Source organism: Miniopterus natalensis, chromosome 10 (assembly GCF_054644295.1).
Source record: "Miniopterus natalensis isolate mMinNat1 chromosome 10, mMinNat1.hap1, whole genome shotgun sequence".
NCBI classification, from domain to species: domain Eukaryota; kingdom Metazoa; phylum Chordata; class Mammalia; order Chiroptera; family Miniopteridae; genus Miniopterus; species Miniopterus natalensis.
Genome location: NC_142090.1, coordinates 43,588,028 through 43,654,510, shown reverse-complemented (window position 1 = coordinate 43,654,510; position 66,483 = coordinate 43,588,028). Strand labels below are relative to the sequence as shown.

The following is a 66,483-nucleotide window of genomic DNA, read 5'->3' as shown; positions in this document are numbered from 1 at the left end:
GTCTCTTCCTTTGATTCTAATGTTGAAAATAAAATGGCAAAGCCGTTATTTTTTGGAGCATTTTCTCAATCCATTGAGGTTTTGCTTCCTGGCAATTGTCAGTTTGGATCAAATAAACTCTTACAAGACTTTTTGTTAGGCTGGAAGTTCTTTTGCCAATAGAAGGGATAAAAGAGTGAGGTGGAAGGGGTCAAGCCCCCTGCCATGTTGCCAACACTCCTTTTTTTATGCCTTAACCCTCTGCTTGAGCTCTGACATCTCTGTGGTAAATTCTACAGGAAATAGGAAACATGGTGTAGCAGACATCCGCTTAAGACTCTGGAGTAGCCCGGCTGTGCTGCTACGGCCACACAATGGAATGAAGCTTTGCATAATGTGTGCACACCGGATTCCACCAGAGTTCTTGCCCCAGAGACTCTCTGTGGTTGGCAGCCGTTGGTACCTTGTGGACATGTATATGTTTTTCTGATCTCTTAGGAAATTACCTTACAGGTATTAAAAAGCAAGAGTACTTCAAGTTCCTTTGCTGAGCCTCTTTGGCAACATGAAAAGCTGAAAACCAATTCTAGAAACAGATATGCTGGTTTAGAGTTTCACTCCCCAAAAGGTGGGCCCTGCATTGTTCACCCAACTGGCAGAAGGTTCTGTTTAGAAAGAGGAAAGTGTCAACTCTGAGCAGGTCTGGGCCTGTGGCAGGCACAGTGTTCATGTTCAAGCACACAGCAGAGTGGTGGGTGGACGGAATCGTGTATCTTCCTGAAGATGACAGACAAGAGCTTTGGCCTGGGGCCCTAACTTCTTATCCTTTAAAAACACATTTTACAGATTGCTGGCAAAAGCAGCCAACCCAGATTAAGCTGCCAGAACTACTTTTTATTTCCTCCCACTCCTCTTGAAAAAATATGTGATAAAGATTTTCTAGGATGCTTCTTCCCTTGTTTTCCCTGAAAGAGATGAGAGCAACTGGGAAAGCCTGGAGCCCTGTTAGCAGTTTGTGGTCTCCAGAAACCCCAGTGTCAAACTTCAGGACAGTTTAATAACAAGGAAAAGTATTTGCATTTCAGAAGGATTCTTCAGTTTCTAAATACAATTCTTTCAAATGGCATTTTCTTGAGGACATTTAAGGATTTATTTACAGATCCTTAATTTACCATCAGAGAAGCTCAAAGGCAGAGAAATTATAGGCTGACATTTTGGGAGTGCCACCCTGAAAGGGTGATCCAACAGAAAGAAAGATAAAATGCTTTTGAAATGATAATGTGAAGTAATGGGGACAACTATTTGTTTCATAGGCACCATTTTACCATTTCCAGTTTAAAGTGAAGCCCAGATGTGTTGCTCTATAGTGATTATATAATTAATATTTCAGTGACTGGCAATCCTCAGTTGTCCCTATAAAATTTTTGTCTAGAAATCATCACTTAAATTGGATCATCATGAAACAGGTTACTGCAAGGTGGATATTTTTTATCATGAGAACAAGGTTATGAACTTGAAGTTCTGAGTAGGGTCTTGACATCAAACACATCAGATATGATTGGATGATTTCTGTCATATATGCAGAATAAATTAAATTACTCTAAAATCTGTGATCATTATAAATAGTAAAACCATGCTCCAGCACTATCAAGTGGGTGTAAAGGTGCTGTATGCATCCCAGTAGTCTCCTGTCACTACCCCTGACCTACTGACTCTTGTTTGACTATTGACTATTATTGACATGTATTGTGTCATTGGACTAACCATGAAGTAGGGAATGCAGATTTTGGTCCCTGAGTTCAGCAGATGAGGAAAGAGGTTCATATGTGCACAGTTAGCTGGAACCACAGCAGGGACTTCCTCTATGAGTTTCTTTCTACTCCTAAGTCCAGTCACTCTCCACTGTACCATAGCATCCCCTTTGAAGCACTGCCCGAGAGATGGCAGACATTGAGTATTTGCTTGTCTGACATCTCAAGGGATGTTTCTTTAAATGTATATACATTCTAGCTTTCCAAGCGCCGATTTTAGGGAGGGGTTGCTGTTTCTAAATCAAATGCCTTTCTATACTTTTATGTGGAAACTGAGGGCTGCATAAAGTTATAAAAAAATTTTTAATAATAAATCAGAGAAGAAAAGTGCAAAGTGTGTTACAATATAAATGTGACCTAAAATGCTGACACTTTAACATTTACTTTGCAATATTCTTATTTTTCTAGAATTTAAATGAGACTCTTGAAACCAGATTTTAAAAACAAACTAAAAACTGTCACTAAGGAGCCTTAACTAACACCTTTGTAAGGAGAAAGAAAATTTAGTTTTTAGATTTTAGTTTTTAAAAATTTATCTTTATTGTTGAAAGTATTACAGATATCCTTCTTTTTTCCCCACTTGGTGCTGTCAGGCTCCTTAATTTTTAACAATCGTTGCAAAATAGTATCTCTGTGTGGTTTTAATTTACATTTGCTTGATAAGGAGGTTGAGCAGTGTTTCATGTTTATTAGCTGTATCTATTTCCTCTTCTGTGAAATGTTTGTTTGAATCTTTTGCAGTTTCCTACTAGGTTATTTTTCTTTTTCTTACATTTTTGTAGGAATCTTTATATATTCTCCATGCTAATTTTTTGCGTTTTAATGTCTCCCAGTTGTAACTTTTAATTTCTTTTAAGTATCTTTTGATCACACATTTTAATGATTCATTTTAATGTATCAGAATTTGTTAATAGCTCCTTTTCTGGATTAGCATATTTCTGTGTCTTTTTTAAAAAACTACTCCCTACCTTAAGATCAAAAATATATGCAATTATATTTTCTTCTAAAAGTTAAAGTTTGCTTTGAATGTTTAAGCTCTTTATGATTCTACGTCCAATTTTTGTATATGGTGTGAAGTAAGATCTGATTTTTTTTTTGGGGGGGGGCTACATTTGTTATTTAGTGTTTCTTTTCCTAAGTATTGTTTCCATTGGTTGGCTCATTTATTCCTGCACCATTATCACATTATCTTAATTATTGTAACTTTAGAATAAATCATTATATCTGCTATGATAATTGCCCCTCATTATTTTTTCAGAAATATCTTAGCTGTCCTTGGTCTTTTGCTTCTCCATATATATTAGAATCAACTTCTCATGTTTTATGAAAAACCTTGCTGAGACTTTGACTGTAATGTAACTGATTGCACTACATTAATTTTGAGAGAGCTGACATGTTTATGATAAAGCCTCCCTATCCATAAGGATTGGATAATTCTCTATTTAAATGCTTTTAATGTGTTGGGTTTTTTTTGCTAAATTTTTATAATTTTCTATGTATAGATTTTGCACATCTTTTATTAGATTTTCCCCCTAGAACTTTTATAGTTTTATGGTATTATACATCAATAATATTGACATTTAAAAATAAATTATGTTATATTATGTTTGGTGGGAATGCAAACTGGTGCAGCCACTATGGAAAGCCGTATGGAGTTTCCTCAAAAGATTAAAAATTGACCTGCCATTTGACCCAGTGATCTCACTTCTAGGAATATATCCTAAGGAACCCCAAACACCAATCACAAAGAACTTATGCACTCCTATGTTCAAAGCAGTGCAATTCACAATAGCTAAGACTTGGAAACAGCCCAAGTGCTCATCAGTAGATGAGTGGATAAAAATGCTGTGGCAGATTTACACCCTGGAGTACTATGCGGCTGTGAAGAGGAAGGACCTTTTGGCCTTTGGCACAACATGGAGGGAACTAGAGAGTATTATGCTAAGTGAAATGAGCCAGTCGGAGAAGGACAAGTACCAAATGATCTCGCTTATATGTGGAATATAATAAACAAAATAAACTGATGAACAAAGTGGATCCAGTAATATAGAAGCTTGGAACAAACTGAAGGATTTCAGAGGGAAGGTGGGGAGGGGGATGTGGGTGGGGAGAGATTAATCAGGGAACTTGTATGTTTATGGGCATGGCCCATGGATGTGGACACTGGTGTGGGGAGGGCCTGGGGGTGGGATGGTTGTGGGGTGGAGGGGATCAGTGGGGTTAAAAGGGGGATGTCTGTAATGGTCTCAACAATAAAGATAAAGAAACATTAAAAAAAAAAAAAGATAAACTTAAAAAAAAAGAAACAAATTGGTTGTAGAAAAAAAATTATGTTTTTAAATTGTGTCTAGTATATAAAAATGAAATAGAACTTTTTAATATTGTATCAAATTTTCCTATTATGGCTAATAATTTATTTTTAGATTCTTTGGGGGATTTCTACATAGACAATCATATAATTTCTAAATAACGACAGTTTTTTTCCTTTTCAATTCTTATGTGTTAATTTCTTTTTCTTGACTTTTTGTGATGCATAGGATCTCTATAAAGTGCTAAATAGAAGTGATGAGAGCAGACACCTTTACTTTTTTCCTGATTTTCAAAAGCAAACTTCCAGTGTTTTCCTACTTAGCATGATTTTTGTTGTAGGGGCTTAAGATTGGATTTTGATGAGCCTTTGAAGTCTCACACAACACTTTGTTTCCATTTCATTAGCCAGAACTTAGCCGTCAAGCTACACAATAGCTGCAAGAGAGGCTGGGAAATATAATCTTTTAGTTGAGCGGCAAAGGGCAAATAGAGTTCTGTAAAATTGAGATAGAAAGGAAGAATGGATATTTGGTTGGAAACGAGTAAGTTCTACCCTATCTTGGGAATGCTGCCCAGAAAATATGATAGGCAGTTAGGCTAGTATCACATGGATATCTTGCAAGATATATTAAAAAAAGCTGTAAGGTACTTCCTTAACTCATAGGTCAACCTTACCTCCTTCCTGATTTCAGAGCTCCATTCTGGGCCAAACCCAAGACTTTCCTCTTGTCAGGGAGGGAACAGTAGGAACCACATCACTAATCATTTATTTTAAGGTGCTCAAAGTGGAATACCAGGGCCAAAGGTATAAAAATCTTCATGGTAGAATGAAAATTTGAAATCTTAACGAGTTTTAATTACCAGTGCCATTTGGTATCCCACCTTACTTATACTTTGAAGGTATTCCAACACTATGCCTGGCAGCTTGTTCCCAGAGAAATGTAGAAAGAATTAAATGAGTTAATGCTCAAGTACCTATATTCAAAATATATTTTTGCAGCCTTTGGTAGAGAAAAGGCTTAAAGAGCTTGGGTTTTTGTTTGTTTTTTTGTTTAGCATACTGAGTCTATGTCCTGGCATTAAAAAAATTGCCATAGGAAAATAAACCAGAATAAGAAATCCAGAGCTGGAAGAGGGGAGAAGAGAAAGTCTGATGCTCCCAAGAGTCTCCAGGAAGAGGTGGAAGCTTTGTTTGACACCCCTGGTAAGGACACGTGGATGAGATATGATAGAGTTCCAGACAGTTTTGAGGATCTGAGCCAGAGAGCACCTGTGTCTGCTCCCTGGGTGGGGCAGTGGGATGAAAATGCTGGTAAGGTTGCATGGGCAGAGGGAGCTTGGCATAGTTTTCAGTCTCTTATGCTTCTGAGCAGTGCAGGAACATCTGGAAGGAAGTAGGAAAACGAGAGCAGGTGGCAGACATGAAGGGGATTGGGAGTGAGGTGAGGTTAAGAAGACCAGGCTCTCAGGACCAATTGCTGGCCTTAGGAACATGTCTGTGTATTTGATGTGGGGGTTAGGGTGGCCTCTTCCATGACTAGATGGAGGACAAGGCCATCAGTGATAGATGGCACCTTTCAGGGTGAAATGTAAGCTTCCCAGAACCTAAATGCTACATTGGAGAGGAAGAGGGGGAAATAAAATTGAATTAACTGAGTTTAATCTGAAACAACTAAATTTCCCCCAGATTTAAGGTTATATTAATAAAGACTCAAAATGGATATGATGAGTTATAGAAAGTAAATAGGAAGTTACATTTTTACATACCTCTCTATAGTGAGAGAATATTTTACCTTTTACAATTTCAAGACTCTAGGTATATATTGTAAAATAGTTTAGCAGAACATAGGCTCTTCAACCACAGGAATAGTATATTCATCATATTTGTGTCCTCTGCATCTAGCAGAGAGTGTCTGGCACTTAGCAGATATTTAATCAATATTTGTTGGATTAAACTGTTTTCCAGAAAGGTTATTAGCCATTGTATTTCTACTTTAAATGTTATACATTTACTTATTTAATCAATCTGAAATTTATTTTGAGGAATTATATGAAAATCTAACTTGCTTTTCCCCTACATGTCCAATTTTCTCAATACTGGTTATTGAATGATTCTTCCTTTATCCATTGATTTCTGACATTGCCTTTTATTCTAAGTCATTATTTATAAAATGGTATATTTCAGTGCTAGCTATTGTTCTATGCCATTAATAAAGTGTTATTGCTTTTAAAAGTAACAGTTACTTCTCAGCTCAAAACCCTGCAAAGGGTCTTCATTTCACTAAGAGTAAAAGCTCAAGTCCTTACATTGGCTTATAAGACCCCTTAAGACCTGAATCCCAATATGCATCTCTGACCTCATCTATTACTACTTTCTCCCTCCCCCCACCCCTAGTCTGGCAACGTTGTCTTTCTTGCTCTTCCTCATTGTGATTTTAAAGTGTGTCAACTTACTGAAGTTTGACCACATGTCCCAGAATTCCCTTCTCTTCCTCTTGGCGATGGCCTCACAAGAACTTGGTGTGATGAAGGCAGCGGTGAAGCAGCAATCAGAATGCTGTGAAAGTAGGTGTGGGGTGCCAAGCGCTGCTGCAATTCATGTGTGTTGTTGCTGATCTGCTGGCTCACTTACTTGGTGAAGGCCAGCTCTTCCACCTGCTACAGATCTCCTGCACCGTCTAAGCTGAGGCATATGCAGCTCTGCAGTGAAGGGCAAGGCTGCTTCTGCAGTTCACCTGCGCAGCTGAGGTGCGAAGCAGAAAGACAGGGGCCGGGTGGAGACAGGGGAGTTTCAGTTTGGCTTCACAGATTCCAGTCGTCCTCCTGTTTCTTATTGTTCTTGTTTCGTGATCAGATTTCCTTCCTGACTGCTGGCCCTGCTGGTCTACCATGACTTCATATCTATCACCAGATGTAGAGGCAACCTCTTTTCACAGGTTTTTCACCAGCTTCTGAGATTGCAAGAGGCCCAGTCTTTTAAATAAATCCCTTATATCACTCACAGTGATTCTGCTTTCCTGACTGAACTCCACACACTTATACAAGAGAGACATAGCCTCAGCATCTCTGTCATGACTGTTCCCTCTGCTTGGATGCCTTCCTCTTAGACAACAGCCTCACTCCACCTTTTCAAAGAGGCCTGACTTAACCAGCTACTTAAAAGTTCAGTCTCTCTTCCCCAAACCTCAAACTCTTGAACCTTCTTTTTCCCTTTTCTTTTGTTCCTGTCACAAAATATTACACACATTTAAAAAAATTTACTGCCCTGGCTGGTTTTGCTCAGTGGTTAGAGCGTTGGCCCGAGGACTGAAGGATCCCAGGTTCAATTCTGGCTAAGGGCACATACCTTGGTTGCAGGCTCGATCCCTGGCCCCGGTTGGGGAGCATGCAGGAGGCAACCAATCGATGCGTCTCTCTCACATCTCTGTCTCTTCCCCTCCCTTCCGCTCTCTCTAAAAATCAATGGAAAAAATATCCTCAGTGAGGATTAACAATCATAACAAAAATAAATTAAAAAAAATAAAAATTTACTAAAGTTATGTGTATTTTTTATTGTTTGTCTCTCTCTCTCTCTTAAAGGTAAAATCCATGAGGCACTTCACCTGTTTTGCTCACTTATGTGTCCCTGGCACAAAGTAAATACTTAATAAATACTTGTTGCATGTATGAATTATTATAGCATTATAATTATATTTTAAAATAATTATGGGGGGGCATAAAACATGTCTTTTACTTAAAAAACCAAAAGCCACAACACAATGATTGGTTGAACAAACTACTATAGGACTTTTTTTCTCTCTGTTTCATGTTTCTTCTGATAAATCATCTAATCGTCCCAGCCATGTAGCATAATTAACTACAACCAAAACCTCACACATATGTATGAGTAAGTAATTTTCCTTTTTCCTCCAAAGTAAATTATAATGGGTGTATGTTTTGCAGGGGGAAGGGTGGGAACAGTAGTGATTGTGACCCTTTCCTCCTGAAGGCAGAATTCAACACATAGAGGAGGGAATATTGTGCATGTGTGAAGGAAGAGAAGGCAGAACTAAGTTCCTGCTGTCTCTAGGGTAGGCAGAGAAAAACACTATAACTAAACCCTAATGCCAAGAACAAGAGTGGTTTTGGTAGTGATGAGGAGGTTGAGATGGAGGTGGGACAGAATAGATGCAGGAAGGCAGTAGGAAGACAGCCAGTGCCTTATCTTGAACAAGGCTGTAAATGTAGGGAGCAGAATGACAGGCATGATGAGCCAGACAGTGTTGATTAGACAGTAAACAATGAGCTAAGAATTGTTTATTACTGTATACAGTAAATAATTAATTAACCTGAGAAGAGCCATAGGTGGGCAATGCCTCCATTCACAGCAGTTGTCTACAAGTCTCAGTGGCATATGTTCCCATGTATTTTTATTTTGTTTTCTTTTCCCCCTTAAATGTTCTTGTTATGTAATATTTATACATCCCAAAGAGTTTACGAAACATCTTTCATTATGAAGTATAAGAATAAATCAAACACAAATAAACCCGCCATCCAAATTATGAACTAGAACATTACCAGTGCTTCTGAACCCCCATGTGCTCTTCCTAGGTCCCAATTCCCCTTCTCCCTCCAAAGCAAGCATGTTTTAAATTTTATGATTATCATTCCCTTGCTTTTTTAGAAAAACAATTAACCAAAATATCAACATATATTTATACAATAGTTTGCTTCGCTTCTTTTTGAGATTAATGAAAATAGATTCATATTGTAGTCTTCTATAATTTGCTCTTTTAACTTAGGTTTCTGAGATATATGTGTTGTTGCATGTGAATATAATTTATTCATTTTCACTTCAATAGAGTTGAACTTGTCAACTATCTCATTTATAATGAACACTTTTTGTGTCTGTTTAAGAAATTCTTCCTGCCCAGCTGGTGTGGCCCAGTGGTTGAGCATCAACCTATGATCCAGGAGATCCTGGTTTCATTCCCAGTCAGGGCACATGCTTGGGTTGTGGGCTCGATCCCCAGTGGGGGTCATGAAGGAGGCAGCCGATGAATGACTCATCATTGATTTTTCTATCTCGCTCCCTCTCCCTTCCTTTCTGAAATCAATAAAGACATATTAAAAAAAGAAAAAGAAATCCTTCCTTACCCTAAAAAAAACTTTTCTTAGCTTAAAGTCTAAAAGATATTGTTCCATACTGTTTTAAATTTTTTAAAATTGTACCTTTCACATTTAGGTTTTTAATTAATTTGAAACTGATTTTAATTATGGTCTGAGGGAGGGACCAAATTCTTTTTTTTAAAATATGAATAACCAGTTATTCCAGAATTAAGTATTAAAGAGTTTATTATTTTTCATTCATTTTTTAAATCTCATTATTAATTCAACAAATATATACTAAACACCTATTATGTGCTAGGCACTTTCTAGGCACTGAATCTGCCTCCCTTGACCTCACATCTGCCTTCTAATCTCTGCTCCCCTTTATAGCAAAACACCTCAAAACTTACTAGTGTTTACTCTCTCACCTCAAATCATTCTGTTGGACTCCTTGAATTAGGCTATTGTTCCCAGAATTCCACTGAAATAGGCCTTATGAAGGACAATAAATTTCACATTGTTAAATGCAATGGTTGATTCTCAGTCCTTATCTTACTTAATCTCTCAGCAGCACTTGACAGAACTGATCTTGTGTGTGTATGTGTATGGGGATGTAAATACATGGGGTTTGTGCATTGATTTGTTTATTCACAATTTATTTTTTCAGAGGTTAAAGCATTTGGTTGCATGATACAGATAAACATCTTATGTAAACCACTAAAGGACTTTCTGTTATTTGCAACCAAATGCATTCCTTGCTGATTTATAAGTTCATATTGTCTTCTTAAAAATCCCCCCAAAAGAAACCGTGTTACTGGAAGCAACATGGTACAGCAGGGGAAAAACTGAATCGAGAGTCAGATTTACTTCCTCATTGGGACTATAGTGAATGTTACTTCCACTCTCAAGCTTGCTGCACTTCAGATCCCATTTATTTCTTCTTCTTTTTTTTATTTTTAGTTTAAAAAATGTCTTTATTGACTTCAGAGAGAGGAAGGGAGAGGGAGAGAAAGAGATAGAAACATCGATGATGAGAGTCTTTGATCGGCTGCCTCCTGCACACCCCCCACTGGGGATCGAGCCAGCAACTGGGCATGTGCCCTGACAGGGGATTGAACCGCAATCTCCTGGATCATAGGTCGATGCTCAATTGCTGAGCCATGATGGCTGGGCATTTCCCATTTATTGAGTTGTATCCCTAACGAAATGATTTTTAAAATATCCAGTTATTTCCTCTCAGATCATAGGTAAAATCAGGGGCATCGACACAACCTCTGATTTAAAATAAAATTACAAAGTGACTATTTTGGTTTGAGTTACTGGAAAAGAAAAAAATTGTGTCAAAAAATTTTTCATCCTCTGATGATTATTTTAGCACCTCTGTACTAAGCAGGAGGAAAACAATGACTGAGAGATAACAGTACATTTTTCTCTACTAAGTCTTCCCTTCCTTCACTGGCTAAAAATGTAGTTTGGCAATTAAGAAAATAAGAAGAGATTGTGCTTCCTAAAAGATGGAGTAGATGTACTTTCCCCTATTTCTCTCATTAAGTGCAACAGCAAACCTGGAACATTATATATAAAACAAACAAGAAGTTTCTGAAAGGTGGAGAGATGAAGAAAGACTGGCTAGGGACCTTGGGACCTAAGGGACACACAACACAGTGGAGAATTCTCTGGATTTACTTTTTACCTCATAAATCTCAGATTTGAAGCTAAAGAAGCTGGCAATCTGGAAATAATAATAGGTGTAGTCGCCTAGTCCCAAAACAAACAAAACAAAACCCAATAAAGCTGACTCTCTAGTCAAAGGACAAGAAAAGGGGAAACCTAGCAAGAGAGAAAACTTTTAGACAATAATCATTCTACTCCAGCCAAACACCAGAGAAAAAAATGTGGTCCCACCCCATACCCACACCAGCAAAGGCTAATTAAGAGCCTAGGGTTCCACCCATGTGTGGCTACAAAGAGGTGGCCCTCCCCATCTCTGCTGGAGTGGAGTCAGAGTAAGCCTGCTGAAACAGAAGGCTTAAGGAAGTTCCAGAGTCTCATAACATAATACCCAAAATGTCCAGGTTTCAAGTAAAACATCACTCATTATACCAACAACCAGTTGTATTACTGTAGATTTCTCCCTTTCTATTAATGATTGTTTTATACTGTATTGTTAGGTGCTCCTATGTTGGGTGTGTAGATATTTACGATTGTTATATCCTCTTCTTGGATTGACACCTTTATAATTATGAAATGTCTTTGTCTTTTTACACAATTTTTGTTTTAAAGTCTATTTTGTCTGATATGAGTATTGCTAATCCAGCTTTCTTTTCATTTCTATTTACATGGAAATCTTTTTTTATCTCTCCACTTTCTGTCTTTCGATTTAAAGTGAGTCTCTAGTAAGCAGCATATAAGTGGATCATGTTTTTAAATTCATTGAGCTACCCTATGTGTTTTTTTAAAAAATATCTTTATTGATTTCAGAGAGAGGGAGGGAGAGGGTGAGAGAAACATCAATAATGAGAGAGTCATTGATCGGCTGCCTCCTGCATGTCACCGACTGGGGATTGAGCTGGCAACCTGGCATGTGCCCTGACTGGGAATCAAACCCTGGTTGCCTGGATCCTAGGTTGATGCTCAACCGCTGAGCCACGCCCGGCCAGGCCCCTGTGCCTTTTTATTGGAGTAGCTAATCCATTTACATTTAAAGTAATTAGATAAGTATTGCCATTTTGTTCATTGTTTTTTGGTTGTTTTATAGTTCTTTTCTGTTCCTTTTTCTCTTGATCTCTTCCCTCGTGGTTTGCTGTTTTTCTTTAGTGTTTTGTTTGGGTTCATTTCTTTTTGTTCTTTTATATCTTTTGTAGGTTTTTGGTTCTTGGTTACTAGGAGGTTTATGTATATCATTCTTTACCAATAGCAGTTTATTTTACGCTGACAGGCACTTAAGTTCAAATATATTCTATAAGGACTACATTTTATTCCCAACTCCATGCTTTATGGCCTTTGTTTTGAAGTCTATTTTGTCAGATATGAGTATTGGTTCTTTTTCATTTCCATTTGCATAGAATATTTTTTCCATTCTTTCATTTTAAGTCTGTGTGAATCTTTTGTTATGACGTGGGTCTCCTGTAGACAGCATACATATGGGTTATGTTTCCTTATCCATTCAGCCATCCTATATGTCTTTTGATTGGAGGAGTTAATCCACATACATTTAAGGTTATTATTGATAGGTACTTACTTATTCCATTTTTTTTTTCTTTATACCTATGTTCCTCTCATGATTTCTCCTTCTTATTAAAGCAGTCCCTTTAACATTTCTTGAAATGCTGGTTTGGTGGTAAAGTACTCCTTTAACCTTTTTTTTTTTTTTTTTGTCTGTGAATCATTTTATTTTGCCTTCAATTTTAAATGATAGCCTTACTGGATAGAGTAGTCTTGGATTCAGGTCCTTGCTTTTCATTACTTTGAATATTTCATGCTAATCCCTTCTGGCCTGAAGTGTTTCTATTGAGAAATCAGCTAACAGTTTAATGGGAACTCCCTTGTAGGTAACTTTCTCTTTCTCTCTTCCTGCCTTTAAGATTCTTTGTCTTTAACGTTTGCCATTTTAATTATGATGTCTTGGTGTGGGTATCTTGGAGTTCATCTTGATTGGGACCTTCTGTGCTTCCTGAACTTGTATGACTTTTTCCCCTACCAGGTTTGGGAAGTTTTCTGTCATTATTTCTTCAAACAGGTTCTCTATTCCTTGCTCACTTTCTTCTCCTTCTAGTACCCCTATGATGAGGATGTTTCAAGGCACTTCAGGATCTGCCTCTGCCTGCCAGCCAGCTGTCAGTCAGTCACTGAAAAGGCAGTTTCTGAAAGGGCTTTTGGTGGAATCAGGAGGATTATACCTCTGGGTATCTCATGAGGGGGCAGTACTGTTCAGATTTAACAGAGGATGGTTGCTGTGTTCCCCTGTCCCAAAGCCACACATCTGAGTTTGTCCTGGATTATTGACCTTGGGAGGGAGGAGCCCCTCATATGTAGTCCAGTGGGGTCTGCTGAAGTTGGGAGTTTCAATCAACTCTCTTGTGAGGAGAAGGCACCAGTCAGGTTCCTGGAATAGAGGGAATTGCTCAACCTCAAAGCCAGTCAGTCACTAATGCCCCCTGAGAATGCCCAGACTGGAAGGCTTGGTCTCTGCTCTTGCCTCCTCAGCAGGGGTCAAGATACAGGGTGGGGCAAGTGGGATTCCTGAGGGCAGGGTGAACTGTATCCCCAAGGGCAGGCTTTTTGCCTTTCCCCAGGCTGTTGCTGCTGAGAGGGGCTTGTGCCTCTCAGGAAAAATGGCTGCTGTGGTATGGGGTGGGTGTGTGGTATGTCCCAGTGCAGGTCTATCAGCAACCACTCTTCCACGTCTCCCCCCAGTGTCTCCCACCACAGACTATCCTCAGGCAACTCCAGTCCTCACTGCCCTCTCTCCACCAAAGTCTCCAGCGAGTGGCTGCAAACAAAAATCCTGTGCTCTGTTTTTTTTTAAAAAGTGGCTTTATCTCTGACAGGCTCCTTCTCTCCCTGGAGGATGGAAGCCCAGCTGCTTTTCATGGCTGGATGTTAGGTGGGCCACTGTTCTCGGCACTGGTGCGCTGGGCTGCGAAATCCTGCCTGGGTGGGGTCCAGGCCTTACTCCTCTGTGGGAAAACTGCCCTGCAGTCGAGATGTCTCTCCTCATCCTTGGCCTGCTGCCTATGGGAGTTGGGCCAGCCCCTCTTGTGACCCTGCTATTCCTAGTTTCCAGGTGGTTTCTGCCCTTCCTTTTTGAAAGTCTCCTCTTCAACTAGTCTTCAGTTGGTAATTCATGGTGAATTTCCCCAATTTAGTTTTATTTCCAGTTTGGTTCTGGGATGAGGTGCAAGAATGATCCACATACTCTGCCACCATCCTTATACCCCTCTCATATTTTATTTCTGGGTATGGCCTTTCATTTTTCTACTTAAAAATGATCCTTTCACATTTCTTGTAAACTTAGTTTAATGGTGATGAAGTTCTTCAGTTTTTGCTGTCCAGAAAACTCTTTATCTTGCCTTCAATTCTGAATGATAATCTTGTTAAATTATTCTAGGTTTTAGGTTTCTTTCAGCATTTTAAAGATGTCCTGCCACTCCCTTCTGGCCTGTAAAGTTGCTGATGAGGAGTCCGCTGATAGCCTTTTAGGGCTTCTTTTGTATGTAACTTTTTTCTCTTCCTTCCTGCAAGATTGTTGCTTTGTCCTTAACTTTTGCTATTTTAACTACAATATGTCTTGGTGTGGATCTCTTTGGTTTCATCTTGTTTGAAACTCTGTGCTTCTGGGACCTGGAAGTCTGTTTCTTATCCCAGGTTAGGAAAGTTTTCAGCCATTATTTCTTTAAAAAATATTTGTTTTCCCCATTGATTTTTAGAGATAGTGGAATAGAGGGAGGAAGGGCAGGAGGGAGACAAAGAAAGAGGGAGAGAAATTGGTTGCCTCCCACATGCACCCTGACCAGGGCCAGGGATCAAACCTGCAACTCCTTCAGTCCTTGGGTCTGCATTCTAACCACTGAGCCAAACCAGCCATGGCTGCACTAAATCTTTATATTGGTTTGGGTAACATGGCCATTTTAACTATATTAATTTTTCTCATCCATGAACATAGAATATCTTCCCATTTCACTGTGTCTTTTTCAATTTCTTTTAATAATGTTTTGTGTTTTCAGTATATAGATCTTTCACAGCCTTTGTTATACAACGTCTTGAAGTCAGTGTTATTCCTACAATTTTTTCCAAGTTGTTTTGGCTATTAGAGCTCTTTTGCATTTCCATATGTATTTTAGAATTAGCTTGTCAATATACAAAAAGTCTACTGGGGATTTTAATTGGAATTGTGTTGAGTCTATTGATCAATTTGGGAAGAATTGACTTTTTAAATAATTTATCTTTATTGTTGAAAGTATTACAAATGTCCTCCCCTTCCCTCCATTGATCCCCTCCACCTTGTATCCCTTCCCATAGGACTTCACCACACTATTGCCTGTGTCCATGGGTTATGTATATATGTTAATTGCTCCCCATCCACCCCTGCCTCCACTCTGATTCGTCAGTCTGTTCCATGCTTTTATGTCTCTAGATCTATTTTGCATCGGTTTATTTTGTTCATTAGATTCCACATATGATTAAGATCAGGTGATACTTGTCTATTTCTGACTGGTTTATTTTGCTAAGCATAACAGTCTCCAGTTCCCACCATGTTGTCTCAAAGGGTAAAGAACTCTTCTTTTTTACAGTTGCATAGTATTCCATGGTGTAAATGTCCCCAAAGGTGCTTGATATTATTTCAATCTTCTTGAGCTTGTAGAGACTTGTTTTATGTCCTGACATGTGGTCTATCTTTGAGAATGACCCATGTGCACTTGAGGAGAATGCATATTATGCAGCTTTGGAATGAAATGTTCTATAAATGCCAACTAAATCCATCTGATCTAGTGTGCCATTTAGAATCAGTTTCCTTGTTGATTCTTTGTCTGGAAGATCTATCCAGTAAAATCAGTGGGGTGTTAAATTCTCCTACTGTGACTGTATTGCTGTCGATCCCCCCGCCCCCCCCCCCCCCCGACTTGTGTCTTTTGTTCTGAGGTGGGTCTCTTGTAGACAGCATATATTTGGGTCATGTTTTCTTATCCATTCAGCTATCCTATGTTTTTGCTGCATTCAATCCATTTATAGTTATTATTAATAGGTACTTATCTATTGCTATTTTGTTTCTTTATGCCTATGTTTTTTGTTCTATTTCAATTTATTACAGCAGTCTCTAACATTTCTTGCAATGCTGGTTTGGTGGTGAACTCCTTTAGTCTTTTTTTTTGGTCTGGGAAGCTCTTTATTTCACCATCTTTTCTGAATGATAGCCTCGTTGGAGAGAGTATTATTGGTTTCAGATTATTGCTTTTCATTCCCTTGAATTCTTCATGCCATTCCCTTCTGGCTTGTAGAGTTTCTGATGAGAAATCAGCTCACAGCCATATAGGAGCTCCTTTGTAGGTAACAGATTGCTTTTCTCTTGCTGTCTTTAGAATTCTGTTGAAATTTTGGCATTTTAATTATGATGTGTCTTGATCTGGGCCTCTTTGGGATTTTCTTGCTTGGGACTTTCTGTGCCTCCTAAACTTGTGTGGTTTTTTCTTTGACTAGGTTAGGAAAGTTTTCTGTCATTATTTCTTCAAACAGGTTCTCTATCCCTTGTTTACTTTCTCCATCTTCTGGTACTGCTATGATGCAAATATTGTTACATTTCATGTTGTCCCACAGCTCCCTTAAACTGTCCTGCTTTGTTTTTTTGGTTCTCTGATTTTTTTCTACCGTCTTCTAATTCACTGATCTGATCCTCAGCTTCCCCTAGTCAGCTGTTTATTCGTTCCAATGTGTCCCCCCCCCCCATTTTGTCATTCTTAATTTCCTTCATAGTTTCCATTTCTTTTCTCATGTTGTTGAGCATCCTTATGATCAGTATTCTGAACTCTGTATCAGATAGATTGCTTATCTCCATTTCATTTAGTTCTTCTTCTGGAGAATTCTTTTGTTCTTTCATTTAGGGCTTGTTTTTTGTCTCCCAATTTTGGCTGCCTGTTTGGATTTGTTTCTGTGTATTAGGTAGATCTGCTAGGACTCCCAGTCTTTTGGATGGTCTCTGGTGCAGGCCAATGTCAGGCGCTATTTGTGACTGGCCTTGAGTAGTTTGAAACTTTCTGCACTCCACAGCTTGTGGTTCCCTCTGCTGAGGCTGGGTGCGTTCGGAAAGGACCAAGATGGGCACAAAGGTTTGCTTTTCCAAGCCCTGGGTCCAGAAGCAAATCAGGCAAAGACTCAAAGTACCCAGAGGCTGTTATTCAGTCTCTTAATGAGTCTCAGGCTGTAGACACTCCACAGGGTGGGGCAATTGCTTCCCCTTCAGGCAAAAGCTGCTTGGAAGATAAATGTCTGCCTGAGAGAGATGTCCTCTGCCTTATGGGGGAATGACTGAGCACAGGAACCCAGATGGCTGCCCTCTGAGCTCTAGTCCCCCACCAGCACCCATGGATTCCCCTCACATAGTTGTAGTCCACTCTGCCCTCCCTCTGCTAAAGCCCAAAGTGAATGGCTACACATGAAACTGTGCATTGGCCCTTTATCAGGGTGCTTGCATTTCCAGCCATCTCTCCCTGGCAGACAGAAACCCCACTGCTTTTCATAACTGGATGTTACGTGGGCACCTTTCTCAGTTCTGGTGCTGTGCTGGGAAGCCCAGCTTGGGGTTTAGATCCCTGAGTTCTTGGTGGAATCCCCTTCCACAGCTGAGATATTCCTTTTGACTTTCAGCTGCTGCTTGTGGGAGTCCAACCAGCCCTCTAGTGTCTCTACACTTCCTACCAGTGTCTATGCAGTCTCGTTTTTCTCCTTGGTTATGAGGGTGCTCTCCAGCTAGTCTTCAGTAGCAATTGATTATTCAGTATGGTTTTTCTGTATTTTAGTTGTAATTCCAGTTTGGTCCTGGGAGAGTCAGTGTAGCTTCCACTCAATCTGCTGCCATCTTGGAATCTGAAGAATTGACATCTTAATACTAAGTCTTCTGACTCATGAACATGGAGAGTACTCTGCTTTTCTGTCTTTATTGCACTTTATTCACTATCCTCCATAACCACACCCTACACCTTTTTAATTGCCCCTCTGAACTCTTTTTGACCACAAGCGCCTTTTTCAGTTTTCTCATTCTGATAATTCCCACCACACCTGATCTCTGAATTTACCAGAATCACTGGTTAGTCTCCTTCCTTTTCCCTATCTCTCTGTTTTCACTTTCTTCCCCACCTCGGTACTCCTCTTTCATGCCTACTTCCTTGCCTACAAGCCCAACCACAGATCATTCTGTCAGCTTTCTCCATTGCTACATTCATTGGCTTAAAAACCTAAAAGTAAAAAGCAAAACTAACATATTCAGAAGAAAACAGAGATAGTTATCTTCATAACATTGAGAAGGATTTCTCAAGACACAAAAGCACAACAAACCATGAAGATGAATAGGGAACACAGAATAGGTGAAACTAAAGTAGCCAATAAATACAGAGAAAGATCACTAACTTTCATAGCAATCAGAGAATTACATATTAAAAAACATCAAAACACTCTTTCAAACCCATCAGATTGGCCACAGTCCAATAACAGGAAGTATTGGCAAGGATATGGGGCAACAGGGACTCATATATCATCGGCGGGAGACTAAATGGGTACAAGCACTTTACTGAACAATTTTTTAATATCCAAGTTACAACTGAAATGTTTCTCACATTCCAACATTTCTACTTCTAGTGATGTCCTAGAGAAGCCTTAGAACATTTTCACAGAAATATTTATTCCAGAGCTATTTGTAATAGTGAAAGGTGAGAAAAATATAACTGTACTTCAGAAAGGAAAAGGCTGTATCTGTAATGTTTTATTTCCTTAAAAAGACAAAACCAAAGCAAATATAACATGAAGAAAACAAAATGTTAATATTTGTTTAACCTAGTGGTGGGGCCTAGGTTAAATATTGTTTATACCTATCTATCAAAAATACTACATATATTTCAAAATTAAGTGTGACTCAGAAAGTACACAACCAGCAATACTGTCCTTAACATTTAGCGGTAATTAAGTATCATTATTCAATTGATCTCAATTCACAAAAACATTAGTAATGATGCCGTTTATAAATAATTCTTTGTAACCTATCACCTAGTAAATTCAAAGTTATTATTTCTTTTTTGATGGAAACATATATCCTATGAATTGCTTAACCCTGTAATGTTGACTCAAAATCAGGGAGTAAAAAGACAACAGAATGGACCCCTTTCTACATTTACTGTAATCTCAATAGTTATTAACTTTTAATGTCATTAACTATATGTACATCTACCACAAACAAAAAAATAAACACCAAAACATCCCAGGCTCTTTGGGGAAAATAAAGACTCATGTAATCCTGAAGCTTATCTTGCCTTTCTGTCCACCACCACCACCCTTCCCCCATCTAGCTCCATGGACTTCAGGTTAAGAGTCTCTATATTAGATGCTATCAGATTAATCATAGTAAACATTTATAAAAAACCTACTCTAATTTTAACATTGTTTCTAAGGACTTTATTAACATACTTCATCCTCATAAATACACTTACTTTTAGGTCAGTAGCATTCTTATTCCCATACAGAGGGTATGGGAATACAGAGGGTAAATAATTTGCCTAGTTAATTAGCTTATATGTGGTACAACCAAGATTAAAATTCAGTTAGGCTCCAGAGCATACACACTTACTCAAGAATCTTTGCACCTAATTGAATGGATAGTCAATTAGAAAAGGTTTAACCTGAAAGTTATAAACAAACATTTTAAAAATGAGATTGAAAGAAAAAAGGATAGACTCAGGGTCTCCAAAGCTTTTTGTCTCTTTTATTCCTTGTCAAACATTAAAAAAACCCCAAACTGTGATATTCTATTCCTTGCTTTGAAAATTAATTTTATTTTGCATTGCTAATGCCTTTAAGATGAAGGTTTCTCTGTAATATAACAATCAGTGCACTCTTTCTTTTAACTTCTTTATTAAGTTGGTTGCATAAAAGATATCTTCTCATACTGACAATTCTTGTCATGAATAAAATCAACAAAAATAAGCAAGAGCAAGAAGTGCTTTACAAATAAACAATCAAGTGGTAAGAATAGGCAATCTTGCCCTGTACAACAAAAAGATTAGGAAGCAAAATGTGAATAAGCCCTGAATTCAGAATATACCTAAAGACACAAAACACACAAACCATGAAGATAAATAGGCAATACAGAATAAGAGAAACCTAAGTGGTCATTAAATACAGAGAAAGATCACCCACCTCAATAGCAATCAGAGAAATACAAATTAAAAAACATCAAAGGTTCCTTGTTTATGATGCATAATTCCTTTATCATCCATTTGTGAAATAAGAATGAACATTAAGAAACATGAAATCCGAATTGCATTTATTTCCACAATATTAATGCTAAATTCAAAATAACAACTTAATTGAATCTATGAAATGTTTCAAAAGTAAAAGGCAATCTTAATTTTTTTAACCCTATGAATAGGGTCAGCAAAAAAAGGTGGATTATTTTACTCTACTTGCAGGGAGAATAGGTCTCAGTCTGCACTTAAATGGTATGAGCAACAAAAGAGAGCAAACCAATATCACTAAGAGTAATGCCCATACATACCAAAATATCTACTTGAAGCATGTTCTTTCTACTTATACAGCAAGTCTATTAAACAACCAGCATAATGGAAGCTTACATCTCATGAGACAGAATTACTAATTTAACATACATCTATTAGAAATTTTCAACCCCCCACTCCCAAAACATTTTAGCACACCTATAAAGTACTGCAGGTCATTTAGAAAAACAGAACTAAAACATACACCCAGTCTTTGCAATTAAAATTTTTTCATAACATATAAACAATGTCCAGATATAAATTCTGAACTAAATACATTTTTTCTAAATATGATTTATTAATAAAGGCTTTCTTAAACAAAGATAGGTCTTAGGTTTATGAGCTATACAAACTGACAGTAGTGTATATTCCAAATAGAGATTTTCTTCCTATTATGATATGACAATATAACTCTTTTCTGAGTGAAGATATATGTTAAGGTTTAAGGTGTAAACACTCTGGAAGGCAAACAACTTAGTGAAGAAATTAATGTTCATTTTAAAATGTGTATCATCTCATAATAGGCCCCTGAATTTTCAAATTTACATGTGAGAATACATTTACATCTTCAATTTCTAGGAAAGTTACAGGCTTTATATAAAAAAAGCAGCAAAATTTTAAACCTGCCAATTTATTGAAATAGCCTTTACTTTTATTAGAAACAAATAATGCTTCTCAAGATGTTGGCAATAGGTCATAGTATAGACATGTATTTCATACAGTGTACTTCTCCCTTTAATTATATTCCAGTAGGAGGTGGAATACCTCCTTGGGCATGGGAAGCAGAAGTATTTGATGGACTGTGTAAGTTGGTCTCCTTGTACACAAACCATGCATTTCCTCCCCAAAGTATCATATTCAGAAAGCCAAAGATCTAAGAAAGAGAAAAATAAACATGAAGATCTAATATCTACTTAAATATTCATACCTAAGTTTTCCTTTAAATATTTAACATTTCCAAGCAGTATACCATTATTTCATTTAAAGTTTAAATTAATGACATGGAATAGAAAAGAAAGACTTCAATGCCAAATTCAGATACATAATGACTTACTCCCAATGAAATAAAGCTAAATCTATAAATCTGTAACATATAAAACCACGACTAAAAGAAATCTTATTTTTGCATGCTCATTATTATTAAAAATGGGATTAAATATGAGAAAGTAACTAAAACCCTCCTTTTAAACTGCCTTTGCATATCCTTTCCTACTTCCCTACTTTATCCCCCCTACTATCTACCATCTTTCCTACTCTAGTAGCTGTAGCCAGAAGAGGAAAGGAGTCAGAAGAACTTCATTTCACATCTTGCATTATTCAACCTAAAAGAAATTAGTCTTCCCTGGTATAAATCTGACAAGATGAACAAACTGAAGCTAGCCTATTTTCACAGCTTTTTCTAAATACAAGGAATATAAATATATTCTTATATTTATAAAAAGAATATGAAGAGTGGGGTAAGAAGCTTGAGAGCACTATCATATTACAGAGGGCCAAATGCTTTATATCTTTTGTATATTTGCATACAAAAACATTTATGGAACTGTCCATTTCAGATATTATCAATACAATTGCAAAAAAAGTGGCTTTTCAATTACAAAGTTATAAAGCAAAAATTTGGCCAAACTGCTTTATAAGGCAGTGTGCTGACTTCATCCAACACTTTCTTGAGACCTCCTTAAACATAATATACTCAGTATATTAATTATATTTAATTTTATATTTATCTGAATTTTGGTAAAAATAGAGGACTAAAGAATATGTAAACTTATACGGACCTAATTTTTTAGGTATTTATGAAACCATGAAAATATTACTTTCATAGACTCAGAGCCAATCAGATTAGAGAATGAGCTCTAAAGTCAGATCTGGTTCAAACCTTGGCTTGCCAATTTACTATCTGTGTCAACTCGGGTGAATTAACATGAACTACATTTTTCTCTAGTTGTAAAATGAAGAAAATAATGTCACCTCCCACATTCCTCTTAGGATTGTTGGATAACTTAAGATATGAGTGTAATGCCCTTGTAATGCCTGACATATAGACTTAATAAATGTTAGTGACTATTATAAGTACCTATCAGGTAAAACTCTTGCCTAGTCAATTCTAATGATCAGAGACTGAATTATGATCTTGTTCGAACCCGTTTCCTAATTTTCGTAACCAACTTTACTTCGTTGTTATAAAGGTAAAGACTATACGATAACCAGCTTAGTAAAAATAAAAACCAACACATCCAGAGATTATTAACAGCTGTTGTTTTCTTAAATTACTAGGTAAGGTTTTTCAAGTAAGTGGAATAAAATATTTTATAAATACTGCATACATACCACAGATACATTTAGGGATCCCATACTAGTCACAGAGCCAAAATAACACATCATTCCTTGAGAATGACAGGGTGTAAGTTCCCGGACAATATTGTGACCAGTAGCTGTTTTAATATCTGTAAGAGCTTTAGCCCAGGCTGAAGTGCTCACCAACCACAAGAAAGTGACAACAATGGTAACAACAAAGTCCTAGCAAAAAGAAGTATGAATTAATAATAATGAAGTTAATTTAAAAATACCAAATTCAAATCCATAATGAAGGAACTGAGATTACATTGAACCCCACGGTACTGAGAAATGGCCTTCATGATATACTTTATAAAAAAGGGCACAGTCAACATAATAAACATTGCTGTTTATTATTAGCCCACTGCCTGAGCTACAACACTAAGGAAGACTCAATTATCTCTTTAGGACTGAAAGATATTTACACTAGAAATCAAGACTTCACATAGCCCTCACCACAAGCCATTCACTCCCAGGATTATACCTTAGACCCTGTTATCACCAGTAACTGTATCCCTCCATAATCTCTATTTCAATTATCCTACTCCCCAAGATCACTTCTCTTTCCAGCTCCCTTCCTCTAGCACTGCACCTCAAAAATACCTATCGACCCCACGGAGACCTACAATCTGATCTTATCACTTACTGTCTCTCAACCTCACTTATGCTCTAAATTCCCTCCTTAATTTATATTCTAAGGTCCTTCATTATAATCCCTTGCATATACTCTTAACTCCCTTACCCTTCTCCTGCTTTATCATATTGTTCTGGCAAAACCAACTTTAGTTAAATCTAATTCTCTGTGATAGGCACAATTAAATGGTGAAAAGCACATATCCAGGAAGACTTGTTTTTTAAAATTCATGACTGTGAAATTTTAAGAATGCTCATTATAATAAGAAAAGAACAAGAAAGAAATCTCTGAAAATAACCTTACCCTAGTAACTTTCTATTAAAGTCTTTGCTATTTACTATAGTTCTAAAATTAGGACTAAAGTTTTTAATATTTTGGGTAGTTTCTTATCGAACTAATAAGATGAAGAAAGGAAAAAAAAATTTACTCAATCTATTCTGCTGGGAAACTAAAATTTTGTCAACTAGTATTGTTACAAAGATCTAAATAACACTTTTTAAAAATATGCATTTGTATAATATAAAGTCTAAGTCCTCCTTTGTCTGGTCTTCCTTTAAATTAATGACCAAAGTGGGAATAATGTAAAATTTGTATCTTTTAATGTTATGTATTAGGGTACACTTGAGGTTATGAGTTTGTACACAACTGAAGCAAAACTCCAAGCTCAGGAATGGGTTCTGGAGCTTATCACAGAAGTGTTTTGTTTTTAAAATGAATCTGATTAGTTTTTAATTATTTTTGCCAGTCAGCTCTTAGTTACTTATTTAGCATAAACACCAATGACTACTTATGAGATACAGGAACTGTCTCAGCAGCTTGTCCACTTGGTCAAGATGACATTGAATATCTTGTGATTAGAGAACCAAAAACAATATGATTAATTTTACAAATATGGAGGTATTTGCATTTTGCATTTGAGCTCCCCCATGTTATTGGCCCTCTTACAAAATACAGACAAAGGAGAAAAGGACAGAAACATTATAGCTTAAATTTCTGCACTGAGAAAGTATTCTCCTTTTTGCTGCTGTACTTTTTGCTGCAGGTAGACATTTCCTAAACACTTGCTAGAAATACAACGCCTTTTGGAGAATACACAAATAGTATGTATGAGGTTATCACATGTTAAAAAAGTAATCTCTGGGCTTAAGTTCCCAGGTTTGACTAATATATATTAAATCCTCTTAATTTTAGGTTTTTTCTTCCTTCCATATTTCTAATTAAACAATATGCTGTTTTTCCCCCTTTCCTGATTATGCTCTTTAAATCTACTTTGCTGATGGCTTAAGACAGGACATTCTTATACTTCAAAAACTTTTCTGAAAAGGATGCACAGAGTAACCCTAGGGTGAGGAGAGGTGGGGGAAATGTGGGCCTCTGAAGATAGTCTTTGTCCTGCTCAGGACTCTAGTTAAGATAATACACCATGCATGCCTGGAGTTCTGCAGTTCACAACCTGCAGCTGCCTATGGCTGCTGTGGTCCTACCAATAATGAGGATATGATTCATAAGAGATTTTTTAGAATATGGGATACCCTATATGTTTAGTTTTATTTTATGGTATTTCTGATTCTCCACATGGCCTAGAGGCCTTAAGCTCCTGCACACAAAAAAGTAGTACATTTACTTAAAAAGGAAATTATAGTTGATTTAATGTCACAATTGAAATGTTCCTAGAAGCACCTTAGCAGAGGATCGAGAAAATTGCTAAAATAAAAGAATGTCCCCATTAACAAACAGTACTTGTCCGGCCGGGCGTGGCTCAGCGGTTGAGAGTCGACCTAGGATCCAGGTGATCGGGGTTCAATTCCCGATCAGTGCACATGCCCGGGTTGAGGGCTCGATCCCCAGTCGGGGGCATGCAGGAGGCAGCCGATCAATGACTCTCTCATCACTGATGTTTCTCTCTCTCTCTCCTTTCCTCTCTCTGAAATCAATAAAGATATATTTAAAAAACAAAACAAAAACAGTGCTTTAACATAAAAAAAACCCCACACCAATGTTATATTTGGCTATATTTAAAAATTTGTGTATCTTGAGAAAACTCTTTTTACATTTATATGTTTAAATTAAAAATGGAATTCAAAAGTTAACTTAGAAGCTGGACTTTTACAGACAAGAAGCATCCATTTTATATGTTATCAATATAAACCACTTATGGAATTAATTCTGGATTCTTTCTTTATATGACCACTAACTGATCATTCTGAGGTGAAAAATTACTTTTGACTTTCTGAATGATGCAAACTAGATCAGTTTTATTAGACAGAAAACCTTCTACAAAAAAAAAAAAATTTGAATGCTGCTTTTAAAAGTGTGGTCATTTTAAAGCTTACTAAACAAAGTACGAGAAATAAAAGGCTCACTGCTAAATTTAACTTAAAAATTTGTTGGGATAATGACAAAATGGCAATATGGCAATAAATGTCTTCATTGAGAATTTAAATTATAAAGAATTTTAACAAAACAGAATATCTGATCATTATAGTTTTATAGATTCCTAATATGTAATTTCTGTTGATTAAGCATTACAAATAGTTGTTGTCTATATTTTTGAAAGGCACCTAACAACCAAGAAATATTTTATAAAAATGCCAGGTTTAAGAATCTCTTTTCAGATGTAAGAAATGAAATAAATATGGATGATAAAAGGTTGTTTTATTCCTTACTTACCATTTGCATTCTTATGATCCAGGCAGCAAAAATTAAAAATAAGTAAATAAATAAAATCTGTTATATTATTTGATAATTTCTTCATATTTAAATACCCTCCCTTTAAAGTAACTTCACAAATAATTAGTGTATGTCAATATTTTCTCAAGATATAAATGACCAGTATCACAAAAAACACCTCTGTTCTCCCTTCAAGTCAGTAACACTAATACTGCCTTTGTACTTATTTTTCTGTAGTTGGAGGTCAAGCTTAAAGCCATGTCTTATCTTTGAATCTGCTGCCAATAATCCAAGGCAGATTCTGCTAACTAAATAGCAGAGATTATTTCTATTTTTAGCTTAGCAGATTGAAACCGATAAAGATGCTAGGACTTCAAATCCAAATCCTCTGTTGCCATCTAAAGTTTCAAAATTAGCTCATGAATGCCACTAATGCTGAATTCTACAATTCTTACAGAATTATCTGTGTCAGGTTTTAAATAAAGGAATTTAGACCAGGAGTCAGCAAACTTTTTCTGAAAAAAGAGACAGTAAATATTTTTGATCTCTGTTACAAGTATTTAACTCTGCAACTGTAGCATGAAAGTAGTCATAAACAATATGTAAATGATTGAGTGTGGCTGTGTTCCAAAAAAATTCTATTGAAACAAAAAGCAAAAAACAATGAATTAGATTTGACTTGTGGGGGTATAGTTTACTAATTCCTGACTATTAACTTCAATAACACATTGTAGAGGTCTTTGAGAAGGAAAAAAGGTAGTAAGTAGAAACAAAGTTGTGAGACTACTAGAATCGTCAGCAATTCTACTTAATTTCTTTGCTACTTGCAACTTAATATGCTCTATTACATATCTGAATTTTTCTCAGGTTAAAACAGAATTAGAAACAAACCTCAGCACTCCCTAGAGTACAGAAAAAGTGCTGCAAACACACTAAAAGAATTAGCTTAAACGTGACAACGGGAGAAAGCTCAACCTCATGGCAAACAAAGATCAAAATTTGTTGAACTGGCTTATGACTAGAATTTTATTCCAGTTTAAGAAAATCTGTATTTTACTTCAAATATAATGTATATTTATCTTACACAAATTATTTTTGTATAAAAAGAAAGTGTTTACTTACAGTCATGGGAAGTTTTCGACTATCCCGATATAGGTTTGTGTAACCAACATAGAGCAGAAGAGCAGCAATGCAGTACAGGAAGACAAAGACTGCAAATGTAACATAGAATTGCGCAGAAGAGGAGTAATCTCCAATAAGGACAAATTTTTTCCAATGTACATCACATGCATTTACTGGAAGTGACTGAAATGATGCTTCATTCAACCTATTTAAAAAAAGGCTCCAATAAATTTATGAATTACCTGGACTCCCCGAACAGAGATAGAAATACATAGGCAGAATTGAAATGACATTTTTAAAAATACTACCCAAATACAGGGTGAGGCAAAAGTAGTTACAGTTGTTTGCACGGAAAATAATACAATAATCAATAAATAATAATACAAGAATAAGCTCTGTTTCATGTACCCAAAACTGTAAACCTACTTTTGCTCTACTCTGTATATTAAAAACATTTTCCTTTTGAAATAAAAGGAAAAATTTAAATATTTAAGTGAATTACATTTTTCATAAAATATACACATAAATTATAGCTGGTAATTGATTCATGATAGATTGAGTACAGACTGAATTTAAACACTTACAAACCCAGGTACCATCTTCCTGCATTAAAATGTTAACAGATTAAGAGGGCTGATACAAAATAGTTTACAATTTGAGTCATGAGAGTCCATTTAGGAGACAGTGTATTGCACCAGGAGAGCCAATTATAATTCAAAATTTAACCCTGGATTTAATTACCTTGTCTTTAATTTTCCCTATCCATAATTCACAAGAGCACTTATTGCTAAAGATGTAGTAACAGTTCCTTACATAGAAAATTTATAAGAGAAGGGTTGGGAGATGGAGAGGCAATGATACCAAGCCCTTGCTAACTGACATATCTTTAATGTAAGATTTCATTTAGTCATCAAGATGACCTTAAAAGGTAATATTTCCAATATACTGGACAGAAAAATTGAGTCCTAGATAGGTCAAGTAAATAGTAAGTGAAAGAAGCTTTATAACCTGGCTTAAATACAGGACACATTCAATAAATTGTTCAATAAATACTAATAGAATTCACAAACAAAATATTCATTTTAATTTGAGAGCAAGAAAATAAAGTTTTATGCTAGCATAGGAACTCCACATAAATCCATGTCCTAAAACTATATAAAGAACGCACTATTATTTAGTAGTGGCAAACAAATGAGAAATTTGGAATTTTCATAAGTTGTGTTTGTTTCCACATCATGGCTTCTCACACTATGGTGATGGAGCAGTCTCTGTTTTTAAATTTCTAATCCACTGTGGGATGATAGAATAAAAGTGTCAAGGCAATGTCATGTAATAGTTTCTAAAGGCTTACTCCCATTTTCTATAATTATTTCATCATAGACTAGGAAAACAGTTGGCAGACAGACACTGGTCTATGTACCACAGTTTGAGTAGCAACAATCACTATTTAAAATGAGGGTGCAATTTAAAATTTTCTATCCCCCAAGATTAATAAATTGCTGGAAATCTTAAATGAGTCAATATGAAAGCAAAAAGAGTTGTTAAGCCATACAAACGAACATATAACTCACCTGAATGGATAACCAAAAGTAGCTGTAATGGTTTTATTGTCAGGAACTTTAGAAGGACAACTCACTAGAATTTCTGTTTTGCCCTTAAAACCTCCACATGTGGCAAAAGCAAAGATAGAGGCAATCTACACAAAGTAAGACAAAAAAAAGGGGGGGGGGGGGGGGGGAGAAAAGCATTACTACACCCAAAACAAGTTTTAAAATTATTATTAAAAACTTGCTCTTTAACGTTATAGAAATATGTAACATTATAGAAAATACAGAATTTCTTAACTACAAATTTAAACATAGATGGTGAAAAACATTAACAAATTTATTTGCACCCTGGCTGGGTGGCTCAGTTGGTTGGACTGTCCTCCTATACACCAAAAGGTTGCAGGTCCCGGTCAGGGTACATAACTAGGTCTCAGATTTGATCACCGGTCAGGGTGTGTATGGGAGGCAACTGATCAATGGTTCTCTTTCACACTGATGTTTCTCTCTCTCTTCCTCTCCTTTCCTTTCTTTCTAAAAATCAATTTAAAAAAGAAATCTTGGATGAAAATTAAAAAATAAAAATTTTTTAAATAAAATAAAAAATAAAAATTTACTTGCAATTCTTAACAAATATGATTTTGTTTTCTCCTTAATGTAATATAGAAACTAGTATACCAGCCAACATAAAAATTCATTTACTCCAGATGTAGCTACTAAATAGTAGTATGAAATTTAGAGGAAGTATTATTTATTAGTATCAAAATCAAAAGGGGTGAATTGGAGGTATTTTTATTTGGAACCCAAGGGTAACTGTAAAGCCAAGAGACTATATGCAAAGAGATGCTATTTTATGAGCTTATAAGACCCCGAAAGCCTCAGCAATCTTGAGAATGAAAAACAAACTTAGAGGGATCACAATACCAAATATCAAACTATACTACAAAGCTACTATAATAAAAACAGCCTGGTACAGGAACAAGAATAGGAATATAGACCAATGGAACAGAACAGAGACCCCAGAAATTGACCCACACCATTATGGTCAATTAATATTGAACAAAGGAGGCAAGAGCATACAATGGAATAAAGACAGTCTCTTCAATAAAAGGTGCTGGGGAAATTGGACAGTTACATGACACAAAAATGAAGCTACACCATCAACTTACACCATGCACAAGAATAAACTCAAATGGATATTCTAGGTCTCAGAAAATAGTTGGAAATTTGTTTTCCTGATAATGCAAAAAGAAAAAAGTAATGCTGCTCTCTCAAAGGCTATCCATAACAGGAACTGGAAGCATCCTAAATGTTGACAAGGAAACAAATAAACCATAATTCATTCAATAAACTATAATTCATTCAAATAATGAAACATTATGTGGGCATTAAAATGATATAGGAAAACATTCATTACATATAAAGTTTGTAAAAACACCACACTGTGCATGGCCTACATCAATGCATTCACACACAACAAAAACTAGAAAGGTTATACATAAAAATTTTAACAGTGGTCATTTCTGAACAAAAGATAAAATATAATTCCTAGAGACTCAAAGCAGCAGGACTTCTGTCTCCACTGCTGGCTTGGAGGATGCAGACACCATGAATTCTAGAGCCATAGAAGCTGATCCTTCTCTAGTTAGACAGTAAAATCTTAGACATCTCACACAGCAGTATTTTCACCCCTACATCTCCTAGGGCAAGAGAACAAAGGGAAAAATAAACAAACGGGACTACATCAAACTAAAAAGCTTCTGCACAGCAAAAGAAACCAACCATCAACAAAATGAAAAGGAAACCCACTGTGTGGGAGAACATATTTGCCAATGATGCATCTGATAAGGGGTTAATTTTCAAAATATATAAAGAACTCACACAACTCAACACCAGGAACACAATCCAATTAAAAAATGGGCAAAGGACGTGAACAGAAACTTCTCCAGAGGACACACAGATGGCCAATAGATATATAAAAGAATGCTTCATGCCACTAATCATCAGAAAAATGCAAATTAAAACTACAAGATTATCACCTCACAGCAGGTGATCAATAAATCAACAAGCAACTAGTGCTGGCAAGGATGTGGAGAAAAGGGAACCCTAGTACACTGCTGGTGGGAATGCAGATTGGTGCAGCCACTATGGAAAACAGTATGGAGTTTCCTCAAAAAATTAAATATGGGACTGCCCTTTGACCCAGTTATGGGAATATATCCTAAGAATCCCAAAGTACCAATCAGAAAGAATATATGCACCCCTATGTTCATAGCAGCATTATTTATAATAGCTAAGATCTGGAAACAGCCCAAGTACCCATCAGTAGATGAGTGGATACATTCACATAATGGAATAGTATGTGGCTGTAAAAAAGGAGATCTTACCCTTTATGACAGCATGTACGGTCCTGTAGATTTTTATGCTAAGCAAAATTAGCATTTAAAGAAAGACAAATATCATACGATCTCACTTATATGTGGAAATCTAATGAACAAAATATACTGACAAACAAAACAGGTCCAGAGGCGTGGATGCATGGAACAGAATGACAGATCCAAAGGGGAGGGTGGTGGAGAGGAAGGCAAGTGATTAACCAGATAACATATATGTATATATGCATAACCCATAGACTCATACTATAGTATGGTGAAGGCCTGAGGTGGGGTGGGGCCTGGATGGAGAGGAGCAATGGAGACATCAGTAACACTGTCAACAATGAAAAAAAAGAAGATAATTCCTTTTTCTACTTGTATCTTCTAAATTTTCTATAAAACAAAACACAGAAAAAAACCCAGATATGGAATAACGACCAAGAGCTCAATCTTTCAGCAAATGCTGATGGCTCTATTTAAAAATATATTTGGAATCACATCACTTCTTACCACCACCATCACAACAACCTGTTCTAAACCACCATTACCTCTTGCCTGAATTATACACTAACAGCCTTCTAAATTGATCCTCTGCTTCTGTCTTTGCCCCTGCTTCAGTGTATGATCAATATACCAGCGAGGGTAATCTTTTAAAAATATAACGCAGACAATTTATCCTCTGCTCAAAACTCTCCAATACCTTCTGAGTGCTCTCTGAATAAAAACCAAACCTCATATAATGATCTACGAGATCCCTTCCTTAATATTTCTGACCTCATGTTGCTACTTTTCCCTGCCAAATCTTTTTTCACAAAATGGTCTCGTTGTTATTCCTTAGAGACAGGGGATAAACTCCTCCTTCAGGGCCTTTGTAATGGCTATTCTCTCTGCTTGGAATTAAGTAGTCCACTCTTACCTGTGGTTTCAGTTACCCGCGGGTACATGTGGCCAAATGGAAAGTTCCAGAAATAAACAATTCATAAGCTTTAAATTGTATGCCATTTTGAGTAGTGTGTGTGATGAAATCTCACACCATCTGCTTTGCTTGGGATGTGGAATCATCTCCTCTGTTCAGGTTAGCCTCACTGTCTCCATTAGTTACCTATTAAGTCTTCTTGGTTACCAGATCCTGGTATCAAAGCGACTGTGTTCAAGTAACCCTTACTTTACTTAAAAATAGCCCCAAAGCTCAAGAGTAGTGATGCTGGCAATTTGAGTATGTCAAAGAGAAGCCTTAAAGTACTTGTGTATAGTCAGAAGGTCAATAGTAGCCTAAGATTATATCACAATGCCTATGTCATTCATGTCACTTCATCTCATCATATACACATTACACTATCTCACACTGTTACAAGAGTACAGTAATACATTTTGAGAGACCAGTCACATAACTTTTATTACAGTATATTATTATAATTATTCTATTTTATTATTATTGTTAATCTCTTACTGTGCCTAATTTATAAATTAAACCTTATCATAGTATGTATGTATAAGAAAAAAACATACTATATATATAAGGTTCTACGCTATCCATGCTTTCAGGCATCCAATGGGGATCTTGGACTGTATCCCCTGCAGATAAGGGGGGGACTATGGTACATGGTTCACTTCCTTCTTCACAGCTTCCTGTTACAATATGACTTCATCAGAGAGGGCTTTCCCTAACCACACTATATTAAAATAACAGTGTCCCCAACTCCACATACTACCTATTGCCTTTATGTTGCTATTATTTCTCATTGTAACTACCATTGCCTAACAGTACTTAAAATGATTTGTCTGTTTTTCCCTAGATTGTACACTCAAAGAGGGCAGGGACTTTGTTTTGCTCAAGGTCACACATATCCATAAATAAATTCAGGGCAGGTCTAATGTACTGTTGAACAGCGCTATAATGCCTTCCATGGATCCAGGGCCTTAAATCCAGCCATAATCAGGATCATAGCTAACAAGGGATTTTTTTCCCCCAAGAAGAAATATAAGAAACAGAACATAGTTACAGATATAAGAGAGTCTGAGGTAAGTCCAGCACATAGTTTGGAGTCTTCAGTAAAGAGTTAATAGGTAAAGACAGAAGAATGAATACTCTCCGAGCATAAATGTACATAAATACAGAGTGAAAACACAAGGCCAGGAAATAAGTCTTGGGCATGTATCCACATTTAGGATTAGAAAAAAGAAAGAGAACTACAATTGAACCAATGGAACAGAAGAGGCCAGAAATAGACTTGTGTATATAGACAAATTATTTCTAGGCCCTGGCCAGGTGCTGGAGCATCATCTCGTACGCCTAAAGGTTTTGGGTTCGATCCCTGTCCAGGCGTGTTCGGGAGGCAACCAATCAATGTCTTTCTCTCACATTGATGTTTCTTTCTTTCTCTCTCTCTCCCCCTCCCTTCCTCTGTCTCTAAAATCAATAAACATATCCTTGGGTGAGGATTTAAAAAAAAATTATATCTAACAGCTGGCATTGCAGATGACCAAAGAAAGGAGTGTGGTGGTTTTAAAGGTATGTCCACAAACTCTGATTCGCCTTCCCCGAAGAGATGGAGATTAATACTCCTCCCAGAAGTGTGGACTAGACGTAGTGACTCGCTTCTAGTGAACAGAATATGGTAGAAGGAATGGTATGCCCTTTCTGAGAGTACAACTTCTGTCTTCCTTTCTCACTCTTTTGAGCTACTGACTCTGGGGGAAGCCAGCTGCCATGCTGGGAGGATATTCAGGCAACATACAGAGAGACTGACATGGTGAGGAACCCAGTACCACCAGCAACCACGTGAGTGGTCTTGAAAGTGTAATGGTTGAGGTTTGCCAATAGCGTAAGTGAGCTGGAGGGCTTGAGATGACTGCAACCCCAGCCAACAGCTTAACTGCAACCTCATGGGAGAACCTGAGCCAGAACCACTCAGTCAAGCTGTTCCCATATTCCTGCCCCAGAGAAACTGAGAGATAATAAATGTCTATTATTTTAAATGCTAAGCATGAAATAACTTGTTATGTAGCAACAGATAATTAACACAAGGAAGGCCTGTTCAATAAATGGTCCAGATGGGCTAAATACTTAAATGTAAAAAGTGAGTCTTTAAAAATTTTAAAGACAATATAAAAGAAAATCTGTGACCACAGAGAAGTAAAGAAATCTCTGAAGATTTAAAAAAAAAAACTACTATGGTTAGAACTTGCTAAACTACAGAAATAATTTTTTAAAATAAAAAGTCAGCTTTCAGAGGTAAAACAAGCTACAAACTAGGTGAAAGTATTTGCAATAATGCAACAAAGGATTAGTGTCTACTAGTATATAGATTTAAGAGAAACTCTTGTTCATGTATATTATAGGACATACATAAGAATGTTCCTAGTGATACTGTTTATACTATCAAAATATGAGGAGGGGGGAAGCAATAGGAAAGTGGGTAAAATATGGTAGTATATACTTACAATGGGAAGTTATATAGCAATGAAGATGTACAAACTACAGCTACTCACATCAACATGGATAAATCATAGAAACCTAATGCTGAGGGGAAAAAAGTTGCCTAAGACTACACAGAATATGATGCCACTCTTTTATCTGTTAATCCTCTCACCTGAGGATATTTTTCCACTGATTTTTTTATTTTTGGGGGGGGGAGGAGACATCGATTGGTTGCCTCCTGCATGCACCCCAACTGGGGCTGGGGATTAAGCCTACAATCGAAGTATGTGCCCTTGACCAGGAATCAAACCTGAGACCCTTCAGTCCTCTGGCAGACATGCTAACCACTGAGCAAACCCAGCTATGACTGATGCCACTCTTATAGAAGCTCTGTTTACTTGTCCTCATTACTCCTGCCACTATTTTTGTTCAGGCCCTTACCATTTTTCACTGGGACAAACCCAAAAGACTCTTCTCATTTCTTATTCCCATCATTATTCATCTTCTACATTGTGGGCTCTAAAACTGCAGTGTTTGATAAGGTAGACAAAGCACATGTGGCTATTGAGCACTTTAAAAACAGCTAGTCTGAATTGAGATGGCGTAAATATAAAATACACAATGGATTACAAAGATTTGGCATAAAAAATGTAAAATGTCTCATCAATAATTGTTTATATTGATTACTTGTTGAAGCAATATTTGGATACACTGGGTTAAGTAAAATATTATTAAAATTAATCTCACCTGTTTTCACTTTTTTAGTGTGGCTAGTAGAACACTTAAAATTACTACGTTGCTTGCATTTGTAGTATGCATTGCATTTCTATTGGACAGAGCTACTTTAGTGATGTCACATTGATCTGAAGTAAAAATCTGGTAATGTCACTCCCCTGTTTAAAGGGATTTCCTCAATGAATTTCCAGACCTACATTTAAGAAAAGAAAAAAACGCCAAACTTCTTAATTTGGCATTGGAAGCATGGCCAAGGTAGCCTATTCGTTCTACATTTTATGTGCACATACTCCCTGCCAGGTACTATACGACTGTCACACTATACTACTTACTATTCCTGAAATACACCATATATTTATGTCTTGGGTGTACATGTTTCTTCTTCCAGGAATTGCTGCCCCCACCCCCGCCAAACCCCATTCTCTAACAAGCTCATCCTTTAAGACCCTACCCAATTCCTTGTGGCAGAACTACTCCGTCTCCTGGGCTGCCATAGACTTGGGTCATTAATTCTACCATAAACATTTTTCTTGTGTATCCTGTCGTGTAAAATAAAAACCAACCCCAACACAAAAGAAATAAAAACTAGTTTCCCACATAATACAAAAATCAGTGAATAAATGGCATACTGACCTATACAGCTTATTGCTTTTTCTTATCCTCCAATATTTTTTGAATTAAGTTTTTAAAAATGTTAACATTATTGCAGGAGTCCCTCTTGCCCCCTTTGCCCATTTCCCCCCTTCCTTGGTCTTTACCAAACACTGTCCATGTCCATGGGGTAGGCAAAGTACTGTCCATGTCCATGGGGTAGGCATGTATTTCCTTCACCTTCTTACTGCCTTTTTCAGACTAGGCCTTTCTCTCTCTCTTGGTGGACTGTCTTATCTTTGTACTTGGTCTTCCAGAGGATTTTTAGTGTCTCTGGCACACAGAAAATGCACACTAAATAACTACTTAATGAAAGGGGAAAAAAATCATTCTAATAACCTACAAATAAAACCATATTTTGAGTCTTACATAACCATTATTTTGAAGCTGCCTCTTTATTAGTAGGATAAATATATGTCATGTTTGTGATTCTGGTTTTTATCTTATGGAAAAAAAGGACAAGGTACACACTTTTACTAAATGGGAGTATAAAACAATCTGAAGGTAAATTATCCAACCATCTCACCTCTCTCATTCTACTGCTATTTTGATTTAGATTTGAAGTTATATACGGGTAGCCCAAGGGTGAAAACCTGGCCTACAGATATATTTGTGTGGTTTTCCCAGCATTCATAAAAAATGTGAATTTGTTGTCAATATTTTAATATCAGCATACTGAACATAAAATTTAGATTTCTTGCTTTTCCTGAGTGTTGGGAAACTGAAGATATGACAACATCAGACCCATAGTTTCATAAAGCAACAATCACATGGAATTGAGTGACAGATGACACTGAAGTAAGATACAGCATGTGCTTTCCAGACTGTTGACACTCTCTAGTGTCTCAGTAACTGTCAGGATGTGTGTTAGGGTTTACAAGTAATCAATGAACTTATACTATTGTTTTTCTTCTGAACAGCTTGTTTCATACCTTTACTTTATGAGGGTGGTTACTATAAGCACTTCAGTGTGTACTCTTAATCTAAAATGAGAAGCACTGATGTGGTAATTTATATATTTCTTTGCCACTTCTGAAATACATTTTCCATTCCCCTCTATCCCATAAAGAATGACTGAAACTGCTGACATGAAATTCTATCTGTACAGTAATAGTAAGAACCTAGGGACAGAATGACAACAAGCTTCTCTTAAGGTCAAAAGGGTACCATATTCATTATGATAGCCTCAAGTCACCAGAGAAACAGTTCCACTTATCTCTTTGCCCACCATACCCATACTAGAAACATGGAAGATTGCTCACTAATTTAGAGATCTGTAACTTTTGAGTTAATATTATAGCCTGGTTCTCTAGAACACTACTCTCCAAAATAGACTACAGTACTCAAATGGTATACAAGAAGAAAATATCTGACCTTCTATTTATAACTACTTCTAAACTTACACAAGGAATCAAAGCTTTATTAAAAGTAATATAGTACTGAAACCCATGCTGGGCCTGCATGTCAGAGTCATATGTTAGTACAGTATGCTGGGTGTCCTGACGGTATGGTGAATCCCACAACATGGAAGGACGGAGTGATACTTTCACCTATTCTTTCCCTTTTAGTATTCATGTATTACAATGCGAATGTACCTGGTCAAGTGACTTTATGAGATAAGTTATTTGGTTTTAACCAAACCTTCACAAAATGGACAGGTGGCTTAAAAATATCTTCAGAAACTAAACTGATAATACAAAAACCTCATATCCAAAAGAAAAAATAGAAGAATTAACACTCTATGTGAGCTATATTCACCAGCCACATTATAAGGTAAAAACAGACTCCACTTAATCAGATCACAAGAAGGTGGCCCCTGCCCCAAATCAGATGAGTATTTGAAGTAAAGATTTAAAAATATGAATGGAATTTACCCTGAGTGTGTCAAATGCCTTAAGATACTCACATGGTAAAATATGCACCTAAGTAATAGATGCATATAGGGGCTGTGTATAAAATTTTACACTGATAGGGATTCATGATAAAAAAGAGAAATTTGATGATTCCTAGTATTTTCAATGAGTTATTTATCCTACAGCCAGATTCCCAGTTCTTACCCCTATTCCTAGACCTTTCTCTGCACACTAAGGGTTCCACTGGGTACTCAACTAATTTATGCATGTCTTTTATGTTTCTAGTTGCAGGGTCCTCACTGCTTTTTAGTTTCATCATTAACTTGATACCATCTACTTAAATTTCTTTCTGTCCAAAGGTTAGTTTACGAAAATGATATAGGTTAGCTTAGGAAAATGAAATATATAATCAAAATCTCCAGAAATAGATCCAAAAGTATACTGTGTATAAGTGTTTATGCGCAAAACCAAATGTATGCTCTTTTACCAAATCAAATTATCAATTAGTATTTAAAATGAACTATCACAATATGTTTGCCTTTATAATCAATAAGATCAGAGCCTAGAGTCAAAGTATTTATTTTTGAGTCAAAGCCTAAAGCATTTACTAAAGATATTCATTGAGAGTCATCCCATGCACCAAAAGGTCAATCCCAGTAGGGGGCGTGTAGGAGGCAGCCAATCGATGTTTCTATCTCACATTGATGTTTTTTTCACTCTCCCACCCCTGAAATAAAAAACAGATTAAAAAAAAACACCCCATTTTGTTACTGATGCTGATATTTCAGTTTATTCCCACTGAGCACTGAGCAGGGAAGTTACAACGCACTTCAGTTTCACACTTTTACTATCTCTGTTTGTAAAATACAATGATAGAAAGTTCTGAATAGCCTGCTATTTCAGTTCCATAATCTTTAAGAATTTGGATCATGAGAAATAAACTTGAGTTCTTGCTGAAATAAACAAACAGAAGTTTCTGTTAACTCTTAATTATTATATGTTGGAAACATTTTTATGTCACCTTTATTCTTAAACAATTGTTAAGCAGAGTATGGAAACAGAAATCTCTGGAAAATCTAAATATATTTATTTTAAAATCATTTCAGGCTGTTCTAGTATTTTTACATCTTTTGGAGTCAATCAATATCACGATTGTTGAGCTATCTGTCTTGAAGTCAGTCACTTCACTTCAGAAAGCTGATAGCATTTGTTGCCACTGATAAAATCGGAGCTTTTTAAATAAAAATAGCTTCCTTCATGTGTTTTAGGATATCTGATGTAGGCTAAACTTGAGAGTTTGTTATTTCCCCCTTCTCTACTCCCCGGTCTAGTGCTTTCATGGTCATCTCTCTGTCTGGTAGTTTCATGGCTGTTTCTACTTGGCCTTCTGAGTCTGCCAGTCCACAAACAGCGCATACTAAGATGGGGTCCCCAAACTACCAACCTATGAGAATATTTAAGTTATCACAAATCCAGACTTTTAAGCTGGCAGGTAGATTGATTCAGGTCTTAGTTCGGAGGCTATACCTCTCTTTCTACTTCTTTAAGTACTCAGCTTTATGTAAGTCATAAATCCAGACAAAAGGTTGAAACTTCTTTCCAGACTTATTTCCCAAAGCTGGGAACAGTCCTGCTCCCACCCATATTTTCTGTCCCATTCCTGGTCCCTAATGATGTTTACCTTGTATGATGATGACATTTGCACTGAGTTAAACGAAGGCATTGGTGGGTAAAACTGCTTTGGTAAGAATCAGCAATAACATCAAACTGTTACGCACTTGCAGTTAAAAAAAAAAAAAGCCAGTTTCACTTACAAATGCTTTTGATGAAACACTAAAAATTATTATTGATAAAATCCTGACATTTGAGGCTTCTTAATATTCTGTGATGAAATAGGATGCACAAATAAAGACTTTAACTGCATACCGAAACACAATGGTTGTCTCCAGGGAAAGCATTTAAGCAATTGAATTGTATGCTGAACTAGTTGCTTTCTTCCTCAAACACCATTTTTACTTGAAAGAATAAGTCACAGACAAAATACAGTTATTCAGACTTGGATATTTGGCAAATATTTTTCTGAAAAATAAGTGAAGTGAGCCTTTCACTTCAAGGAAAACTGGCAGGATTTGTTGCCATTGATGTTGTTCAAGCTTTCGAGCGATTTATTACTGTTGTTTGAAAATAAATGTTTTTTTAATGTATCAGCTTAAATTTCTAATATGGTAAATATTGACAGATACAACCAACATGAACAAAAACTCCTCCAAGTCCATAATATTTAAGAGCACAAAGGAGTTCTGAGATTAGTGTTTGAGAGCCACTGTAAAAGAGCATCGCTTTGTTATCGTAATTTTCCGTTTTAGATTTTATCAGAGATTGTTATTTGTATGTGTGAGTTATGTGTTTGTGTGTCCTGAAAGCACTGACAACACATCTATTTTGTCTATGAAAATTACATCTGATCTACTCCATGAGAGTGCTCATGGTAAATAGTGAGAGAATTCCAGGTAGGAAAAACAGAGACCAAAAGAAGGGTGGGATGGGGCTGAGTCAATAGGTCTATTAACAAGTTTCCAGTGGAGAGTCCTGGGGGCACAAAATGCTATTTGAAATCCCTTTTCCCTTTTTATAATGCAGTGGGGGCAATGAACACAAATGGTAGGGTTAAGAGAAAGGTAAGTTCCCTAAAAAGTAGTTTGTGTTATAGACTGATTGCCTAAAAATGTAAAAGTTAAGCAAATAGATGAGATGTTTATCAGTTTATATATGTCCCTCCCCCCAATGCAATACAAATAGTTTATATTTTCTGGGGTGCTCCTCTGTGCCATATTGTAAACAACAAAATTAGGATGAAACATGGTCCCTGTTTGCAAAATTCTTATAATCTACATGGGATGACTAAATAAATATTTTATATAAACTATTATGTATTTCTGAAAGTTTGTGGTTTAAAGAGGTTTATCTATGTAATGCTCAAGGATCACAGGTTTTCTTATCGTTTTTCACACTAATTTTCCTGGATAATAATTTATTACAAAGTAATGTTTTTAAAGGCATAAGTATAAAATAAAACAAAAACTTCAAAAATGATAAATGAATCAAGAACACCCTATTTGAGATCTTATTATAAACATGCATCCAACAAACAAGAAAAAAAATTACTTTAGATACCTAATGTTTTTGGTTTTTAAGCTTGAAATTTTGGACAATCTTTTCAATAATTTATTAAAAAATCAATTAGAAACACGAAGGTAAATTATCAAAATGACTAAGAACACACTGCTAAAGTCCTGGATGTAGTAATAATCATGGGATATTGGGTAAATTACTTAATTTCTCTAAACTTCAGTAACAGGGGTAACAACCCTCATAGGCTGTCATAGGATTAAGTGAGAAAATAGAGGTAGAGTCCTAGCACATATATGGTACTCAATAAATATCTTGTTAATAGCTGGGCTGGGCGTGGTTCAGCAGTTGAGCGTCGACCTATGATCCAGGCGACTGGGGTTCGATTCCTGGCGAGGGCACATGCCTGGTTGCAGGCTCAATCCCCAGTCCCGGGGCGTGCAGGATGCAGCCAATCAATGACCCATTCATTATTGATGTTTCTATCTCTCTCTCCCCCTCTCCTTTCCTCTCTCTGAAATCAATAAAGATATATTTAAAAAAAAAAATCTCATTAATAGTAAGAATAAAGTTGACCAGCACTGACAAAAATATTCAGAGATGGTTAATAATTCTAAAATTCAAGTTAATTAGGCTGTAATTCCTTATATACTCCCTAAACAGTATCTCTTCTATAATTGTGTGTGTGAGTATGGAATTAGAAAAGCGTATTACTTGGATTCCTTAGGGGTTAAACATTTGTTCAGTGTCTACCCTATGCAAGATGGCAGCAAGAAAGTCCAAAACACAGTGTTCAATATTAAAAGTAGATATCATTTTAATGAAAATCTTTGATCTAAACAGTAGAGATAAGTGACTATAAAGAACCAAATTGAAATTTACCAAAGAAATATTAAACACTTTAAAAAGCTGCTTTGATAAAATTAATCCTTGACTTTTACTTCTGTGTTTAACTCCTACACATGGGGTATCTAAATAATCTAAATTTTATATTGTCACCTTGATAGGCTGCCCAAGGCAGGAAAGCATGCTGGGAGACAAATGAAAAGCATAAAATATTATCATTTCTAAAGTTTCAAATATCTAATAGAGAACAGTGATATTGAAGGACCAGGAGATATGTATGTCAGTTAATTAGCTCAATTCTATCTGCCATCCGGGTCTAGTCTTTTAGAAACACAGCATCTCAGTCCTGGAAAAACCAAGTAAAAACTGTTCAAGTACATTATCATCATTCACATATTTATATATTAACTCAATCATTCCAACAACCCTGTATTGATATTCCCATGTAAATGTAACAAAAATTCATCAACTTTTACTGAAGAAAACTAAGGCAATGCCACTGCCATGCACTGTAAGTAGGGACAAGGACTACATAAAAATAGAAAAATTAAAAAAATATTATAAAATATATAAATTCTTTATATATATAAATAATATGGTGGCTGCAGTTTAGAAGCAAAGTGAAAATGCTTCTTCTGCTTCAGCAATTGTATTTTTATTCTGTCAATAAATATTTACTGGGCATCTTGCCTTCATGTCTATGAGACATTCACATTTGTAACCCTCTGAAAGGTACATACTATCTATCAGGTTATATCTTAGTCTAACACCACCTAGAACCTTGCTAGAGATAAGCTAATTAGGGAAATTATTCTTTTTGCTATATGGATGGTAAGCAGCCTTTATCTAAATTTTAGATTTGTTTGTAAACTCATTTACTGACTATTTTTAGAGGTAACCCCCCAACACACCTCAACCAATGCCTTATTAAACTTTAACAATTCATTCAAAACAGACTTGAAAATTTCTAGAATGGGCCTTTCTCCTCTAGAACCTTGTTTTATCATTCACTCCCCTCTCTGCCTGTTTTTAACCTCCAACAATTCTATTCTTAAGTTTCTTCTCTATAGACCACAAACCCATTGAGTCTTTTCCATTTTTAAGATGGGTTACCACCAAATTTCTGTCATTTTCACTCAAATAGTGGTTTATTCTCACCGTCTTCACTTTTCTTACCACGCATCTGTTCAGCCCACCACCATTCTGGTTTCTGGTTTTACTAAAACTGTTCTTACTAAAGCCACCAATAGACATTTAAAAAAAAAAAAAGTTTTTATTGATTTCAGAGAGAGAAAGGGAGTGGGAGAGAAAGATAGAAACATCAAGGTTGAGAAAGATTCATCCAATGGCTGCCTCCTGCACGCCCCCTATTGGGCATGTGCCCTGACCAGGAATTGAGCTGTGACCTGGTTCAGGGGTTGATGCTCAACCTCTGAACCACATCTGCCAGGCTTCCAATAGCCTCTTGATTACCAAAACCAAGAATGCATTTTAGTCCTTATTTTAGTTAACCTCTCTACTGCACGTAACAGAGTACTCTTTTCTTAAAATTCTCTCCAATAGTGATGCCAAGATATTTTTTTCTCTCCATCTTCCAAATCACTTTTTCTCTCCTTTGCTGGTAGATATCTGTTGAATCTCCAGCCCATATTTATCTTTTAAAAACCTAGATTCATATATCTAACTGCCTATAGGATACCTCCACTTGTATGATCTGAAGAGAACACAAACTCAATACATTCAAAACCTTACTTATCTTTCACCAAAAATTTCAATCCCCTACACTGCTGACAAAATGAAAGTTTCTAAAAGGCAAATCTAATCATATCATTCATTTATTTAAACCCCTGAATGGGTGAGTCCCTACCTTATGGTAGGAATCCTGGGATTATATGGAAGATATTCAATAAACTACCCCAAATTCTGTACCCTGCATATATCTATATTCCTACTGAAAGGGCCCAGAGGGTTAAGAACCACTGGCAGATAGAATAAGCCCTTTGAAACCTTTCAGAATCATCTCAAACCATACCTTCCCTCCCAGTCAATACCAAATAATTTAAGTTCTCAAATAGGGCTAGGCTGCTTCCATTTTTCACACTGTTGAACATAAGATTCCCTTTGGAAAGTCACTCCCCAGCGAACAAGTACTCATCCTTCAAGTGTTATTTCATCTATGAAATTCTCCCCAGTTCCTTTAAGCAATTGATTTCTCCTTCCTTTCACTTACTACACCTTGCCTATACCTTTATTATAGTATTTATCATATGGCATTTTCATTTTTTAAAATCCTCACCCTAGGATATGTTTTTACTGATTTTCATGTCTTTCTTAATATTAATAGTTCATGAGGAAATGACCATGCTTTATTCATGTTTGTGTGCTAGTGCTCAGCACAGCATTTGTATTCAATACATACTCAAATATCTGTTACATATTCACACCATTAATAATGAATAATCTTTTCATAAACGGTTCTCCTGTGTAACAATAAGTTGTTCAAACTAACAATAGTATTTCATTAAAAAGCTTTAAAAAGGGTATTATTCAAAATATATTGGCTACAAACACTAATCAGTTTATTGCTGTTTTGAAATACTAAGAAAAAATTAAGTCTACATCTTTTTTAAAAAAAGACACAAAATATAAACAACTGCCTTTTTGTGTAAGTAAACATTTGAATTATAAATTATTTGTAATCCTCAATGAGATTAAATCTACTAGGTATAAGACTTTTTCTTAACCTTTATATTTGATTAGCCTAGTTAAATGTGATTTTTCTTCTGTGATTTAAAGTTTTTATATATTCAATTAATTTTATTTATATTTATATCTGGACCTAGGTTTACAGAACTTAAGTACATATATATTTATATGTCGTTAAAATAGATATTTGTGTGAAATCAGCACGATTTCAGTGTTCAAAAAACACCAAATGAAGCTTTGGGGGAGAGATAGGGAACTGGGTTAAATAGGAAATTAGGTTGATTAACCATCAGAGAATCTGAGTTCTGTGTTACTTTTAAAAAACATCGTGGGTAAGTTATTTAAAACAGGAAATCGAAAGTTCTTACTCTTCACCACTATATCGCTAAAAACAGAGTTAGATGTAAATTTTGCTCGCTATAAAAAACTTGCCCGCACACGCTGGACAGATGCCAGCTGCCTATTAATGTGCGCATGAAAATCAGCACTAAAATATACACTAGGCCATGAAGTCTGAAGAAAATCTGCAGTGCTTGGTGTATTCACTAACTCCTCCAAGTGACTTGATCATTGTCAAGGTCGAATTAATAAGTCTCCTTTGATGTTAATGACTGAGTGTTCCCAGGAAAGGACTAAAAGCTGTCTACCGGCTGATGCTTGGAAATACTTAAACGTGATGGCGATTCCTAGCATGTGTTTAAGTGAATCCAGCTGACAAGATGCGTTTTGTTAAAGACCTTTCCTTCCCCGTCCCTCACGTCTCCTGCTACCATCCTCGCCAGCTTCCCTGACCCAGTCATTTATCCATTTTTAACTTGGGGCCAATCTTAAAAACAAATTAACAAATGAATGCTCGTCAAATCGGTTACGAGGCACAACTAGCTTTCGAGGGAGCGGCCTCAAATCAGCAAAAGGGCAGGAAAGCATGGGCTGGCCCTTTCTACAGGAGGCGCACAGGCAGCACTGGCCGGGAGGGGGAGGCAACTACCGCCCACCGGGTTTCGGTTAGACCTCAACAGGAAGTTTTCTCTTCCCTTGCGGAAAACAGTGAAACACCTCGACCCGGGCAACCAGAGGTGAGCTTCAGAGTGGGAGGGCGGCTCCGCCCGGGGCCCAGGCCACAGAGGGGCTAGTGACTCAACGCCGACCGCGGCGTCCCCGCCCCGCGCGGGCCCAGGCCGCGGCCTCTCGTGCCCTCCCCATCCACCCCGCCTAGTCCCGGGGGTGGCGGCGACTTCGGGGCCAGCGCTAGCCGGGCCGCGCCCCTACTCCCGGAGCTCTCCTCCTCCTCGCCGAGGGAGCCGGTCGGGCCGGAGCAGGAGCGGCCCCGGCCGCGAGATTCCCGGCCTCGCCCGCCCGGGCTGCACTCACCCACTCGAGGACCTTGATGAAGCCGAGCGGCTCCTTCAGCGGGTTGAGGTTTAGCTGGAAGGAGGACATCCTCTGAGGGAAGGAGGGAGAGACAATCAGGACGGCGGGGCGGAGAAGTAGGGGAATCGACGAGACCTAGCAGTCGGGCGGCGAGGAAGGGCAGGCGGGGCAGACTGCAGGAGGCGGGCCCGGAGGCGGCGGGGAGGGGCGAGGCGGCGGGGCGGGGCGGGGCGGCGGCAGTTGGGTCGCTTCCGTAGGCACTGGGGCGGAGGCCGAGAGGAACAGTGGCTGTGAGTGGAGAGTGGACGGGCTGGGAAGGGGAGGAGCCTCCCTGGGCCTCACCTGGCCGAGCCGGTTGATCCGCTGGCGGATCAAATAGATGTTGGACGCCATGCTGTGTGCGCCGCGCCCCCTTCCCTAAAGTCCAGCCTCCCGAGGTCTGTCTGCACTCGCGCTCTATGTCCTCCCGCGCATGCGCGCGCCCACCCCGGCGCCTGCGCAGCGAGCGCCGCTGCCCTGCGCAAAGTACTCGACCGGAATGCTTTGGCCTCTTTCCTTGCGGTACAGCAACCATTTTCTACCCGCTTCCCTTCAGAGTGCCCAACTTTTGGATGGATTTATAATATAAAATATTGATACAGATGAAACCGCGTTTCAAGGCTGGTATTAGAGGACTTTTACTAAAATGGTGGAGAATTATTGCAGAACAAGGGACTTTGGAAGACCATGATGTAGGTATCTCAGAAGCGTGATTCACCAAACATTCTTACGGAAATAAGTTTATTGTCAGAATTAGTATTGGAGTCAGAATTGAAGATGTAGGAGAAAGGTTGTACACCTAATAGAAAAAGGCTTGGACGGACAGGCTCCTCTGACCTCCCTACTCACCTGTTCTGCCCTGTCGTCATGTCCCCTACTCTATAGAGGGCTAATCCTGCTCCCCTTTCAAGATTCAGGTTAGGCGACACTTCTCTCCTGGCACCCAGTTATCGGAGGCCCAAGGTAGTGATCTCCTTACTGACTTCCCCAATACCTTGGAAGTTCTTGGAGGGCTGGAACGGTGGCCTAATGGTGTGTATGGATTGTAAGGTGGTTAACACCGTATAACAGGAAGGAAGGAAGGAATTTAGCACAAGAGGATCCCAATACAAACTTCCAAGTACTTGCCTATATATTGATTTTCCAAGCACTTACCTGTGAATTAGCAGGCTCCATGCCATTGAGGTTATTCTAGGAGGGTTTGACAACTTATTGAAGGTGTTTCTGAGAACCTAACCCATTCTCTTTTGAGACCTATTTACCTCCTTACTTGCTTCCCAGAGCGTGGAGAGAACACATTTCAATTTCCTTGTCCACAGAGACAGTCTTACTCTATCCTGACTTCCATTCCTCAGTCCCAAGCACAGTGTCTTATGTTTAGTGGGCACCTACTGGATGATTGCAGATGCCTCTTACTAAATAAATCAGTGGCTAAATCAGTAGAAAGTGACCCTGCATGGCACCCAATGTACCTGAAACCACTATAAGTGCTATTCCAGGTCTTGCTACTTTTCTTTCTTTTCTACTTTGTGTCTGCAGCTTTTCTCTGGGCACCCAGTGATCAGATCCCAAGATAGTGATCTCCTTACAGGCTCTTTGTCACTCTTTGTATTCTCTTTAGTCCATTTTTCTAAACTTTTACTCCCGTTCTGTTGAGACTTTTTGGATGGGCACCTGGTGGTGGGTTGTAGATAGTAGACCTATTTGTCTTGGCTTCATATTTACAAAGATTCAAAGTAGACTCTAATGTTATTTCTAAATAAGATATGCATGACAGATGAGAACTATGTTTTCTTTGCAATGTTATTTATGAACTTTAAAAATCTAACTGTGAATCTGTTTATAACTTTAAAATATACTGTAATTTGGTAACCCAGTTTGTGCATTTCTCCATTTTTTTTCATTTTTTGAAAGTCTAAGAAATTGGAATTAGCCAGGCTCTTTCTCAACGTCTGAGATTTACTTTCTATTTCCTTTCTTCTGACTCCCCTTGCTTTCTCTCCTGCTTCTTGTTCATGCCAAATAGTGGAAGTCATGGTTGTCCTCTGAAATCCTTTAGTGCTAGAGCACACACCTTGAACTTTAAGAAGTTCTCTTCCTTGACCACGTGCCAGTAGTTTTTAAAAAATAGAGACCACTTAGAGTGAACAGAAGAGTATCAGGTCACTTGTCAGAATTAAATCATAGAATCTGACCTCGCAAAACAAAGCAGAAGAGAGCTACAGCTGTTACCTTTAGTTACATATAGTCTAGCACTGCTTCTGCCAATCAGCTGAGCTCAGAGGAGCTCCTACTTTCCTGAGAAGAAGCTGGTAGTGGTTGGCAGAGCAAGTGAGATCTGATTAGGCAACCAGAGGGGTGTAAATATTTTAAAAAATTATATTGCATTTATTGGGGTGACATTGGTTAATAAAATTATATAGGTTTCAAGTGTACAATTCTATAATACATCATCTGTACACCTGTGCCCACAGTCAAATCTCCTTCCATCACCATTAATCCCTGCTTAACCTTATTCTACCTCATCCAACCTCCCTTTCCCTCTGGTAATCAACATACTGTTGTTGGTGTCCATGAGGGTGTTTTTTTTATTTTTTATTGATCTCATCACCCTTTTCACTCAGCCTTCCAACACCCTCCCCGGTGATAGCTGTCAGTCTGTTCTCTGTATCTATGCGTCTGGCTTATTTCACTTAGCATAATACAGTGGAGCCTCGGTTCTTGAAATTAATTTGTTCCAGAAGGCTGTTTGAGAAGCTATTTGTTCAAAAACGGAATCATTTTTTTCCATTAGAAAGAATGTAAATTGAATTAATTCATTCCAGACTCCCAAATGATTCCGTTTTAACCTTTCTTATATACAGTACATGTCTAATGTACTGTTTAATCTATAAACAAACACTTTTTAAATTCATTGAACTACCCCCTACTAGCCTTAAACAAATCACTTTTGGCACCCATTCCAGGGGTATATTTTAGGAAGTCAGCATGCAGCATATTTGCTTTTTCACATATCACTGCCTCCGAAATGCTGCCACCAGCTAACTGCTTTTCATTTATCCAAATCAACAGTTTTTCTACCTACCTCTTCAGTTGCCTGTGATCATTGTTTCTTTTACACCATTGTCAACATTAGAAGTATTGATGGCCTCTTTATGTTTTAAAATTGTGCTAATTGTCCATTTTGCCAGCAACAAAAGCAGGAAAAAACCCCCCAAAACACAAAAGTATTCACAGCACAACTTCCCGAAAGGTTAACAATTCGAAGTTTAGCAGAAAACTGATGCATGTTATCACCTTTGTTTGTGGCCTGAGAGACGCTTTTTGTTATGCTGATGTATCAGCAGGAAAGGGTTGTGAGGTCCAGAATGTAAGTTTTGTTCAATAACCAAGACGTATTTTCTGCGAATAACTTGGTTGAGAACCGAATTGTTTGAGATGGGAGACGTTTGAGAACTGAGGTTTGACTGTACTCTCCACGTCCATCCATGCTGTCACAAAAGGTAAGATTTCCTTCTTTTTTATGTCCGAGTAGTATTCCACTACCTAAAATGTACCACAGCTTTTTTATCTACTCACCTACTAATGAGCACATGGGTTATTTTCAGATCTTAGCTATTGTAAATTGCGCTGCTATCAACATAGGGGTGCCTAAGTTCTTTTGAATTAGTGTTTCAGATTTCTTTGGATATATGCCCAGAAGTGGAATTGCTGCGTCATAAGGCAATTCTATTTTTAATTTTTTGAGGAAACTCCAAACTGTTTTCCACAGTGACTATACCAATCTGCATTCCCATGAGCAGTGCACAAAGATTCCTGTTTCTCCACCTTTCCAGCACTTGTTTGTTAATTTCTTGATGATTACCATTCTTACAGGTGTGAGGTGATATCTCATTACGATTTTAATATGCATTTCTCTGATGATAAGTGATATTGAGCATCTTTTTACATGCCTATTGGCCATCTGTATGTCCTCTTTGGAGAAGTGTCTATTCAGGTCTTTTGCCCATTTTTCATTGGATTGATTTTTATTTTTTTGTTTTTGTTTTTGAGTTGTATAAGTTCTTTATAATTTTGGATATTAACCCCTTATCAGATGTATCATTGGTGAATATGTTCTCCCATTAAGTGGGTTGTCTGTTCATTTTGTTGATGGATTCCTTTGCTGTGCAAAAATGTTTTAGTTTGCTGTGGTCTCATTTGTTTATTTTTTCTTTTGTTTCCCTTGCCCGAGGAGCTATATTAGAAAAAATACTGCTATGAGAAATGTCTGAGATTTTACACCGTTTTCTTCTTTAATTTTTTGGTTTCAAGTCTTATATTTAAGTTTTTAATCTATTTTTTAAAAAAATATATATTTATTGATTTCAGAGAGAGGAAAGGAGAGGGAGAGAGAGAGGTAGAAACATCAATGATGAGAGAGTCATTGATCGAGCCCGCAACCCGGGCATGTGCCCTGACTGGGAATCGAACCCCGATCGCCTGGATCTCAGGTCAACGCTCAACCGCTGAGCCACGCCCGGCCGGGCAGTTTTTAATCTATTTTGAGTTTATTTTTGTGTATGGTGTAAAAAGGTGGCCTTTATTTTTTTTTGCACATATCTGCCCAATTTTCCCAACCCCATTTATTGAATAGACTGTACATCATTGATATTTCTAGCTCTCTCTCCTTCTCCTTCCTCACTCTGAAATCAATTATATATATATATATACACACACACACACACACACACACACACACACACATTGCCATTCTGACAGGTGTGAATATATATATATAAATATATATATATATTGCCATTCTGACAGGTGTGAATATATATATATATACACATATATAGCCATTCTGACAGGTGTGAATATATATATATATTTATATTTAAAAATATATATATATATTTTAAAAAAGACACAACCCAAATTGGGAGACAAAGAAACACTCCACAAATGAATGAACAAGAGAACTCTCCAGAAAAAGAGCTAAATGAAATGGAGGCAAGCAATTTACCAGATATAGAGGTAAAAAAAATGGTTATAAGGATGCCCAAGAAATTTAGTGAGAACTTCAACAGCATTGAAAATGACATAGAAACCATGGAAAAGAACCCATCAGGAATGAAGACTACAATATATGAAATGAAGAATACACTAGAAAAAATAAACAGTAAGTTAGATAAAGCAGAGGATCAATTCAGCAATTTGGAAGTCAAGGTAGTAGAAAACAACCAAAGCAGCAAAAAGCATTTTTTAAAAATAAGGATAGTTTAAGGGACTTTGGGACAAAATGAAGGATAACAACATACATATCATAGGGGTGCCAGGAGAAGAGAGAGCAAGGGATTGAGAACCTACTTGAAGAAATAATGGCTGAAAACCTCCCTAACCTGGTGAAGGACAAAAATGCACAAGTCTAGGAAGCACAGCTAGTCCCAAACAAGATGAACCCAAAAAAGCCCACACCAAGACACATCATATAATTAAAATGGCAAAGGTTAAAGACAAAGAGGGAATCTGAAAAGCAGCAATGGAAACACACTTAGTTACCTACAAGGGAGCTCCCAGAACACTGTCAGCTGATTTCTCAACAGAAACACTTTAGGCCACAAGAAATTGGATAAAATATTCAGTGATAAAAAGCAAGGAACTACAACCAAGACTACTTTACCCAACAAGGCTATCATTTAAAATTGAAGGAGAAATAAAGAGCTTCCCAGACAAGAAAAACAAAAGGAGTTCATTACCACCAAACCAATTTTACAAGAAATGTTAAAGCGTCTTCATTAAGAAGAAGAAGAAGGGGAAGACACAGAGAGGAACAGAGTTAAAAGAATAAAATGGAAATACATACATACCTATTAATAATCACTTTAAATGTGAATGGCTTAAATGCTCCAAACAAAAGACATAGGGTACTTGACTGGATAAGAAAAAAAGGGGGGAGGGAAAGGCACAGGCATGCTCCCAGGGGGGAGAAGGCTCACACTGGGTCCTTTGTTTTGAGGGTTTTTAATCTCTCTTGCAGGCCAGAATCTTAGGGGAGGTCTCAGGAGGGTTTCAGCAGAATATTCAGTTTTCCAGATGTGCCCTTTCAGGGTCGTAGTATCTACTGATTGGTCAGCACCAGGGTAAGGTGTCATTAGTCACTGCAACTGGTCCTGGCGTCACCTGGTTTTGCTGCTTTTCTGGGCCTGGAGCTGAAATACAACTGAGGCCTAGATGTTATCTATAGGGAGGTGACCTTCTGTATCTGACTATAAATTACTTGACCAGTTTGTTCAGCTATATGTCTTAGTTTCCCCATTCTACTTGCCAAGGAATTTTCTTAGCTTCTTACACATGCCTCAGTTATCCATGTGAACGGAAGGCTCTTCACAGCTTGGGAGGGAAAAATAGCCCCTGTCCTACAGTCACACAACTCATTCTTTTCCAGGTTCTGCTGGGAGCCCAAGCTTATCAGGGTGGGACTGACTGAATGTCAGGAGGATGGGGCTGCTGGGAGCCCAGACAGTGGGGCTACTGGATCTCCTTTGTTGGGGAGACACTGCCTGTCAGGTTCACAAGAAAGTAGAGGTAATGTCCCCTGTCCCAAGACTACAGAACTTAGTCACTGACACCCCCTGAGTCTGCCTGGACCCCTACTCCCCAGACCAGGCTGCTGATCCCTCAGCAGGGTGCAAACTCTGTAGGGTATAGTGACAAGGAGTCCAGAGTTGGGGCTGTTGCATTTCCCCAGCTGGTGCTGTAAGGAGGAGAGTGCCCCACCCAAGAAAGATGGCATCTGTGGTATGGGAGAGGGACTTAGCACAGTGATCCTGGCAGCTGCCCCTTCAGCTCTGTCCTCAGAGCCACAAACCTCAGGGTCTCCTCACATAACTCTAGTCTGTTCTGAACTTCATTCACTGAATGCAGGGTACATGGCTGTGAACATTATTTTGGGCATTGGCCCTTTAAGAGGGCACTTGTGCTCTAGCAGACTACTGTCTCTCCCTGGTGGATAGAATCCCCACTGATTTTCACAGCCAAGTATTATGTGGGTCCCTCTTCCCGACTCTGTTGCTCTAGAACAGGGGTGGGGAACCTTTTTTCTGCCAAGGGTCATTTGGATATTTATAACATCATTTATAACAAAATTATCAGCTTAAAAATTAGGTATGAAAAAGGTTCCTAAATTTATTGAATTTCGAGTTACACCTGCGGTTGCCTTTGGCAGGGCAAGACCAAATTTCCACGGGCCAGACATTCCCCATCCCTGCTCTAGACTGTGGAGCCTGGCATGGGGTTGAGGCTCCATGCTCCTCAGGGGGGACTTTTGCAGCTGAGATATCCCTCCAGAATCTCAGCCACTGCCTGTGGTTAGGAAGCTGTGGTTGCAAGGCCAGTCCTTTTCACATCTTTACACTTCCTACCAGTCTTAACGTGGCTTCTGTAAAATCCTTGGTTATAAGACTTCTTTTCAGCTAGTCTTCAGTTGGTTATTCAGATTGATTGTTCTATATTTTAGTTGTAATTCCAGTTTGGTCCAGGAAGGAGGTGAGTGTACCTTCCCCCTACTCCACTGCCATCTTGGATCCCGGGCAGTGAATTTTTTTAATCCTAAAAAACAAGAATGTTTACAATAGTATCTTGTTGAAGGCACTATTCAAAATCTGGAATAATGTTCAGATGAGGATATCACATTTACTACAATACTGTCATTTTCTGATTTGTTCTTCAAATGCTGTGGAAAGAGCTAGAAACTCTCTGGCTCCACTCTCTGTTCCACTCTCTTCCAGGGTTGTTACAGAAAATAATACTTGGAATGCAGTTTGTCCTGTTTTAGGTAGTATTACTGAGCCCTATCTATGGTAGTATAATTATAATGAAGCCACCCACATAATTTGTCATTGTTTTACTTTTTCTTTGCTGTTTATAAAACATGCCAGGTTATGACACTTGGCATTTAAGGATGTGCTATAGGTCAGAAGGAAGCTGTGTGTAGGGCAATCATTTAATTGGTTAGCTATAACATTCTTTTGCATTTCTCAATAGTAATACAAGGTTCTGTTCATTTTGGGAGGAAGATAAGACTTTGTAATGTGTTCTCAACCCATATTTTTCTCCCCCCCCAAACAAATAGTGTTTAATACCACTGAGTTCAAAACTGGAGTTTTGCCTTTAAACACAGTTCTTTTCTTTTCACCCATGAATTCAACAATCATTTTAGAAAAATATAAAAATCACTCTAAATTTATACTTACAGAAAAGTTGCAAAATACAAAGAATTCCTGTATACACTTAACCCATCTCTATAACCAAGATACATTTGTCAAGACAAAGAAATTAACATTGGTATATTACTATTAACTAAACTACAGAATTTTTCAAACTTTATCAGTTGTTCACTAATGTCATTTTATTGCTTCAGGATCCAATGCAGGATACCACATTTAATCTAATGAGATCTTTTCTGAAGATCTGATGTCTGCTTTTACAGCCACGGGGCCCCACTACCTATTGCGCTAGTGTACATTTGTGGAAAGCAAGGAAGCCCTCTAGTTGCTCTGCAGTCCTTTAAAGCTATGGTACAATTCAGTAGTTAACATGAGGAGTCTGTTGTCAGACTTCTGGGTAAATCCTGCCTCTTCTTGGTGACCTGCAGCAAGGGCTTTAACCTTCCTAAGTTTCCATTTTTGCATTCCTATTTTTGAGAGGAAATGAGAGTTGTAGTGAGGTTTAAATTTTATTATCTTCAGAAATCATATAGAAAAGTGCCTATTACTATAAGTGTTCCAGAAACAGTGGGTGGATCAATTTCCAGATAGGATATTCAAGTAACAAAGACTCAATGCTACAGTAAAAATCATTTAAAGAAATCTAACTTTTATTTATTGGCTAAAAGAGAATTAGAGTGCTAAGGAAGACAATTTTATTGATAAAAGGAAAGAAATATGAAACTTGGGAGTAGACTTCTAGAAAGCAAATAAAATGCAGTTTTTGACTACTGAAAGTCATTTGGAGCAAAGGTTATGCTAATCCTTTCTGTATGGGTCTAATTTTAATTTATTTGTGGCTGAAGTGAGCACAGCTCTCATCACTATTTTAAGCTTAGCTCATTTTAAGCAATGAGTAAACAGGAAACGTGTAATTTTAGATATTAATTTTATAATAATTATAACAAATATTGTAATTAGGTTTCTAAAGAAATAAGGCTTATTGTATAAAAGCTTTAATAATAACATAACTTGGAGTTTGTATAGTGTTTGGCATTTTTCAGAGACCTTTCATAGTCACTTTTTTCATGTGACACTTGAGTTAAGGGAGGGTGTATGAATTATGATCCACATTTGCCCAGAAGGAAGCTCAGCAGGAAGAAAGCATATCATGAAAGGCCTTATAGAGGAAGTGACAGAACACTGATGCTTGAGAGATTGAAAGGGGTTCCCCAGATGGATGTAGCAGAAAGTAGGGTGTAGCAGAAAGTAGGGTGATTGAGGAGAGGAAAATTCTTTTGTGGGACCAAATACCTCAATATGTCTGATGCTTTGGGTAAGGGGAGCAGTGTAGAGGCAGGTGGCGCTTTATATGCCAGGCTAGGAGTTTGGACTTAATTCTCGGGCAGTGAGTTTCTTTGAGACAAAAAAGTAACGTAATCAGATTTCAGTTTAGGAAGGTCATTATGGCAGTAGTGTAGAAGATGAACTTGAAGGATCTTCAGCAGGTAGGTTCAAGATAGCTGATATTTTCAAAACCTGTTAGCCATGAGATCTCAGGTCCCAGATATGGTGCCACTGAGCAAGAGGAGATAGCCAGTTTGGCACTAGCAGCACAATACTACCTGCAATAGAAGCATGAGATTTAGACATAGAAACCGTGGTCCCAGCCCTGGCTTTGTCAGATCTACAATTTTCCCGGAGCATTACCATTTAATTTCTTTTGGCTTACCTCCATCTAATGAGAGTATTTGTGTGCCACCAAATTTACATATGTTAACTGACATCACTGGGGTGCTTCAGACAACAAATGAGGATTTAGGAAAGAAGACAAATGTGAATATGTTACAAGCTAGTCCCAGAATCATATCCAGGGATGGAGGGTTCAGCAGGCTGCCTAAGCTATATAGTAGGGTGGATATGGGAATTTTAGAATCCAATTTTGAGTCACTTCTATCACAAATAATTATTCCAAAGACTTCCATGTTTTATTGTCTCCCTGGAAAGCTGAGTGCCCCAAAAGATTTAAATAGAGATTTCAAATTTAATATTATATTATACCCAGGCTTTCTCTTAAAGTCAGATGGGAAGCAAATCAAAATGTTCACTAGTTCTATATGGATAGTTTTGATACTGTTGCAATTAGCTAGTTATTAATAGTAGTAAAAGAGCAAAGGGAGGGCCAGATATTATAGGCATCTCATTTGGGCAGCTTCGCCAGAAAACTGCAATTTCGCCTCCCCAGAGAACACCGGCCTATTCCTTGCAAAACATTGGGGTAAGGGATCCAGCAAAGAGAAGGTAGACACTTGCCCAGTAAAGTTGAGGGGACTAGAAAAGGTTCTTGCCTGTCAATCAAACCTGGGGACAGAGATGGCACGCCAGAATGGCCATGGCCACTGCAAGTGCACAAACATTTGGGAATACATAATCCCCTAAACAAAGGAATTCTCTCTCTTGACTCTTGTTGCTCTTGTTGCTTGGGGCACGCTCTCTTGGTTCCCTTGCATTTGCCTATGCGGCCCATGGCCACGTGGAACCTCATATGCAATGGACTGAGGGACAACAGTGGGGAACACAAGCTAAGCTAACCTGGTGCTGTACTTGGACCCGGCTCCAACATGGAAAAGAAACTATGGACTCTGGTTCTGATTTTAGATCTGCTGAAATCCCAGCTACATTTCTTCTATGACTGGGCAAAGGGAAATGGGACTTTGGAAACCCACGGGTATAAATGCACAGAAATAAAGCTTTCTACTGTACCTCATCCTCCCATCGGGGCCTCCAGAAATTTTTATTCCAGCGGTGCCCCAAGAACCCCACTTCCACAAGCAACCAGGGGAGACTAGCCCCTCTCCTCTCCTGTAACACTTTGTTTGTTCTACTTGCAAGCATAGAGAATTGACTTCCTGCCAGGGAGAGAAGGGTGTGATAGATCCGGGACAGTAAACTGAGCAGATGAAGTGCTTTGTTTTTAACATGCTGGACAGGATCTCCCCAGGATCTGAACTTCCTGTATTTAACATAGGAAACAGAAAGAAATGGACGATAGCCCTTCCCTCCTGATTCTGGCACTGCAAATTTTGTGTCAGGAGCACCATGATCTTCTAAGTGATGTTTTAGCATTTATTAAGAAAAAATAACTCATCAAAGATGACCACTTTTAATGTTGACCAGGCACATGTGCAGTGCAATCATATAAAAAATGGGAATCTTCTAACATGATACAAAGAGGGGAAATAAATGCCTGAGTGGAAGCTGGCCAGGAAAATTCTGATGCTCATGAAATGTTGGCAATGAAATTTGTTTATAATTTATCTAGGAGGCAGAAGAAAGTATTTTATACAAGAGCTTGGTTTCTAGAAAGTTAACTGTAAATATAATTTTTGTAAAGGGGATTTCACTTTAATACACTTTACGAGTTGGCCATTCATTTAAAGAATTCTTTTCGAGAACTTCTTTGTGATCATTTTTTATGCGTCATAGGTTTGTATTTTTTATATTCCCAACCCATCCCAGTTTGTTTAACGCAAAATCATTTGTAATTTTTTTACAAGCTAAATAAATTGGTCTTTGTTTTGTGAAACAATTTCTTTGACTATTGTTATTTTCCTTGAGGGAAACACAAGATTTTTGTTCGTTTGTATTTAAACTCCTTTGCTTTTTTATTTCTCTTGATTGTTTTTTTTCCCTTTCATTTCTTAGAATGGCCAAATGATGAGAAAGCTAGGAATTGATTGACCTCAACTTGGTTATCAGGATATAACTCTGAGAAAGTGAGGAAAGCCCCAACCACCCCACCATCTGCCTACAGAAATATACATACATCCTACTGTGCTGTTATGTGGATCCTGAAATGCCACCATAATACAATCTTTATCTTAGGTTAACAGCTTCGTGTTTTAAAAGACAAACACCCTGGAGAATTATTGCATTAATTGGTCTATTCCAGCATAACATTTAACTGGAAATTACTTGATTATTTTTCTCCTGGCAGTGAGAAATGTGGGAATTTTAATGAGAGTGTAGGAAAGAAGGGGTAATCTTGGAATTTGGGGTACCAACCCAGGAGGACAGGCTTAACTAAAGGGAAAAATTCTGAGCTGCCAAGAAGTTGCAATAGCGATAATGAATGCCTGGGAAGTATGGTGGAGAAGCTGCTCAGCATTGAAGAAAAGAAAATGGGAAGCAGAAATAAAGCAAACTTGTATCTCTGCATAATTTAGTTTAGGGAAGACTAAATTTTCTTAGCATATTTAATCAATGGTTGCCAGTCATTTGAGAAGAGAGACCTGAATAGAGACCTATTCCTTCCAGTTTTTATTGATCACTCATATAGACCAGGTAGCTGCTAAGTGCTAATCATACAAAGTGAAACAGGATGTGTCCTCAAAGAGTTTATATTCTAAAAGGAAAGATAGGCCTAAAGAAAAATAAGATAAATGAAAATATATTTTCAAGTTGTGATATGTGCAATGAAGAACACAAAACACACTTTTTATATTTTTGTTTTCTGCTTTACCCTGCATTATCTGTAGTAAAACAGAGATAAATTGGCAATGACTGCAATCTTCATAATCCACATAATCCAATTACTGTTGACTTAGGTCCTATGTAAGTTAGGTTCTATGTAAGGAATCCTATGTAGGATTTCTAAGGATAATCTTCCAATACTCAAAACTCCATGAAATTCTGTAGACTCCTAAACACTAAGGAGCTCCTTAGAGTTAATTCTGATTTTAAGTAGGTGAGATTGACCCCTGCCTGTGAAGTTTGATTTTAAGGCCTACTGTTTGCTATCCCCACCCTAACACAATGCCCATCCTTTGGCTACATTTCCAAAAATTCCAGAGTTGAGGATTCTAATATACCAGCCTAAGGAGAAGAAAACAGAAAGGTGATCAGTCATGGAATTGCTAGTGACAAGGAGAGAGAGGAATAAGAAATATACCCAGAGCCCCAGAAAAAAGCTAACAAGAAAACTGACTGAAACTATTCCACGTTCCATTTCAGTGATTCAGGTAAAGAGAAGAGGCAGAGTGGGGAACAGAATTCCTCCTAAACTTAAGGGTAGTATGTGGGGAACCACTTAAGGTTCCTATTTGCTCAGTTGTTAAAGGGGGACTATAAATATATACTCTGAGAGCCTGCATGCACAGTCCTAAGCATTCTTTTATGCATGTGATTGCTAAAGCCATTAGAAATAAGTCAGGTAGATGACTTATAGTATTTTTATATAGTTGATAGAATACTGAGGGACAATGTAAAATATATTTATGCCTGGTTCTCACATACCTACTAGTGAAAGAGGTAATAAGAGGAAAATGAACTACAGCAATCAAGTAAAACTATCTTCTTGAGACTTTCTGTGTCTGCCCAGCATCCTTTTGGGTAACACATCCCTCACCCTCATTCCAAAGTATTCCTGTTCAGGTGGTTTGGCTCAAGGATGGGTATGTGATCCAGGATCAGTCAGAGTATTTTATCTTCCTAGTGACAGTTACTGCCTCATGAAAGAGTATGTGATATAAGTTGAACTAGTCAGAAGTCTCTCTGGGTAGTTTACCAGCTACCCAGAAAATACTCTTTCTCTAGGATCATCGGCTCTAAGAACTCTAAAGTTTTAGGGCAGCCAAAGTCCATCTTGCTGCCACATGGAGTCAATTTGAAGATGAAACCAAGCAGAGGGAAAAAATGGATAGGGAGTGGGGGAAGAGAGGTTCTAACTGATATGTCCATTTTAAGAGATTCTTGTGTGGATGAAGCTGAGTAGAAGGACAAGTTTTTACCAGGCTGTTAGAATGGTGCCATCAGGGCTGTGACTCACAGTAGAACCAGTTGTCTTTATCAGGAGGGGCCAAGCTCTTCCAGGAAATTTACATTGGAAGGGGTCTGATGATAGCAGATAACCGGGCTGGGACTTCTTGAAGTTATTTGCCCTTGGGTAACTTCAAGCTTAGTGTATACCCACTCCCCTTGAAGCCTTCTTGTGCCCCTGCTGCCTTATATGAACCTGGGTTACCAGATTCACCTGGAAAAAGAGTGAAGAAGAAATAGGAAGGCCAAGATAGTGTCCAAGTCCAATATAATTAGCCTTGTCTTTCTCATGCATCAGACTTTATGATGTTTGAAGGCAGGTCCTGTATCTCCCACTACTGGGTCTTCAGGCCTAGCAGAGCTCCAGAACTCAGTAAGCATTTAAATGAAGCATTAAGTGAGTCTGATATGCATATATAGAGAGAGGCCCTGAAATAGCCTGAGAAATTCATTGCTTTGGATTAAAGCACTGCCTCTTTAAGCATGCTCTTAAAAAATGCAAGTGCCCAAAGGAGACATAAGTTATTTTTTGTCAACCAGCAATTCTTATCTTTGGAAACTATCAGAACAAGGGGAACTATAAAAATTGGATTTTAGAGAACACTCTTAGTGTGATAGAAAAGGAACAAATTTGTGTAACTAATTTGGAAAAGTTTGGTGTTATCTCCTGACCCAACAATTCACTCTGAGAGATGGACCCAGGGGGAACTCTTGTAGATATATGTACGAGAATGTTCATAGCTTCAGTGATCACAAAGGAAAAACCTGGAAACAACTCAAATGTCCATCAACAGGAGAGTGGGTGGATGAATTGTGATATATTCACACAACTGGATATTATGACAATAAAAATACTTGAACGATATTAATTCACAACAATATAGATAAATCCTAGTAATGATACAATAAAACATAAATGAAGGAAGTAAATGTACATACTGTATACAATAAGACATAATATTTATATGAAAACTAATATAAGAATATACTTTATAGAAATACATATAAATGCAATTAAACTATTTAAAAAACGAAGGAATTCTGGATGATGGTTATATTGTGCGGGGAGAGGTGGGGAATGGGATGGAGATCACATGGTTAGATGAAATTTATGTCAAAGTTCTAGCTTTTGTTTTGGATGGTAGGTTCAGGTACTTATCACATTACTAAGAATAATGAAATAAGTCAAAAATCTAGAAAGCCTAGGAAATGGCCTGAGCCTGGTGCTTCATTTGGAAAGTGCAATCTCAGAGCAGCCATGGTAAGGAAAAAGTGAAGGGAGGCAGGGAAGGGTGGGAAGCAGTGGTAGGGGACACTACATTGCTTTATGAAGAACTCTGAAGACACAGGGCCAACAAGTCAGCAGTGTCTGTTCAGCTACTGAAGTCTTCAAGGAGGATGTTCAGAGAGACTGTGCCTTGGAGCAGTCCTTGGGAGGGAGGGGGGAGAGAAAAATTGTTGGACAAGGTCTCTCCAATAGGAAATAACTTCCAATAAGCACCACTGGCCCCTTTTGGTGGCAGAACCAGGTCTCACAGCCTGTGTTTTGGCTAAGTCCAGAAGTGCTGGGAAAGGCCAAGATCTCAAGGCATATGGCTTATTAGCCCAGCTGCCCAACAGCAGCAAAGGGGAAGGTCCTTGACCCTCCCATGCAAGACTCTAGTTGGCCCAGGCGGAGTAAGTTCCTGGGCTGGGGAGGGAACTGAGCCAGAGCTGGTGGCCAAGGGTCCAGGCCAGACTGGCACTAAGGGAATCTAAGAGGTTTATAAGATGTATCCTGTGTAAGCAGGGACTTGGAGTCCAACCCAGGTTTGAATCCCTGTGTGAATTTGGATAAATTCCTTACCTTGAGCCTCATATGGAATATGGGAATAGTAGCAACTACCTCCAAAAGTTGTTAAAAAGAGATAATGTTTATAATGCAAACTGCAGAATCTTTGGCACCTAAGAAGTTCTAAAAAAAATGGTATTTTCTTTTGTCCTACCTCATGCCATGAAGCATAGTTGAGACAACACTGGCATAGGGGAGCAGGCCTAGCTTCATTCCCCTTCTCTTCTCCTCATTTCACCCCATCCTCTTCCTTACCCTAGGCAGCCTAATGGCACTGGCACCTGTTTTATAGGATGAAAGAGAAAAGACAGTTTTTACTCCCTTCCCAACATTGATAGTCCTGGGGCTGTACCATTCCTCTGTGCTCTTGGTTTGAAAAGCTATTAGGTTTAAAGAGACATCCCAAACATAGATGGGTGTTTCAAGCAGGCATCCCCTCTAAATGATCTTCTTCAAATATTTGTCTAATATTTACTCTGGTTGAGGGCAGAGCTCGGCCCAGTGGGTCATAGGCACCTTTCACCAGTGTGTGGTCGGGAATTGAGCATGGAGACCCGAGGTCACCAGTGACAGATTTCCACTTCATTTCAGGGTTGTGTTAGCCCCTCTATGACTTGCTACCCTAGCCACCTGTCCACTTGGTCATTCCTTTTTGTTTCTAGATCCCTTCAAAAGGCAACTAGGTCAGCAGACCTCTTGGTAGTTGATAGACATCACTTTAATTCAGGATCCCCTTTCTTTTTGGTCATTTAAGAATATCCATTTTCTGATTTGCCTGCCTCATACAATTAAGTGCCACTGCCTTTTATAATACCTCCATAGGTTCTTGTGTTTGAATACATGCCAGGGACTAAAATAAATGCATACTGCTATTTTGCTAGTGAAATACAGTATTGTGTAAGTGCAGGTTTTAATTTTGTAGATTTAGATGACTTACAATTTCCTTGTTCTTAATTTGGTTTCTAAATTGGGGATAAAATGGTTACCTGGGGCTGGAAGACTCTCAAAAGGCCTCTCCTTATCATTAATGCATATTTTACACATGCTCCCAGACATTCCTCCTCAGACCTTTTTGAGAACAGAGTACATGCCTAATCTCTAGGTTGCCTCTTTTCCCTTGAACTAACCCTGTGGCTCCCACAAACATGTAAAAAATTCTGAAGGAGTGGCACTCCTGCACACTATTGGCAAATTTCCTTTGGCCTACCCCTTCTGGCTCACTTCCTATGTCCACGGATCCACTTGGCTCCAGTATCTTTCCAGTGGGCAGTCATTTAAAGACTTCACACCACTGACTTCCAATATTATTGGAGAAATGATCTTCTGTCTGTCTCTGTAATACCTCTTGGATCCCCAAGGTCAAAGCATGCAATTCTACTACCAGAACTTTTCTTTGGTTAAATTTTGATTTTTTCTAAAAGATCAACTGGAGGACTGGAGGACTGGCATTTAAGGTGTCCTAAATCACCTATGTATTTAATGTGAATGGTGAGCAGGTTGGGTCAGCAGAGGCTCTGAGGACAGCTGGGGGATGTAAGAGGAGGGGAGGCTATAATTAGGTAGCTTGGGACTCAGACAGATCTTCCCCTTTGATAGAAGCCACCTGGTGGCAAGTAACATTTTGGCCTGGAATCCCCCCTCTTGCTGGCATAGCTGCTCCTAGCTTTTACCTTTCAAATTAGAAATATTTATTTATGGTGCAATGGAAAATAGTGTAGATTAGTGAAGTTAGCAGAGATTGGAGAACTTATAAAAAATAAAATAGAAGAGTTTCACCCAAAACTCAATGTTTAAAACAAAAGTTAAACATTAAAAAATGAGACCCAAGAAAAAAGCCCTTTGAGGGAAGAAACATACACTATATTTTCAACCCTGTTTTTTTCCTCTCTGTGGTATTAGGCCATCTTTTATGAAAATCAATAACTAATATTAAGATATCTCCTGAGACAATGTGAGATAATATGGTAAGTAAACAGTAGGCAGTTGCTGAATCAAAGGAAAGGATCATTCATTAATACAGCTAACCCAGCATGGATGCTCCCTTTTAATCAGAATCTTCACTCTCTGTGGGACTTACCCTTTGGCCTCAACTTTATTGAGCTTCTGGATTAAAGGCATGAGAGTCAAGCTTCATTTTCTTCCATTTCTAAGCTTAGAGAATCTATTTATTCCTTTTATCAATTGTCAGGACCAGTCTCAGAAAATGTTGACAATTGGGTATGAATAATAATTCCTAATATGATATGGATTTTTGCAGTTTGCAAAGCACATTTTCATGTATTATTGCATTTAATCCTTCTAATCACTCTGTGAAGTAGGCATTATTATTATCAAAATTTTACAACTGGGAAAACTAAAGCTTAAAGAAGTAATGTGATGGTCTAAAATCACAGAGAAAAGGAATGAGTATAAACTCAGGCTTTCTTACCCCAAATCCTGTTCCTCCTGATTCTGAGGAGATGCCAATTGTAAACCATGCTCCCCTCACTCATACTTTATTAATAATAACAGTGGTAATAGTGGCTGACTTTTGGGGTAGTCCCATGATGCCAGGTACATCTCATTTAATCATCATGCCAATCCCACGATTCAGACTTTATAACTAGACTTATTTTATAGTTGATTAAACTGAGGCTCAGAAAGGTTAGGTATGTTATCCCAGGGTGCATAGCTAGTAAGTGACAGAGATAGGATTCAAATCCAGGCTTGTTTCGTTCCCTAGCTCTTAGCTACTCCATGATTTTGCTGTGTCCTTTGGTTTCTCTTCAAGGTTTCCAGCTCCTTCCAAATGTCTGATTCAGTGCAGCAGAAGCACACATGGCACTTTCAAGGGCAAAAACCAAATTATAGGCTGTGGGAGGACACAGGATGAACAATGGGTCCTTCAGGACTTATGCCGGTGAGAAACACAACTGACCTACGGAGCAAAGCTACAACACGTGTTAGTCAGGAGGGGCATGGAGCCCAGTGGCGGGATGGGAGAAAAGCAGGACTTACCGGCCCACACTGAGGCATTAAGTCCCTCACTAAGGGGCTTACTAGAGATCCTCTACTCTGATTCATTCACATTTTATAGGAGGATGAGGTGCTTAATGCCAAGGTATCCCTAACTAATAATGACCTGTGGCACAGTAGAGGGTGAAGTGTATCAGCTGGCAGAAGAGACTGAAGATTGTAAGACCCTCTGGTTAGTTACAAATGCTCCAATACTGAGGTAAAGGCTATAATACAGTTAAGAGTTACTTAGGTTTTTGTTTCAGTTAAAAACAAAAAGTCCCCAGCCATCTTTCAGAGATTAGCTTATTCCCATGCTGACTGATGCTGGCAGAGGGGTGGGAGAAGTTGGTGAGAGAAGGTCTGGGAACAAGACAATTTGTTCAGTCCCATGAAAGGAAAGCCTTTGAAGATTTGGATGAGACGGTGGGAGAATCCATGTCTTTCATCTGCCACCCTTTCCTGGGGAAGCCTTTCCTCTCATGGCTGATGGTTCTCAGTCCTGGTTGTACATTATAATCACCTGGGGTACTTTTGAAATCTACCCTTGCCCGGGACCCACCACTCAAGAATCTCTGAAGGTGTGGCCCAGGTGCTGTAATTTTATAAGCTTCTCAGGTGATTGTGAAGCACAGAGAGTATTATTTCTCTAGAAGTTCAGAACCAGAAACAACTGACACAAGTGTCCAAATTAAACTTTCTACCATTGTGGTGAGCTCGGAAGGGAAACAGGCACTGCAGACCCATTTATAAGAGGGGAAGAGAGGTACAGAGAGGAGAAGCAATTTGTCTGGCCAGAGGGCTGGTGGGGATAGGGTTGAAGTAGGAGGCAGCTCCTTTATGTTCTTCCATATCCCTTCTTCTGGCAGCATATCAAAGGATCAATAATTCTGATGGCTTAGCTATATATGTACGCAGGCATGAGATTTCTACTCCTTATCTGGTGCAACCTGCCCAATTAGATCTATACTACTGTTTTGTTTTGTTTTTTAAATATATCTTTATTGATTTCAGAGAGAGGAAAGGAAAGGAGAGGGAGAGAGAGAGATAGAAACATCAATGATGAGAGAGTCATTGACTGTCTGCCTCCTGCACACCCCTGACTGGGGATCGAGCCTGCAACCTGGGCACATGCCCTGACCAGGAATAGAACCCTGATCCCCTGGATCCTAGGCCGATGCTCAACCGCTGAGCCGTGCCCGCCCGGGCTATACTACTGTTTTAATGTGTTTTCTTGTATGGAAACTCAAATCATTCTTTTGTAATTCTTAGCCCTTTGCAAGCTCAAACAGTGGGTCATGAGACTCCCACATCTGTTTAGAAGGAGTGAGGGACCTTGGTGCATTCTGTACAGAGCATAACACATGCATGTGCAGTGAAAACACATCCGTGTGGGTGGAATTGGAACCTAACTCAGTCTCAGCTTTCAATCCAGCTGTAAAACCAGCATGTCTGCCACTGGATCTATAACAGTTCATTCTTTTAGAACACAGAGCTAAATCCCCAAGGAGGCCAGGCCTGGAGAGGCCACCTGAATTGCTGTCTGCTTAAGGTACACTCATGTTTCTTGGTTTAACTGGGTCAGTTAGGTTGTTTATTTTTGTCGTTTGATTTCAGGACAGGGCTGGCTTCAGTGTGCTGGCAATTCCCGGAGAGCACAGGCCCTGAATGACTGGGGCAGGTGTTCAGGAACTCCCAGTGACTATTATTTAATTTTGTCCCTCCCCAGACTCACAATTTATGTATGAGTTGGTTATGTGACTGAGTTCTATTTTT

General features: G+C 38.0%; 1 protein-coding gene across 2 annotated transcripts; it reads right to left on the bottom strand.

Moving 5' to 3' along the window:
* Window positions 1-19,785: 19,785 nt before the first annotated feature.
* SYPL1 (synaptophysin like 1) lies at window positions 19,786-45,974 on the bottom strand. 2 transcript variants are annotated; one of them, XM_087821095.1, is made up of 5 exons: window positions 45,838-45,974; window positions 28,778-28,902; window positions 27,207-27,411; window positions 22,775-22,963; window positions 19,786-21,317 (listed from the first exon to the last, which is right to left on the bottom strand). In XM_087821095.1, exons 1-5 carry the CDS (start codon window positions 45,904-45,906, stop codon window positions 21,183-21,185), a joined length of 723 nt encoding a protein of 240 aa, XP_087677221.1. In that variant the 5' UTR covers window positions 45,907-45,974; the 3' UTR covers window positions 19,786-21,182. The 2 variants fall into 2 exon arrangements, with proteins under 2 accessions (XP_087677221.1, XP_087677222.1); XM_087821096.1 differs by lacking the exon at window positions 22,775-22,963.
* Between the last annotated feature and the right edge of the window lie 20,509 nt (window positions 45,975-66,483).

Excerpts from the sequence above, each read along its gene's own strand:
- SYPL1 (XM_087821095.1), bottom strand. The coding sequence starts at position 45,906 with ATGTCCTCCTTCCAGCTAAACCTCAACCCGCTGAAGGAGCCGCTCGGC. Across the intron at positions 27,412-28,777 it reads ACTTTTGGTTATCCATTCAG|GTTGAATGAAGCATCATTTC; the intron begins GTGAGTTATATG and ends TTTTTTAAATAG. Across the intron at positions 21,318-22,774 it reads GATCCCTAAATGTATCTGTG|ATCTTTGGCTTTCTGAATAT; the intron begins GTATGTATGCAG and ends TCTCTTTCTTAG.